The sequence below is a fragment of the Callionymus lyra genome, chromosome 13 (assembly GCF_982586985.1).
Source record: "Callionymus lyra chromosome 13, fCalLyr1.hap1.1, whole genome shotgun sequence".
In the NCBI taxonomy this organism is placed as follows: domain Eukaryota; kingdom Metazoa; phylum Chordata; class Actinopteri; order Syngnathiformes; family Callionymidae; genus Callionymus; species Callionymus lyra.
Window position 1 is genome coordinate 12,958,862 of NC_141830.1, and position 72,089 is coordinate 13,030,950.

The 72,089-nt window shown below is 37.6% G+C and overlaps 2 protein-coding genes across 2 annotated transcripts in view; one reads left to right on the forward strand and one right to left on the reverse strand.

The window, feature by feature from the left end:
• Window positions 1-726: 726 nt before the first annotated feature.
• opn5 (opsin 5) lies at window positions 727-35,948 on the forward strand. The gene is made up of 7 exons (XM_087805816.1): window positions 727-846; window positions 11,345-11,491; window positions 20,692-20,811; window positions 32,797-32,967; window positions 34,291-34,625; window positions 34,744-34,988; window positions 35,626-35,948. The coding sequence occupies exons 2-7, from the start codon at window positions 11,359-11,361 to the stop codon at window positions 35,690-35,692; spliced, it is 1,071 nt and encodes a 356-aa protein (XP_087661942.1). The 5' UTR covers window positions 727-846; window positions 11,345-11,358; the 3' UTR covers window positions 35,693-35,948.
• A 13,624-nt stretch (window positions 35,949-49,572) lies between these two features.
• ptchd4 (patched domain containing 4) overlaps window positions 49,573-72,089 on the reverse strand; it is a 23,450-nt gene continuing 933 nt past the window's right edge. The window contains exons 2-3 of the mRNA XM_087806140.1: window positions 67,324-67,819; window positions 49,573-51,597 (exon numbers count right to left, since the gene is read on the reverse strand). Coding sequence (XP_087662266.1) covers window positions 49,916-51,597; window positions 67,324-67,819 — 2,178 coding nt within the window. The 3' untranslated portion in view covers window positions 49,573-49,915. The remainder of the gene's footprint in view (window positions 51,598-67,323; window positions 67,820-72,089) is intronic.

Consider the following 72,089-nt stretch of genomic DNA (forward strand, 5'->3'; position numbering starts at 1 on the left):
TAACACTGATCATCATATTCCAGGAAAAATGTATGTTGAATGCGGTTGAAATATTATCAGAACTCGTTTATTTATACATTTAAGATCCTCTCGAGTTACGGCTGTCAAACATAACGTTTTCTAATTCAATATAAACCCTAGACCATTTTAATGTGTTACTCTCCATTTATGTAAAAAACATTAGTAATATATATATATATTTCTTATATATATATATGTATATATATATATATATATATATATTTATTATACTACAAAAATGACTGTAAAAATGTCCACAGATTCATATTGCATGAATGAAGAGTCCAGATTTTTTTCCAAGGCAGTACCAGATTGAAAAGATAAGAAACAATAATTCGTCTTGCTGTGTTCCCCGATTGGAAACGCAGATAGAAGAATTAAATTTCGCTTGAGCCAATTTTTCGCTTGTCTTTCCATATAAAAAGGTAAAATTGAATGAAGAAAAAAAAAAACCTGGTCTCAGGTCACATGCATGTTAAAATGATTTCCGTTTTAATTACATTGTCCAAGCGGTATAATAGATATAATTTATAATATTCACTGAACATACAAGCAAACACACGTTCAGAGGGGGAGGCTCTTATTTTGAAGGCTCTGCTGCTGCCAGACGATGTTTATAATGTGAAGAAACGACCTCAGACTGCATTTGACGTGATGTTGTGACGAGAGAGAGACGCGTGTTTGTCGCTGCTGTGAGTTTGAGATTCTTTTCTGACGGACATAAAAAACACTTTAACGGTTTATTTCAGAAACATCTGTTGATCACTCTTTCACTCTTTTGGACCAGTTTGGATTAAACTCCGCCGCCATGGTTGAAGATTGAAGGTTGGTAAAGTTTATTTATTTGTTTATTAAAAAAAAAAAATGTATTACCATGTTTATTTATATTATTTATAAATGTCAATTTCTCTGGAGAGAAGAATCTTTGTGAGGTCGACTCCTGTTGCTTCACCTGCGGCTCCACGTGTGGTGACAACATTGAGAGGAAAACGAAAAATAAATCGATATACAGTATATATTATATAAACAGCTGGCTTTCCAACCTACTCGATCACACGGTCATTCCGGACACAAAACTGAATCCAAACCACACATGCAGCCTTACTTTTGGTTATATTTAGAAAATAAAAACATTATTTCTAGTTAAATGTATTTTAAGGAACGATTGACTTCAAAAGACATTGGTATATTTATATATTTTAAAACATAAACCACTTAAATGTCCAATGTCCAAAAACAACATCAATTAAATACCTAAACAACAACTTTATTGTTTTCTTCTGATCATTTATCAGCATAAGATGAAGGACAAGAAGGTTGCAGGTTTGATTCCTGTTTTAATGTTATTTTATGTAACACACTGGTTTCCTCCCACAGTACAACTACGTACATTCAATTATTGGTTGTTGTTTTTGTAATTGTTGCTGTAATGAACTCGAGTCCAGATTTCCCCTGTCTCTTGCCCTGGCTAGCTCAGAGACCACAGACGATGGGAGAGTAAGGATTAATGTAACTTTATTAGGCATTTAAATCTTATTATTTAATTTAAATTCATACACATTAATAATTGAATTTCTGCTGATAAAGAAAAATAATTATTTTTGATTGCAGCTTTTGATTTAAATCAAGGATTTGTTGTATTTAATTTAATTAATTCAGTATATTTTCTTTTTATCACACTATGCTGTTTTCAAAACAGGCATAAACTTGTGGTCCGGTTGTCACGAAGGGGAAACAGAAGAACCATGAACAGAATTGGGGCGACTTAGCTCAGATGGTAGAGTGGTTGCCTGCAGTCCAAAAGGTTGCAGGTTCAATCCCAGCTCCAGACAAACTTGTGTCGTTGTGTCCCAAGACACCCTGATTGCTCCTGATTGCTCCTGATGGTGAACTTGGCGCAGGTGTGCAGCCTACTCACATCAGTATGTGTGAATGGCTGTAAAAAAGCACTACCGAATTTCCCCTCGCGGGACTAATAAGGGATTCTAAAAAAAAAAGAAGAAACAGTGTATAAAATATCCACAGTCTTTAATGTTAATGTCCAAAACGTGTCATCACAGGAGACAAACAATAAGGCAAACACTCAGAACAGATGCACAGCACGGTTGAGAATCATGATCTCGTTGACAACTAAAAACATATTCTCATGCGAACAAATTTAAGTGCGGACAACGTCAGGAACTGTCCACAGTGAAAACAAGACTACGATCCAAGAAGTAGAACGGGTTGAAGTCAAACCTGATATGGAGACGCAATACTGAGAACTGTGGGCCTTGGTTGAAAACAATGTTGATAAGTTCACCCTGAAGCATAAAAACCATGCTTACACAGAAGGTCCGCTGTCTACGTAGCTGATGGCAACTTCGGCAAAGGCGATAAAAGTGCGCCATCTTAGAGAACAGAAGGATTAACGTCTGAGGACAGATGGAGGACGACCCCTGATGAAGTACGTGAGACTTCATAATGGTGGGGTGGGCTGGAAGGAGACCAGACTACACCTTGTAGTCCTTGGAGCACCTCTGGAAAGGCACCACTCGAATGAGCGAATGCAAATTGTTGAAGGATTCCTGGTCCTTGACCCGAGGAAGGAAGTCTTCCTGAGAGGAGCAGTAACCTGAATTTAACCCCTGGTTAATCGCTTATAAAAGCCTAATAACTGCTGTAATTTTTGACAGCTACCATGCACGAAACACTGAGAAACTTCCCTCAATCTTTTTAGGATCTGGCTTTAACTACCCCTTCACCAAAAATAAACTTGCATCCAAAACCCCACCCTTTTCTGTCCTATTGTACAACTTCTTTTCTGAAAAGTCATTGGAGGACAAACATGGCTAGGGTTCTTTGTTGTCTGAGTTCAAGCCTGGCAAAGACCCTTGATTTAGTAGCTCAAAAGAAGTGTAGACGTGTTGGAGTGGGTACCGATCCTTGACTGTGATATTGCCTAAACGTCTTGTCCTTCATGCTGACGGAAAAAAAATGAACCCTACGCCAAATGGCGAAGAAGAAAGACAAATTAAACAGACTGCCAACGATTCCCCCGGTGTAGGCTTCAAGGACGCTAAACATCGTACAGCTGGCTAGAAGGGTGAGTCAATGGCACTGTGACAGGGACGGTTCAATGGTAGAGATTGTGATACTCCAGTGGAAGGGAGGAGAGGTCTTCTGGGGTAGAAACAGGAAGTCAAGGATGAGAGCGAGCAGAGGTAGAACCAAGACACTGTGATTGGAGGTGAAGACGAAGAACAATGAGAAGATGGATCAGAATCTAGAAGAATAACGGAGAAAAAAGTGAGGAAAAGGGTTTTTGGATTAATGTATTTTAGAGGTCTGACAGAATTCCAGTATTGGTTCTTAGTTTAAAGTATGGTTTTATTGTAATAAGGGGAAATTAATCCATTAGTTTTAAGTCAGTCAAATAAAGGCCCTTCTTACCATCTTATCACAAAAATTCCATGAAACGTTTTATGCAAGTTATACTTACCATTCACCTAAAAAACAGTAGTTTATTGAGTCTTCAAATGATTATTTGACTAAAAAAGAAATCCATTGATAAAACACTTGCAATGTCACCATAGGTTTTGCATAGTTTTAGACAATATGAAATAAAAAAGTAAAGTTGAAGTAGTTTTAATCGGGACTGTTAGCTTAGCTAGAATATTTAGTTTTTAAATTTAGCATGTTTTTTTTATATAATACTGTATCTAAATTGTAGTGATTGACAGTTGTGATTGATGAGCTGGGTGGCAAAGTCGAATTATACAGTCGTGGTGATGTCAAAAGTCAAGAGTCGAACACTCACGAAGTATGTGACCAGTTTGACCAAAGATTAGACAGAGACCCCTTGACATTCTGTGTGAATCTTGTTGTTTGTAATGGGGTTCGGCCAAGTAGGGGGTGTGGAGTTTATCGGAAGTGTCAGGTTGAGAATAAAGAACGGAGCAAAAATTGGGAAAACATCCTTACTCCATTCCCCGTGTGGATCCCTCGGTCTAAGATCAATTTGAACAGCTATGCTAATAAGAGCCTCCAAAAAGTCTGTCCCTGCTGATAACTGGTTGACATATTTATTCAAACCGTGAACCAACATAGTAATGGGTTCAGGCCCCACACCAACCTCTCTCTGCAGCTAATATCCATAAGTTAATTGAATATTTCACAACAGATTCACGACTCTGTTCCAAAAATGTGCTGTGTACCGTGGAGAGGAACGACAAGTCGAAAACTTGAAGCATCTTTGGAGTGAAACTCTTGACAAGACAAGAGAGTTAGATTTAAAATGGAGAACAAATGAGACGGATGTCCTCACCTCCATGTCACCTGAAGTGTCATAAACCTTCCATCTTTGACAATACCATACGACTAAGATGGTGAAAATGATATTTTGTGGGATAGTAGAAGAAGAGATCTGAGTCATTGACTGTAACTTAGACAATTATTGATTAATAGTTTCATAAACCTGTCATATTTGACAATGAAATAAAAGAATCTTATCATATTATGTTATAATTATCAATTTCTGTAAAATCCTTTATTCAAACGTTATATCTTTTTATTTCTCATTGTAAACTTTCCATTTTAAAATCATCTGAAACCTATGAACTAGGTGGAAATACATACATTAATACAAAATAATACATGATAACATAAATAAATAATGCGTTTTAAACAGGACAGAGCATGACAGTGATAACAAAGGATCACAAGGCAGATGCAGCTGATGGACTGCTCCTAGTTTAAAGGTCAGAAGTTCATCTCCTACTTCTAAAGGGATTTACTGCAAAGTTAAGCAAGAAATCTCGATTAAAGTGCGTCTTATGACTGGTGGAACTACAGAACATTCACCGCCTTATGTTGATGACAAAAATAAATATAGACGGTTGAAAGGGTAAATATAAAGTGTCTATTTTTAGATGCATCTACAGAAGCATTCATGAAAATACTTGGTTTGTTTATGCGCATAAACATTTACAATAAGCGAAGTCTAATGCTAAACATGAAATATAGCCACAAACATCTAACCACTTCAAAAGTAATACAGTGTCGATCCTCATCATCCACATCTACACATTGTTTTAAAATTATAAACACTTTTTTTTATGAAATGTAACCTCACTTAAGGCGACGCCACTTCAGTGCCAACTTCCTGTAACATCTCAGCAAGCTAGTTTCATTTTTTCCTCAATAATAAAGTAGGCAAAAAGCTTTTAAAAAAAGCTAATTGAAACAAATGCTTTACAAATTCCTGTTCTGTCTCGTCTAATAAGTGGCTTGGCTGCAGTCGGATCTGAAAGAAAATGAAGATAAATCATGGATACTGACGGGTCCACACCAGCAGTTCTGTCAGTGATACACAAAAAAAATCTGTCGCCATGCTCGCAAGTTAAGATGAAAAAAATCTCTTTTAATGTCATGATACATATTCAGATCTACTGATATTAAAATAATACGTGTTGTGATATATCACAGCAGAGGCTGAACATTATTACCTTTTTTCAATTTTTTGGAGCATATTTTCACTCGTGTGTATTTCCCTTTATCAGCTCAGGACTATTTATAGAGATCAATAACTCTTTTTCGTTTCTGATTTTCTTTTAAGTAGAATTTCAACGGGGGTTTCTATCTAAAGTTAAAGAAAGGGTCCGATTTTTATATTTATTCAAATTTCAGCAACCGAAAAATATGTTATGCTTCAATGAATATCCACTTTCATTGGGGGCAGGACTAGTTTTTGGCCAATGAACCCGTAATGGAAAGCGAAGAATACTTTTCTTAACAGGTTCTAACAGCATAACGTGATTTTTTTTTTTTAAGCCCAGTGCTGTGTCTCAAATCGCATACTAGCGTACTAAAAGTTAGTATTTTTAGTATGTTAGTGTGTCTCAATTCTTAGTATGCGAAATTTAGTGCGCCATGCATACTAAATTGGCGTACTAACACGCCCACAAAACTAGCATGGTTCGATGGACACTAACCATACTAAACAGCTGCCATTTTAGTGACGTTTTAAACGGAAGTTACGTCATATATAAATGCATATATATGCATATACTTAAATGTGTATTTTCAGCAGCAGTAGGAGGATAAACACGTCTTCGCTGCTGATACCAGCTTAAATATCTCGCGATTATTTAGATTCTCATATTTTTTCTTTATTTCTTTTTCCAAAGTTGCAATACGTGCTGCCAGCAGGTGTCGATAGCGTTCAAACAGCTGGTTGAAACATTGTTAAATAGAAGTAGAAGAAGAAGCTGTCATGTGATTTCCGGTTAGTGTGTAGCTTCAGGGTTTGATTTGAGACATACTATCTGCGGAGAATTTGCGTACTAGTTAGTATGCATACTAAACTGATGCATACTAACTTCTAGCATACTAAGATTAGTATGCGATTTGAGACACAGCACTGCAGTCCAACGTTGGCTTGTGATGTCTCTGGAAGCATCTGGGAAGTGAACCCTCCCCTAATCTGACATTTATCATGCATCACCATTACTTAACAGGCCTTTATCCGCACACTTGGATCACTCCAACCAGAAGGTTACGTCACCGATGATGCAGATATTTTTTTCAAAACATCTCAACAATTATATTTAGTTGCCCTTTGTTTCCCGAAAGGCCCATAATTGGCCCGGATACCAGGCCCCGCCGTAAATCACCCTTTATTTTTATGCCACCATGTCAATTGTATGATTCACAAGTTCAGCCCTGCACATTATCAGCCCAGGACTGACAGAAGCGACCACAGATTGCTGGTTGGTGACATCAGGATGTGTCACATCCCATCGACACAGCCTTGCATTTCACTCGCCTGTTCGTAAGAAACCATCGCTACATGTTCTCTATGAACCCTACAAACTTCAGTTTTCAAGAAGCAACGCTTAAATCCATCCTACTTGTGACACCATTGGGCTTCGGAAATTCTTATCCGGACCTTGGCTTGGGGTCCACACAGATCTTGAAGTGTTGTCTTGTTTAAACACTTTTTTTTTTTTTCAATTACATGCTCAGTCCTTGTACATTATTGTTACTCTCAATGTATAAACACTTTAATTATAACATCAAAAATAATACTTATATACCTGTCCAACTAGAAAAGCCTCAGCAGCAACACCTGAACCTCTTCTTTTTTTTTAGTAAAAGCTGTAAATCTAGCAGAGAAAATGTTCTTATTAATGTTGAATTGAAGTAATATTTATTTATGAATTATGTTACTCATCTTGTAATACAATATATCGGTAGATAAACCTCTGTTTATCTTATTTCAAATAAATACAAAAATCAATTTTAAATGTACTTTTTCAATCCTATCGACAACTTAAACCTGACATTTTAAATGATCGGAAATCTATAAATTAGGTGACAATCTACATTATTTTTAAACAATCAATAGATATTGAAAAATGAATGAACTAATTAAAGGTAAAATAAGATTAACAAAGGTGTATTTAAACAATACAAATATGATAATAAAGGGTTACAAGGCAGACGGTGCGACGCTTTTAATTTGAAAGCTGGAAGTTTATTTTCTTCTTCTGAACGTTGTTTGGGGATTTTACAGTAAAGTTGAACGAGAACTCTCCAGATTAAAGTGAGGCTTATGAGTGATAAGATGAAAAGGGTGAATATAAGCGTGAGAAATGTCAAGAATGCCTCAAAATGCGTGACTTTCAAACTCAAAGCGTGAACATTTAGCAGCCCTGACAAATGGCGTCTCAAAATCTGTTCCGAAAACCAAAACTAGAATCACGTGGTGGTGACTTGGAACAGACAAAAAATGGGCTCCGTGAGCAAAAGCTGTTTAATTACAAAATAAAACGGCAGCAGATCAGAAACGGGAAGCAGAGAAAAACGCGACAAAATCCAATTTTCAAATACAAATGTCTGGAATACTGCATGCCAGGAACAATCTTAGTGGAAGAACATAACACACAACTAGAATGAGAAAACAAAATTAGGAAGAAAAAACAGTTACAGTAACTGTAGGAAATAAAGAGAACAATTCTATTCAAGTAGTACTGAGACAGCTCTGGCTAATAATGGAGATGCTCGGTGATGGACTTGTCTTTGTCATTGCGGTCTCGGTGGTCTGATAATGTGCGAGGGCGATTGTTGAGGAGCCGTGACAACGCTGGAAGCCACGCTTAAAATGTTTCACACGTTTACACAACAACGTGTTGATAAATGACAGGATAGAAGGAGAAACTGAAATTTTACTTTAAAATGTTTTTTTTTTAATGTAAGATTATTACTTTAGGTTTACAGATATTTAATTATTTAGATTTTCTGTCTCAGCCTTGACAGGGAAATAAAACATTTCTGGTTTGACTAGCAAAAGGCACAAACACATTAAATAACACAATTTAAATAGAAAAATAAATTATAATAGAAATGTGATTTTTTATATGTCACAGGTAAAAAAAACACACTTAAATTCATTCCTCTCCGATTTATAGAAAAATAAGTGCAAACAAGGTAGTAAATGAGGATAAAAATGTTATTACAATACTGACCTTAAAGAAATATTCAAGAAGAAATGAGGAATGAGTTTAACATTTACGTCGGTATCTGCTCCGAAGGCGTGTAGTAAGTGATGTAGCTCACGTCTAGCGCCATCCACGTCACTAAGATGGAGGTCGTTGAGGGTGGAAAGTGTCCATCGATACACACTCAATTTTAAGGCCATTTGAGTGCGCCAATTGAGTGTGCATTGCGCACTACATTTTCGCACATTGCTCAATGTGGATGCACTTGTGCACTCAAAATACTAAGTGTAAGCGAATAAGTGCGTGATTTGGGACACAGTGCTGAGCTCCTGACATTAGTGACAGATCAACGCTAGTAACATGTGTGAAAGTGTGCTAGCGTGTCCAAATCTTTACTGTACAGTGGTCCTTAAAAAATGAAATAAAACATTCTTAGAAGAGTTTCCCCATCAGCATCAAAGGTACATCTATATTGTCAATGAACAATGATCAAGGTCCTCTCTAAGGGCCACAGGATTGTTAGCGTTTCACCAACAATCTTTGCCAGGCTGTGTCCGTAATTTCTTCGGTAGCACCAGAGGAACCAGAGAGCCAGGATGCAGAGATTCAGGAGGAACTAGCGATGAGGTTAAAAGGTTGAAAAGAAGGCCAGAAGCAGGAACTAGATTTCATCTCTTTCAAGAAACATCTTAAGACATTTTTATTTGTTCAGGCTTTTCCTTGATTTTCTGGAACTCCTGTTGTGTTATCAGTTTTATCTTGACCTTTAAAGTATATACTTTATTGAATATTGTTTTGATTGTTTAAGTGCTTTGTGACCCTGGTCTGGAAAAGCGCTCTACAAATAAAAATTACTTACTTACTTACTTTATTGTGTATTCGGAACAGTTGAAAGAAACCCCTTCAGCGCTGCACTCTTAACCTGAGAGACTGAGAGCATGAACTTGTGAGCCTCAATGAAAGATGTTAGATATTTCTTGTAGGCTTCAGGGCTAATCTTGGTTTCACAAAGCCATGCAGATACTTGCGTAAATGTCTCAAGAAAACACTTAACACAACTTAATAACTTGTTAAGATAGGCAAAAGGAGCTGTCAACTGTCAACTATAGTGTTACAACTTCTGGTTGCAATCAGCGTTAAAAAGTAGTAGAAGAAGAAGCTGTTGAGTTAATTCTGGTAAGTATGTAGCGGTAGTGTTTGATTTAAGACAGTACTACCTTGTCCAGATTTGCACACTGGGCAAATATGTACACTGTCTGAGGTGCCCAATTTGAGAAACGGCACAGTCTCCAACTTCACAAGATGATATTAGCAGCTTTCACAATGTTGTTTAGTTCAGTTTGATCTTGTAGAACCGGCAGCAGAATTTTGTGAGAACTTTAACTTTAGGGTTCAGTTTCTTGACTAGTTCCTCTTCTCTCTTTGTCGCTCTCCATTCCTATCCTACATTTGTGGACAAACAAAGCAAAGTGAAAGTTCAATCAGGAAGACTTTTGTGCTTTCTTCTCACAACTCTTTCACTCATCTGGGACTTATTATCAGTCGAACTGCCGACAGGTGCTACACCTTAATCTCCTCCGTAGACCAATCAATCATCACTAAATGATTGCTTTAGTGATGATCAATCTGTGTCACCTGCTGCCAGTCTTATCTTGCATACATCCCTCCTCCTTCCCTCTAGTCTTCATAACATTCTCAGATATCTTACTCCCTATATTTATGTTACTTTGCTACTTCACAACATTAAAACTTTAAAAAAAAATCATAAACTTGTGTCCAAGTCTCAGCTGGTAGAACTGCTTTCAAGTGACTTTTGTGCTGAAGGTAACATTTCTATTCTGATTACAACACATTCAGTGGCTCAGCTGTGAACAAAACCATTTAACAAAAGAATGTAGCAAGTATTTTAAGGGACAAATAAATTGTTTTTTTGTGCTACCCGGAATTTCTGCGCGACGAGCTCAGAGGGAACCTTTGTGGATAAGGTTTCAGCTACACTAGTAGAAGCGACGCTTGAGAACATAAAGAAAATACTATTACATTGTAAATATAACCTTATAACCTGTAAAAAATGAATACGGCCTGTGTAAAAAAAAACATACTGTAACGTGACAATTTTGTGTAAAACAAAGCGCAATCTTTATTAATCTCTCTCAACCACTTTGAAATAGCATTTAATATATTTCTATGAGGGGTATTAACATTTACATTTTTTTTGTTGAAGTTTCACACCGTTGTGTGTCTGTTTACACACAGTTACGCTATTACAGCAAGACCCTTCTAGTAGTTATCAGACAAAAACAAATCTTTATTTCTGTAGACCCACTTCAAATAAGTATAACCAACATAACAGATGAATCACAGATCTTAAAAAAAGTTCATCCTAGTTTTCATACTAGAGGGCACCCTTAAAAATCGCTTAGGTTCCCTAAACAAATCAACAGTGGCTTATAAGACTTATGTATTCTGCGTATTTTAACTAAAATGTAGCGATAAAACGGAAATAATCATTGAAAAAATGCAGAACAGGAACTGAATAAGAAACAAGGGGAACATCGAAGAAGGTTCTATCAAAAATACATTATCGAGGGGAAAATGCAGTTCAATATGTGTAATTAGCATGTGGAAATTTAACACAACAATTGTGTATTTTGAAAAAGAGCCATCTCTCTGAGCTACTGGCGTCAGACGCTTTCTAATCTGGTTGATGTTGTGACCCAGTTCATTTCAAACTTAATTGGAATTCATCAGGTTTTGTTTGAAAACAAGATTTTAATCAGGAGAGAGAACCTCTCATCATCGTTCGAGGAAACATTGTTTCAATGTTTTCTTCCACTTCGCAGGACATTCCTTGCTGATGGCAGTGATGGCAAATAAGACGTGGCCTTTCCACTCGTCTATCCCGCACCACTATCTCCATGATGACCCCTTCTCTTCCAAACTCTCCAAAGAGGCAGACATCATCGCCGCTCTGTACATCTTCATCATAGGTCAGTATGTCTCATGTCAACATTTGACCTGACGCTGAAAGTGTGTGAACACAAGAAGCCAAGGAAGTGTCTAATTAAACTTAGTTCATAACAGGAAAACTCAACCTTAAGCACATTATTTAAATGTGTGTTGATGGATCATGAATGTGAATCACTGATGTCAGTTAGTAAATGCAAAGCTGTGTTCTTGTGTGGCTAGAAGTTGCTCAATACTTAATGCATGTGGAATTAAACGAGAGATTGCAAAACACTGTAAGAGAATTGCAAGTGAGCCGGTGGTCTGGGGGCCGTTTGCCTACAGTGGGGTCCAGGTAAATGACGAGCAGACAAATGTATTGTTTTTTTTTAACAAATTATTTTAATGTTGCTTACACCATGGAAGTAAAATCATACACATTGTTCAAAAGACTCACTTTTTTTCTTGGTTTCACATTTGAAAATACTTCATGATTCACTTAATGATATTTTTGAGTTTATTGTCTTCATCTTCTAGAAGGGATCTATGACAGTCAAGGGGGTTTGTGGTTAGACAGATGGACGGAGAGAAGAGTGAGGGAGGATACAGTTAGAGAAGAGAGGAGAGTATAGAAGAGTCCATGGAGGTGCTGGAGAGAACTCTGGATCCGATGACGTGGAGGAGATCCTGGATCAGCAGCAGCTGTGGAGGTGGAGCCCTGGGGCTCCGGGAGAGAAGTAAAAAGTTTGGGTTGAAAATACACAGGTGATGAATGTAATGCAGAAACGGAAGGCTAATTATAGGCTTTATCGAAAAGTAAGGTTTTAAGATTGTTTTTAAACATAGAGAGGGTGTCTGCCCTCCGGACTGAAGCCGGTAGTTGTTTCCACAGCAGAGGGGCTTGAAAACTGAAGGCCCTGGCTCCAAATCTACATTTAGAGATTTGTGGTATAACTAATAGCTCAGAGTTTAGGGATCGTAAGGTCGTAGAGGGTTGATAAGTTTGGATTAAATCTTTAATGTATGTTGGTGCTAGGAACATCCTGACTAAAGAGAGTTACAATAGTCCAGCTTGGAGGTAACAAAAGCATGGATGAGTTTCTCAGCAGCATCCAAAGGAAGGAAGTGTTTGATTTTTTAGATGTTACGAAAGTGGAAGTAGGCAGTCTGTGAGATTTGAGAGTCCTCGTCAAAGCAGACACCCAGATTCTTTACAGTGGTGCTAGCAGCAGGGGCAAGTCCCTTTTGGAAGGCTAGATCATTAGTTAACGATTGTCTAAGATGTTGTGGGCCAACTAGTAAAACCTCAGTTTTGTTCAGCCAAATGAAGTTTTTGGTCATCCAGGACTTGATATCTGTAATACAGGACTGTAGTTGTGTTAGCATAACAGTGAAAGATTATAGAGGGTCTTCTGATCAAGTCCCCTAGTGGGAGCATATAGATTGTGAATAGTATTTTTAATTGTGGATTAGACCAAGAACAGAACCTTGTGGGACACCGTAGCTGACATTAGTGTGTGTCGTTGAGAGGTGGTTAACATGTACATTGTGCTTTCTATCTGGTAGGATTTAAAACAGTTTAGAGCAGTTCCACGTATGCCTATATGGTTTTCTAGACTCTGTTGAAGGATTTGGTGGTCGACAGTGTCAAATGCAGCACGGAGATCTAGAAGAACAAGAACTGAAACATGGCCCTGATCAGAGGCCATTAGCAGGTTGATACTAACTTTTACCAGGGCGGTCTCTGTGATGTGGTGTTCCCTAAAAAAACAGACTGAAACACCTCAAATTGATCATTGTCATGGAGATAATCACAGAGCTGACTCGTGACCACTTTCTCCAGAATCTTTGAAATGAAGACAAGATTAATAGGCCTAGAGTTAGTGAGGACCTCTGGATCAAGAGTGGGCTTTTAGGTTTAATTACTGCAACTTTAAAAATCTGAGGCACATTATGTCATTGACATGTTAATAATGTAGAGTATGAAAGTGCTAAGTAAGGGGACACTTCTTTAAGTACCCATGTGGGAATAGGATCCAGAAGACATGCTGTGGTTTTTGAAGAGGAAACAATCAGGGACAGTTGTCGAGGACTCACTGATAAAAAGGAGTCAAAATATACAGTATATCAGTTTCAGTGTCTGTGTCCAGTATAGCTGCATCGGTTGTGTTAGAAGAATCTAGGAGGCATTGAATCTTTCCTTTAATAGTTACGATTTCTTCATGAAAAAAGTTCATGAAATCATTGGCTACAGTGCTGAAGAAGAACCTGAGGTTATTCTTATTTTCTTCAATAAATGATGAGTAATAGCTGGCTCTGGCTTTCCGAAGAGATGTCTTGTATATTTTTAACTTATCTTACCAGACCAGGTAGAATTCATCATTTTTTGATGAACGCCATTTCTTCTCTAATCGCCTAGAATCCTGCTTTAATTTACGTGTTTCCTGAGTATACCAGGGAGCACGACTACTTCTCTTAACAGTCTTTTGAGTTAGTGGTGCAATTAGCTCAAGCATGTTATGTAGCGAGTCTGTGAAGCTGTCCACAATGTTATCAATGTCGGGGTGACTATGGGTAGAGTTTCCTGACACACTGAGACTAGGCATTTTACTGAGCACTGAGGGAATTGAGTCCTTAAATTTGGTTATGGCACTTTCAGACATACATCTTTTGAGAGTGCTCCTGCTTTGTAGACTTGAGTGATTTAAGATAAAATCAAAAGTTATTAATCGATGGTCAGAAAGAACTGAATTCTGAGGAGAGACAATAACATTTTTAATTTTAAGTCCGTATGCTAGGACAAAGTCTAGTGTGTGTTTAAAACAGTGAGTCGGTTCATGTACATACTGAGAGAAACCAAATGACTCCAGGATAGAGTTAAACCTGTTAGCTAAGCTATCATGGACCATATCCACATGGATGTTAAAGTCACCAACAATAATCACTTTATCTGATTTAAGCACCAGGCTGGTCAGGAACTCCGGGAACTCAGACAAGAATTCAGAATAAGGTCCAGGGGGACGATAGAGTCCAACAAAGAGAAGTGACCTGATCTCAAGGTTGTATTAGATATGTCAAGTATAATACTTTCAAAAGAGTTGAAATAAGATTGTGGTCTAGTAAAGGTTGACAGACGTCAGCTGACAACAGCTGCGACTCCACCGCATCCAGGAGCATTAAAGTTAGTGTGGCTGGGTGGTGTTGATTCATTTAAAGATACGTAATCTTCTATAGACAGCTGGGAGTTCGATTAAGCAGAATACCTCATTGGTTTTATCTGATATGAGTTCATTTGAGGACACGGATCAGATATTCAACAATCCACACTTCATACTCCTGCCCTGCACAATAGTAGGTTTGTATTTGAATTTGATTTTATTTTACATCTCTTCTACTGCAGGCATTTTTCCTTGGTTTTATTAAACAGGGCAGATTCACCCTCTCTTTGTGGTTGAAGACAGGTGACTGTTGTGGGAGAAGTGTGAGAGTGTAGGACTGCAGTTCTGCCTCCTGGTCTCTGAGTTGTTATGTTAAATAATAAGCTGTTTAAATAAAGCTGTCAACACTGCTAGACAAAAGAGACGCTCCTTCCAAAGTGGGGTGGATGCAGTCTCTCCTAGTCAGACCAGGTTTTCCCAGAAGGTCTTCCAGTTGTTAACAAAGCCAACACCGGCATGACTGTATTTAAGTTTAGCTTAAGCCAGCAGCTTTAAATTTGATTCAATGTCGCCCGCTCTGGCCCCAGGAATGCAGACTACGGTCGCTGGCTTCGCTAGTTTAACGTTTAAACAGAGCTGGTTCCTCGACCGGTGACTCGTGGAGTGGGGAAAATCTGTTCGAAACGCTAAGGGGTTGGTGGTGCTCCTTGGGCTTTGGTCTGGAACTAATCCTCCCTCGAACAGTCACCCCCGACCCTGGTTTCCCGGCTGCTCGGGAAGTGCCGGAGGAGAACTGGCTGCTAAGCTATGTGGCTGCGCACTGTCTAACTGAGACTGGCTAGCTAGCGGTTGAGCTCCAATAGTGCACAACCGGCTCTGTAGTTCAATGAGCTTCACCTCCAATCTAGCTAACAAGTATTAAAGTCAAACACGACGTCTGCACTCAGACACCGGTCACTCCCGTCCCTTCGATTTGTGGAGGAAAGGAACAATCCAGAGTATGTTCGGGTCATTTTATTTAACACTTCCAAGCAAAAGAAATACAAGCTTTTGACGGTCGACTGGGCCTCGTTCTTCCTGCGACTCAACAAAATGACTGTCCAGAACCGAAGCGTGCCGAGCTCTGGAAAGCTCGCTCTATTTATATCCATCTCCCGACCAGGGGGTCGGATCTTTATTTTTTGGGTGACCCTGTACTGATGCACTGCTCTTATTTTGAAAACCAGAACTTTAAATACTTGGGGTATTTACAGTAAAGTTTACCGATAACTTTCCAAAATGAAAGTGTCGCCCATGACGGGAGAAACCTGAACAACTTATATCTTGACAGCAGTTTGATGTTGTTGTTTAGTTACGATGACTCAAGCTATCATTAAAAAAAGTGAATATAGTGTTAAATTGGTCAATAAAAGTGTGAGAACTGTCATCCCTGATAATGGAATGTTGTTGTCAGTCTGAACCAGATTATTTGATCTGATTTGAATGGAAAAAAATGTATATAGTTAATCAGACAAACATTACACCCAACCGTCTTTTATAGAAATGTATAGATTTTTCAATCGGTTTCTGTTAAAAAGAGAGCAAAAAAATCCATTTCTAAGGGTTTTAAATTATCATGCTGCGTATGGACATAAATGGACAATGGTCTTTTTGAGACTCCGACTTCAGAGAGTATCAGCGTGTTAAATAAACTAGGATCTGAATGTTAATTTAAAAATTTAAAAGTCATTAGTAATTAGTCATTATTCATCTTGATTGCCGTTTAAGCCTCAGGAAAGCAAAGAAAACTCGACCAATAGTTCAAAGAAAAAGCTCCCTGAAAGGATGGTTGAGCGTTATGAGTTACGATTGACGGCGGACTTATTTGTATCCAAGACTTTTTGCCTTCCTTTCAACACCAACATGGAGGGATTAGTGAGTTTTTGTCAACACGTTGTTCTAAGAATGTTTAATTAACTAGCTGGAAAGTGCCTTTGATTGAACCCAGTTCCGTTAGGTGTAGTGCTTTCATGCAGGTGTTTGAGGAAGACTCGCCATCATTCCATGTTTAAGATTATTCCTCTGTGGGAAAGTGACCTTTTGTTTAGCAGCAACGCTAATCGATTTGGTTCTGAATAGCTTTCTGACAGAGTGGAAACAAGGCTCATTGAAGGAATCAGGTCTAGTTACTGGACCGGTAAATTTAAGTTGTTTTAAAAAAAATAAAAATTAATTCCATCAATTCATGAAAACAGATCTCCTTTAACTCGGAGGCCATCCTTCTCCCCAACGCTCCCAGAAAATCTGGTGGCTTAGTTTATTTGGGAGGTGAATGCAGAGAGAAACGGAAGAGGCTGTGAGTCATAACCAGTCAATAATGCCGAGTCAAGTCCAACACCACTAGTAGGAAAAAAAACAGGTATTGATTGGCTACTAAGCTAGAAAATAAAACACACCAATTAGGTTCTAACCCTAACTCTCTGTTGCTGTGTGGCATTGAGTCAATTCAACCTTCTCACATCAGCATCTCCTGGTTCTCCCCTTTATTCTACACCAATGGAATTGTGTAGGAAATAAACACTGCGAACTCATGGTTGCCCAGTGAGATCTGAACCTGGTATATTGTGATACATGCTTTTTGCCTAGATAATTGCGACATCACAAAACTTATATTTTAAAGTAAATCCTACATATATGACTCAAGTGACCTGCCAATAATATTTTCCCTTTTCAGAAATAAATCCTTATCAATATAATTAATTGACCATGACCTAGCTGTTATTAAAACAGACCTAGACACCTTTTCATTCTAGATGTAATTTTTATTTCAGGAAATACAACTTTAAGCTACCCTTTATCTTCCGGCGTTATAGCTCAGACGTTAGAGTGGTTTGCTTGAGGCCTGAGAAGTTGCGAGTTCAATCCCAGCTCTGTACGGAGTGCAGCGTTGAGTCCATGAGCAAGACACTTTGCGCTGATTGCTTCTACAGTTGATCTGTCGTGCTGCGTTGCAGCCTACTCCCATCAGTGTGTGATTGTGTCTGTGTGAATGGGTGAATGCTTTACTTTGCGCAAAGTTAGCCATAGTGCTTTGGGTTGCATAGATTTAGAAGTAAGAGCCATTTACCATTCTATTCCAATTAATGTGTGTGTTCTTGAAATGGTTAATTAAATACTTTTATGTTGGTAAGTAGTTCACACTCAGAAAATCTCGCTTAGCAACTGGTTTTATAGCAAATTTCCATCACTTTAAATTACATTGAAATAAATCACTTTTAAGGGGTCCTACAAATAATTATAAATCATATCAAATTGTCTTTAAACTGGACCGCCACAGAACCCCTGAAAGGGTTAAGGGGTCATCATCTGCTGCCAGATGTCACTTGAAAGAAAGTAAGCTTGAGGTTGTTGTACGTGAAACTGTGCTGTGGCCACAAAATCATGAGAGAGAATCAATTAAAATCTTGATATATATCGATTATATTTACAGTGACTTTGCAAAAAGTTAATTGGCAACATTTCAAATAAAAATTCCATTTTAACAAGGTCATGAAATTAGAAGGACACAAGAGTAGAAGGACAAAACCGAACATGGGTCAATGACTCAAACATTGAAACACTGATCAGAGTCAGTGAATTGGACTTGAACATATTTACTGCAACTTTCAAGTACCAGTAAGGATTCCTCCTGTATTAGCTTGGGAACAAATGTAAGTAAGTAAGTAAGTCATTTTTATTTATAGAGCGCTTTTCTAGACCAGGGTCACAAAGCGTGATAATACATTAAGCAACACCAGCGTTCTGAGCCGAGGGACCTCATTGAAAAGATGATCCATGTCACTGATGGTGAAGGTGAAGAGATTTCCCTTTTTATTTCCTCCAGAGCAGATTTGTACAGAATTCTAAAGACGAAAGTTGTGTTTTAATTTCATCTCAAAATACTATGGGGTTACTGGATCATACGTCCGTTGTCTAGTGGTTCCTCCCTGGATATTTGGCCAGGGAGGAACCACTAGACGACGGTCAAAACCCTAGATCCAGACCTGGGACTTGTGGACCCTGACCATGTATTTTGAGAACTCCTCCTTGGCAAATGCTTAAGGTCCCCAGCAGAGCAACAGATATTGGTTCAATATAGCCAAGGTCAGGTCGCAGGGACAGAAGCCAAAAAAAAAGAGGTCAAGACAAAACTAGGAGACATAGTCTCTCGAACGTGTTTTTTGTCTTCTCTGATTCTTTCTTCCAGTCACTAGGCAAACGTTGACCACAGATGAGAGTCAGGAACAAAGATTGACCAGTAAAATGAATAACAATCGGACCAAATAAGACATATCAGCTGTCCGAGATCATAAAGTGATCTGATAACCTTTGTTTTTCATTATGGAGTTTGTTTTCTGTCTTTGGAATGTAATTGCAGTTTCATTTTAGCATCGTCAGTGGTGGAATTTAACCGTCTGCTGGGTTTGAAATAAGAAAAATCCTTTAAAAACACCCCTAGGCTACAGAATCCCAAGTTAATGCAACATATGTTTTAACATGAAATACAGAGAGAGATGCTGCAATATTTGTTAAGTGGAAGAAAAATAAGTATTTGGATGTTGTTTTTCTTTGCATCGATTCTATTCTAACATATTCCTCCAGTGTAAATAATTGAAGACTTGTATGCATTGTGCGGGCTCTGGGAGTTGACAGCCTGGTGCGAAGCCTGTGGCCAGAGGGCTCTTCCCTTTCATGTTTAATTCATCACAATCGTGACACGAGGTGGAGAAGACCATGTTCGCTAACCTCTCGCAGATGGAATCAATCTACGAAGACACGTCGCTGGAATATACTTCCTCAGGTCGCACTCCCCTACAACTCAATATACAGATAATCTCGGCTTTCTTTACTCACATCGGGGTGAAAGAGTTAAGAAAAGAATACACTTCTTGTGTTCAACATGATCCTTCAGGGAACCGTCCACCTGATGATGATGTAGGCCTGCCAAGCTGTGTGAAATCAGCCCGGAGGACGCAGTCTGGTCGCAGGGAACTGAATTTTATAACATAAATGGCAAGCCACATTCATGCGACCTGTAAGCTCATCTTTACCCACCCGAGACCGAACAATGCCACCATCCTGGATGTGGATGAAGACGCTCCATCATTGGATTGGTTTCCTTTAGGGCTGAGTGATGGATTAATCCAGTAATCTGATATCACATATTCAGAGATAGAAAAGGAGAATTTACTTTCCATTCATAATGAATTACCTTTTGGTTTTCTTTTACTGATGAACTATTATTAGGATAAGGAATTAATGAATTATAAAAATCCTGATGAGCGATGACTTTGGCAGATTATGTAAGGCATAAAATAATGTTTCCGTTCTTTTTATTTTATCCTTAAATCGAAAAATTCAGTTTATAACTTTATTTTCTTCCCTTCTTTCATCCAACCTTGAATATGCAGGGAAAAAAAAATACTTCAAATGTTTTCAAAAGGGAAGTTGAAAGACATTTTTGACACATTCCACAGAGTGGCTGCGAGCCAAAGATTCATCCTTGACTTCATATTTCCATCAAAAGAAATTCTGATCTGTTGAGAATAAAAATCAGTAATTGTTCCTACATAAAGTGGCTTCATATGAAGCTTCTTACACAATCACAAATTTAGTTTGAGTCTTTGGATCTTTTGTGTAATGACAACGTAGACTCGTGGACTTTTAATAATCTTTTACTTTATAATGATTTTTTCTGCATTAAAGGGTTGAAATTGTTGGACATTTGTGGTTAAAAAGCAAGTTAAATTAACTGAAAATCTATCACTGTGTGTCAATAAAAGGGTGTTGAAGTGCAATGTTTGTGATGGAAAGGCTTCATATTTCTATAAACATGACCCTCTTCTAAACTCTCTACATTGTTATTCACAAAAGGTTAAAGCTTTAATTCACATTTTAATCACGTCATTGTTTCGCCTTCACACTCAACATATGGTAATCAGGTGCAAGCGAATTAACTGTGTTTACATGCAATTATCGCGGAGCGACTCATTCAACGCCTGCTTATCTGAGTCAATTTAGTCCATATTGCCTTTGAAAAAGAAAACATCCCTCTTCTTCTCCTTCAGGTATCCTGTCTGCAACGGGAAACGGATACGTCATTTACACGACCATTAAGCGAAAGACGAAGCTCAAGCCTCCCGAGCTCATGACTGTTAACTTAGCCATCTTCGACTTCGGAATATCAGGTACATTAAACACCTTTTATCCATTTTTTGTGTTTCTCTTCGACTTGCTTACCGAGGATGTATGTTTAATGACGTACGGTCAGGGCAGGCAGGGGCAGAGCCTCACCTTTCAGTGTGCAATCCATCACAAACTGTTGATTCATGCAATTGACGCACGCCTGTTGCTGTATCTCTGAATGTCGCCAATATAATGCTCACAAATATGTTTATTTACGAAGGATGATAAATGACTTATGTATAAAAAAAATGCATAAATAATTAACAAAATGTATAAATAAATGTATTTAATTTATACATTTTGAAATGTATTTATACATGTATACATTTTATCTTCTATTTATTTAGGTATTTATACATTTTTACATTTTGTTGTCTGTATGTAAATTAAGTGGGCGGGTCGAACATTAGTCTAGGGCAAGGATTGGTTAAACAGGCAAAACAAACCAAAGCAATCGATGTCGATCTCAAAACTAGCGCTCCTGCAGCAACTGATCTAAAGCATTGACGCTGCACGAAGAGCGGAAGAATCATTTCTGAAATCTTAGCAAACAAACTTGATAAGTTGTTCGTAATGTTCCTGATGACCCTAATGAGTGAATCTCACAGTTGTGGTTCAGTGATAAAGTCCTCGCCTCTGGACCCAGACGTCTTGGATTATTTCCGAACTACTCATTTTCATTTTATCTTAACGTTATGCAGATATTTATCTATTGTGAAATTAGCAACAATTATCGGCTAACTCTCTTTTATTATTTAGACATTGTGTAGCTGTCAAGTAGAGACTCAATTACACTCCAAACCTGCAGAGGGCGAACATGTGCGAAAGACTCTGATGGAAACAACATCCTGGCTTGTGTTGCCAGTTGGACAAAATTCACCTGCGCACGCACCAGAACAGCATGACCTAAATGTTTGGAGTTAGCCCAGTCAGTCTCTTTACCTGTGTAGGTACAAATTCTGTCCCCCCACTTCCTACGTGATGACGTCACACGCGGCATATGCGAACGTCTCTTTAAAATATTTTTTATGGGTTAAAGAAACGTCAACAGAAGGTTTACATGATACTTATTACCACATAAAACATTTATATTGACAAAAAGACGATGTTCGTCAACATAATCACTTTCCGTTCTTTCATTTCCTGGTCTGGCGACACACGTGACTTTGAGACCAACGGAAGTGTCCGCGCTACATGTGACAAAGCCGCTGATTGGCTGAAGCTGTTTTACTTATAATAACGCACAACTGTACAATGAAATACAAACATTCGAGTTCCGAAATAATTCACTTATGTACATTTAATAATTGATTTAAATCGGGAAGAAAAAAATCGAAATGAAAACTAAATAATTACTGAGGTGTTTATAAACTACAGACAGGTAGAATAAGTTAAATGCATAAGGGGAAATATTCTAACATTTTTGTTATTTGAAAAGCGAATTATTTCGGAACTCGAATGATTTTTATTTCATTGTACAGTTGTGCTTTATTATTAGTAAAACAGCTTCAGCCAATCAGCAGCTTCGTCACGTGTAGCGCGGACACTTCTGTTGGTGTCAAAGTCACGTGTGTCGTCAGACCAGGAAATTAAAGAACGGAAAGTGATTATGTTGACGAACATCGTCTTTTTCTTTGTCAATATAAATGTTTTATGAGGTAAAAAGTATCATGTAAACCTTCTGTTGACGTTTCTTTAACCCATAACAAATATTTTAAAGAGACGTTCGCATATGCCGCGTTTGACGTCATCACGTAGGAAGTGGGGGGACAGAATTTGTACCTACACCTGCTCCTGGAAACAGGAAGATGCAACTGGTAGGAAAACGTATTTTACTGAGGATTTAGTTTGCTCCTGGTTGCTTATAGTTGATTTAGATACTTTTGTTTAAACTAATTTAAGCTTGTATTGTGTCTTTTGTTTACACTTAAAACCTAATCTTAAATCATTTTGAAAGCTTTGTTTGAAAAGCAAGTTATATAAACATTTTATCTGAAGAAAACTTTGACCTTCATTGAAATGTATTAAGACTAATGCATGATTTTGTTTTAAGGTTATCAACCTATTATTTAGTGACAATTATATTTCGAACTGGAATCATCAACTGAAATCATCAGAAAGAAAATAAAATAAAAAACAAAGAAAAATAATCTAGTTGTCCTTTGCATCCTTCGACAAGTGTTCAAGCCAAAAACAGTGAACACACACCCAGCTGTGCAAGAAATGAATAACTCAGGTTCTCTGACTAGAACAAAGCAAGTTAACTGGACACAAAACTTACTTACAAAAATAAACACAGCACAACTAAATACATTACACACTAGACTGTGATCTCATCTATATCAGATAATACGTCTTCCCAGGATTATCCAAAGTTAGCCGTGATGAACGTGTGATGAACGTGTGATGAACGTGTGATGAACGTGTGATGAACGTGTGATGAACGTGTGATGAACTTGTGATGAATGTGTGATGCTCTCAAGGCAGTGGTAGTTGATCCAAGGCTGTAACCAATCACTGCCTTGGACTGATGTTCGACCCGCCCACTTTATTTGCATACTGACAAAGAAATGTCAAAATGTATAAATACCTAAATAAATAGAAGATAAAATTTATAAATAAATGACAATGTGTATTTATACCTAAAATGGCTCCATTCTTTGACAAAAATTTAATCAGAAGTTCATTTATTTATTTTGACATTGATATTTATCCAAACATTTATTTATACATTCTGTTACATATTTATACATTTATACATGTATTTATACATGTCATTTATCGTCCTTCATATTTATCTGCCTTGATTTTTCACAGTCACAATCTAATTTTGAACCCTATCAAACCAGGGGAGCATTTCTGTCTATTCAACCCCACAATAGAATTGATGCATTTGTGGTCCTGATGTGTAGTTTTCTTTTTGAAAGTCTGCAGATAAATGTAAAATGTTTTCAATCCTCCACGACCTCGTCATGAAACTTAATTAAATGATTATAGAAGGAATCTTTCATTTGTTGTGTCTGTCGACTTCATGCTGCTTAAGCTTCACTATGATTCTTATTTTTGATCACGTCAGCGTTTGTGCGCCACTGGTCGCTGGTGTTGCCAGATTGGGTGATACAGTAAGACCTGTTAACAGTGTGTTTTAGTGTGTTTCTGCCTGTAAGTCATTGTACTGGACGACAATGAACAGAGAGAGTGATGTTCAAGGACACCAGAATGAACGTGTTCACAGTTATGTTCAACAGAGCAAAATACACCATGTTTAGTCAATGTTCGTCCGTATATATGAACTAGTAAATGTACTATCGTTCAATGATTCCAACCACAACACTGCTGATTAGTTTCAAAGCGGTTCTTTAAATTTTGCTGGGGATAAAATTAAGGAAAACGGGTGCATTATGTATGATTACGTATCCCACATAATTATGCTTTGTTTCCATTGTAAATGGAATTATTTAAGCTACAAATAGAGTATATAAAACTGTGCATGAGGGGCTTTGCAAGGCGAGTGTTGAGTTTCACTGATTCTTATTTGAGCATTTATAAATACATTACATCTTGTTTGTGTGTATATTAGGTTAGGTTTTCTGTTTGGTTAAAGCCATCTTGGATGACATCAGACCAGGGAAAACATGAGGAGGGGCTAGTGGCTACTGTGTGACAGTTGGCATGCTTTTAAAAAAGTTACTAGTTCTCGATCATGACTGTTCATCACAGTTTGTCCAGTTGAGTGGCACATCTTATTTATTTACAAGCAGCGGAAGAAGAAAAACAAAACGAGCGTAAAGCTTTGCTGGCGTCACATCCTACAGTCGACTGTGATAGATCCTCAATTATCAAAGCTTGGCTTATCAAGCTTGGCTAATGAGCCTGTTTTTGTTTTTAAAACTCACTGAAGCCTGAAATTGCATGTACTCTTGACATGTATTTGCATCAGTGTATCAATTATAACTTTAACTTTTGTCAGGAACCTCTATCTTTAATATTCTAATACAGCCTAACTTGGTCTCCACACACTCCACTCACTTACTTTTCATTTTACATTTAAAGTTATAACAACTGTCTTTAAATTGTAATGCATTTTAATAATTTGTTTTGCATTACTTTCACTGAAAAGTGAAGTCAATATTGATTTTAGTTTTTTTGTGCTCATGATTATTACGTCACAGGACCAGACTTTTATCAGACGTTTGAATTGTTTGCGCCAAGTGAGAACAAACAAATGTATGTTTTCCAATCAGCCTCTTAATGAGAAAATGTCTACTGTGCTGAAATCTTGTGACTGAAGACACGTACTTCTATGTTTTCCCCAGAGTAGCTCATTCACAACTGAATAAAAATGTCGCTTCGTGCCTCTAAGTACTTCCTGAACAACATTTTTCTTTAATGACGTCCCATTTTATTTTCCAAAATAACATGAATCATGTGAAAATCAAGAGAAGCAAGTTCGTCAACCCGGGGGTGAATCCACTCTCCTGCCAGAACATTTAGACACAAAGTTACTTTGACTGCTTCAGAAATGCTAAGGGCGAAAAGCCCTTCATCAACTTTTAAATGTATTTTTTAATGATTATATGGGATACATTTTAATTAAATAATTTTTTATAAAATAATAATTATATATATATATATATATATATATATATATATATATATATACTGCACTGCTTCCAGGATTTATGTCAGAGCTTTCATCTGTATGAAATGTATTTCATTCTGTAAAATGTTTGTTTCATCAAAATTTAAGTTACTGATTTACAGTTGTATTCTTTTTAAACTCCATTTTAAGATGTTTCAAATAAGCCCCTGATCGTCCCTGTAATGTGTTCACGTTCATAACTCTGTATGTAAAATATAAACATTTACATTGGAGCTGAAATTTAAATTTAAGTATATGATCCATGTCAGATATGTTTTAAATGAACTAATATAAACTGTTAATCCATTTTGAATTTGTTTTTTAATGATCGCTGACAAATGAAATCATGGACTCATGTTTATTTAAATATGATTTAAATATGTTAATGAGTGCGTGGAAAGGGACAAACAACTCAGTGATTAATTCTACGTTGATTCGTTTACAAAGGAAAAGTGCTTTTATTTGTGTGCAGGAACCGATTCAAACATTCGAATATTTTTCTACGGGCACCATTTTCTGGATTTGAGTGTTCGACCGTTTTTAGTAGAAAATCCACAAACTTCTTTGGACATGAGGCCCCTGGTTCTTACTTTCAGATCTATTCATGGTCAAACTTTACATCAATGATCTGATTCAGCCTTACACCCCAGCTCGGGCTCTGAGGTCTGTGGATCTTTTTGTCTCTATGTTGTCTTGAACCTGGTCTGCGAAAGGCCCTTTACAAAATAGAGGAACATTTCAATACTTTCTGGAACGAAATAAATGAAACGGCCTTTGGAAAAAGAGGGTTAACCAATAAGCGAGCAGCCTTGGGTCACATGCTTGCATGACATTTTAGCCCCTCTTGAGCTCCACTACTTACGGTCCTGAATGCGAGCAAGATTAAAGCAAAACGGTACAAAAAGCAAGAGGTTAATCAACCGATGGTCACTCGTTCTAAAGCTTTCTTTCAAATTCTCTGGGATGCATCTGCAACTTTAGAGGTTCACGCCACCTCAACATAGAGTACAGTTGCGTTATTGCTTTGTGCTTTCTGAAGAGGATGTGGAACATGATAATTATCAGTTACTCTATAACTATTGTTGTTTTCTATTGTCCTCTACAAAGCAATTTTCACTCCATTCCTAGTGAATTGAATGACTTGAATGCTTCTTTTTTCATTCCCGACGACAATGGCTGTCCAACCTCGTGAACTCAAATTTAGAGTTCAAAATGAGATCACACAATTGTCGGTTGGCTGATAAGGTCAGACAGAGTTAAGAATAAATTCACAATTTACTAAAAGCAAATCACTGCAGATCTGCACATTAAAGGTGGAAATGGTGGAAACAGTTTGAGAGAACAACATTTTTAAATGGCTACAGTTAGATTTCAAGTATTAGAAGTTGATCTATTCAAGTTCTTGACTACAATTTAGTGCAAGGGTGGGCAATTAAATGTACTCAGGGGAAGTAATAAATAAATAAAATGACATCCATGCATAACCTTTAGTATTCTATTGTATCATATTTAATTTTTCTTAAAATATTTTAAAGGAAAAAAAACATTAAAAAAAAAAAATCCATGTGTGATATATTTTAAAATAAAAGAAAATACATAACATGCAAAGGAAAATGTCATTATTTATGCCACTGTTAAGTAATAGACGTAGTAGTAGTAGTATAAGTAGTAAATTAAATTGTTGTGACAGTTTCACTGCTTGTAGCAAAATGATCTGTTCATGTTGTAAAAATATATAATAGGATATTAAATTAAATATGTAGCAGCAGTAGCTAATAATAGTTGAATTAGTAGTACTAACAATAGTAGCAGTACTAGAAGGAGTAGCTGCAGTAGTGATGGTGTATCATTTACGTCGAGCTCCTGGACGGCGCCACCGTGTGGAGCTGCCTTGTTAAAATTATGCCATGAAATAGAATTAAAAAAAATATATATTAAAGTTATTAATTAAAAAAATGAAACAAAACATAAACTATAAACAAGACAAATAAAGGAAGAAGAGAAAAGAAAAAATAAAGAAAATAATACATTTGATAATTGTTACTATAAAATAATTATAGTATTATTTTGACCTCAGGTCTGATTTATTGAGTTGTTATTTAGATGCAGCTCGATGAATTGCCAGAAAATCAGGTTATGTCGTGTTCAAATTCAATCCTATACTGAAAGGGCTTGAACTAAGTCGTGATTTCCGAGCGATCCGCTCTGAACTCACCACATGCTCCATATGCAGACACAGTTGTCTCTTTGTCCACCTGAACTTGAGCTGCTCCTCAGTTGTTTCTCTTCTCTCCATGTATAGTTTCAAACGCTCCATGGGCTCTTCATTTCCTGGCAATTAGTTCGAGTTCTTGACATTCTGCTCAGTCCTGACTCGCTCGGCCGTGTTACGATGTCCCCAAAGACCTTATTATCTTTCTGTTGTGTTGCACTTCGACACAAATTTTCAAACATGGACGACTAAAATAATAATTGCATTTTGAAATCCAAAAGGAAAATACATTAAGAAACAACAATGAAAAACCTACTTGACTTGAGCTTCATTCAAACGTGTGCTTGAGGTCAAGGGAGTTGTTTTTTTAAATTGTTATTCTAGTGCTGGGATGAGATGAAGTTCAACAACTGGACCACAAGCCATGTCAGCTCAGCCTCATACACATGTTTGTCAAGCTAAAACTTATTTTCAATGAATTAATAGAAACACATTTAGGCAGAACACCACAAAAATATTATCGTATTTTCCCATTATAAACATCTCCTGAAAAATTTATAAATAATAAAAATGTAATCTGTCTTTAAAAGGCACTTTTAAATGTTTTACATTTAAAAGGAAACTAATGTGTTGCTTTAAGTGTCTCTTTAATGGTCATAATGAGAGAATTACTGCATCTTGCAGAGGAAGATTTCAAGTTAAACATTTAAATAGGAGGCAGAAATCAGAGTTCATTTTTTTTTTAGTTGTAATGTAGCAAATTCACATAAGTGAGTCTGTGCTGCTGTTTATTAATGTAACATGCTTTGAGGAAACAGTTTAATTTAAAGTGAGCAACATTTATAAATAAACCCACTCAATTATTTTACAAGGCGGCATCTGTCGAAACAAGTTGTTGCTATAATTGAGTGAATTTGTTTTGTTTGATTACTTACCCTGTACTTTCAAAATATTGAATTATTTTTTTTGATGAGATTCGTACACAGAATGAAGCCACTTGAAAACACGAGGCTCTTGTGGAAGACACGTTATTTCTCATCCTCCATAACAAAACATGGCAAGTCTGTCTTGCCGGAACAAAGTGGCCCCTTGTTACCCTCCTCTAAAATTAAGATCAGGAATTGGATAATGAAAGCATTTAGAAATGAAACGTAATGAAAAACAAAAGTACAGATTTTCCCGACAAAAGAGGGGGAAAGCAAACTAAAATGTTAAATAAAGATGTATTGTGTTGAAGCCACTGCTTCGATAGTTGTGGTCACACTATATATACACATATATTTATGAGATGTTTTCTTTTCCTTCTTTTTTTTTTACAAGTAGATAATAACCAGAACGGCTCCTGGCTGTTGAAGTCTGCAGCAGCTCTCCTGGTCTCTCAGGGAGACTCTAATGACTGCTTCAAGAAACCTATCGATACAAGCTGCCACCATGTGCGTCGGACCCTCGGCTGAGTCGCTGCCAAATGGCGACGCTTTGGTCGCGTTGATGGTGCTCATAGTTTCAATGGTTTATGTCAATCAATACATTTCTTTTGTTGTATTTTCTTCTCTTATTGTATTTACCACGTAAACACAGACACTAACATATTGATCTCCAATTATATGAACTAGCTAACGTGCCTGAGGATTCTTATAAGATATTAAACCGCAAAAAAATATTTGAAATTAAAAGGTTATGTCATTTATTTTTTTATATTTTATAGTCCTTTTAACATACTTGGTTGGACCTAGAAAGGCTACTAGCGTCATGTATTGGCTGGGAAGTTGCTATCGGCTAAAAGTCGGCAAAAACGTTACGACTTTTAAACTTGATCTTATCTCAACATTTCAGCTACAGAAGTCCAATTTATTTAAAACCTTTCTTGAATTTTCAAGCTACGGTTGGACTATTAATGAGTAGTTAGCGCGCAACTGTTTTCTGCCTTGCTTGAACGGCGATCCGATACAAATCTCTATGCATGGATTATTGCGATACAATTCACTCACTATACGTTTTAAAACCTTACGAATTGATTTGAAATACGCTAAGTATGAAAAAGATGAAAGAGAAATGTTTCTCAGAACCATTGGTTTATCTTACATATACTGTGAATAAAAAAGTACATTACAAAATGAATGCATTTCAAATCCCTTTTATACTTAAAAAATGTACAAATGGGACACACAAAATGATTAATAAATACATTTTTCAAATCTGGATGAAAACAAGACACATGGTTAAGTTAATGTTTGTACTGTTTGATTAGGTACCAATAATAATATAGAGACTGACAGTGACGGCGACCGATCACACCTGTATTAGTTTTTCCTGAGACGAGTTGTCAGATTAGTATTTGGTTGTACATTAATTTTCAATTGTGCTGGCCGACGTGCTGTTCTGATGTCGCCCGCGAACAAGAACAACACTGCAGATGTTTTCTTACATTTTCCCAGGCTACCATAGCTAATAAATACTGTCGCTATTTATCTCCAGGGATGACTCTTGCCAGACTCGGTTCAAGCCAGAATTAATCTGGCGGGAATTTGATAAGTGGGCTGATAAACACACGCCGGGGGGGAGTTCCACATTTGCAGGCAACATTTCCATCATAAACAAGCAACAAAAGAGCATGACTTGTTTTAAAAGTAAAAAATGTGCAAAACTGAACATGTGAGCAGAGACTTGCGGCTCTTTCCAAGAAACAAGTTGTTGGTTCCTCCACTGTAATCTTCATTTATGGACAGATGTGTCTGACTACATTCATAATATATATTATTAATATTTATTTTTTCAGGAACACAAGTTACACCATTGTGGATTATAATGAAACCTGGAAGAAGCTTGATTTTCTTTCTTTTCATTTTCAACAAACAAAAGTAATTTAAAGCTACAAAATAATATTATAGTTCATATGGTTAACTTGATGCAAATCTTAAATCTTAAAAAACAACTTCTAAAGATGCTACATAATCTTTGGCAGAAATTTAAAAAAATAAATGCATTAGAGTATTAGAAAGAATGAAACAATTAAAGCAAATGTAAAGTACAAAATATACAGTACTGTGCAAAGTTTTAGGCAGGTTATGAATAAATGCTTCAAACCAGCATCAATTCTTTCAAAGGCATCAAAGTATGGAACAGGCTTCCAGACAATCTAAGGAACAAAGCAGATTTTCATCGCTTCTCATGGGCTGTCAAAGACTGGCTTTTAGACCACCAGTCCTGCTCGCACTGATAGTACTAGACAGGTATTTGGCCATCAGATGACCTTATTAGATTGTACTGTGTTTTTTGTATATTATTGTGTTTTTGCTTTATTTGTACGTTATGTATTATGTAAACTGTATGCATCTTTGTTGACTACAGATTGGGCTAAATCTGGTGCTTAGCTGAAATGAAATCTACACTAGGTACATTTGCACAAAGTCAGGGGTTTTGTAGGATTCTAGTGAGTATAGTAGCGTCAACCAATTATACCGAACAGGTGTTAATGATCATCAATTTCACAAGTCTGTTGAAACACAGTCACTAAGTGAAAAAGATACAGCTGTGTAGGAGCTTACAACTGGGTGAGGAACAAACTCTGCTACCAACCTGAGGTTGTGGAAGACAGTTTCATGTCACAGGTCATACACCATGACTCAGCACAGCAACAAGACACAAGGTAGTTCTACTGCATCAGCAAGGTTTCTCCCAGACAAAGATTTCAAAGCAGACTGGGGTTTCAAGATGTTCAAGGTCTTTTGAAGAAGCACAAAGAAACGTTGAGGAAACTCAGTGCAGCAGATGAAAGACACATCAAGCTTATTTCCCTTCGAAATTGAAAAATGATGTCCAGCCGTGCCATCACCTCAGAACTGGCAGAAACCAGTGGGACCAGGTACAGAAGTACTGGCCAGAAGTGTCTTCATGGAAGAGTTGCAGCCAAACAGTCATTCCTTCGACATGGAAACAAGGCCAAGTGACTCAACTATGCACGAGACCATAAGAACTGAGGTGCAGAAAAATGGCAGCAGGTGCTCTGGACTGATGAATCAAAATTTGAAATATTTGGCTGGAGAGCGTTTCAATAATGAGTGTCTACAGGCAACAGTGAAACATGGTGGAGGTTCATGCAAGTTTGGGGCTGCATTTCTGCAAAAGGAGTTGGAGATTTGGTCAGGATTAATGAAATCCTTAATGCTGAGAAATACAGGCAGATACTTATCCATCATCTGGGAGGCGTATGATTGGCCCAAAGTTTATTCTGCTGCAGGACAACGACTCCAAGCATACAGTCAATGTCATAAAGAAATATCTTCAGCAACCTTCCAGACGAGTTCCTTCAAAAAACTGTGTGCAAGTGAACCTAGAAGAACTGATGCTGTTTTGAAGGCACATGGTGGTCACACCAAATATTGATTTGATTGACATTTCTCTTCTGTTCATTCACTGCACTTTTGTTAATTGATGGAAATAAACACTTCAATTTTTGAAAGCATTCTTAGTTTACAGCATAAAACTTTTGCACAGTACTGTATATATTTGTAAATGATAAACAATTTCCCCTAAATATAAAGCATTTAAGGTGACAGAAGTAAGAGATTTATAGGAAGCAGACATAAGGCAAGGAGGCGTAAAGGACTCAAAATGTCTGCTGCCACCCCTTGACTCTAGTGATGGTCTGATGAAGCTTCATGAAGGACTGTCATGTTGTTTACTGGTCAGTAGGTGGCGCCACACTATGTTAACTGGAGTTACGCCATCAGAACTTTAGCCTAGTTGCAAAATATGAACACGTTTCCAGGGATGGAGTTGCTCATGAAATGTTTTTGTTTGCGCTGCGTCCTCACTGGGATTTAAGATCCGCCTTCATTTTAGATTTTATTGATGCTCTTGTTTGATCCTGGTTTTAGGAAATCAATGTATATTTAATGTGTGAGTATTGATTGTATGCTTTGGTGTTATCAATATTTCCATTAAGCTTATCGATTGGTGCAGACTGAGCACTGCTCTGTAGTTTTGGTCTTGTTCTGGGAAGATCGATGTGCGAGACTCTGATGACCTCATCACTGTCAAAAATGAGTGGTCCAGCTGTACAGAAGCAACTCTGTGTAAAATTGCTTTTTTGTCTCTCCTACATCTTCATTGTTTCTCCTCTCTCTCTCCCAGTGACAGGAAAACCCTTTTTTGTCATATCCAGCTTCTACCACCGATGGCTCTTCGGCTGGGAGGGGTGTCAATTCTACGGCTGGGCCGGCTTCTTCTTCGGCTGTGGCAGCCTCACCACGATGACCATGGTCAGCCTGGATAGATACCTGAAGATCTGCCATCTCAGATATGGTACGTTAAGATGGACATGCATGAAAGTTTAAACATGTATCTGGATTTATCCATCCCTGACCTTTTAATCATAATTAGAAACAGTATAGAAACGATACATTTCAACAAACAAAGTCATTCATTTAAAGTGCTCCATAAAAGTACAATAGAATAGTTTAATTAAGTAAGTTAGATTTGATCTATTTCAATTTAAATTGATTTCCTTTTTTAAACCACGTATTTTTGTTTTAAATAAAACCTGAATTAAAACATTGCACACTTGAATGGTCTGTGACATGAAATTATTAGACAGAAAAATGACTTATTATTTGTTGACTAAGAAAATTACATTTTGTGCCCATAAACTACCATAAAATAAACTACTAACAAAGGACTGCGGCCATTTTTGTTTGAACCATAATGTTCAGAAATACAGTTTATTGTTGAGAATTTAAAGAAACCGATACCAATGATTCGATACTTTTTCTTATTTGTTTTCAGCTGCAAATACCCACAATTGTTTTTGTCTATCTGGTGTGCACGCCTTCATCGCAACTTAAAAACAAAGGATACATTTTTTATTTGTTGCCGCTAGAGTCCATTTTCCTGAACTCTTTAATATTATTGACTGATTGTGACTGATTTGAAGTTGAACACATTAACCAGCTAAACTAATTTCTAGTTGATAGATGGATAAACTAGTCTTTGGATATCTTGTCATGCAAAATGGATGTTAATGTATGTTATATTTTAAATAGTTTTAAACTTGCGTCGAGTTCAAATTTAACGGAACCAAACTCGTGGGCCGACGTACAGCATCCAAATATGTATGTGTAGATCCAACATGGTGTCACAGACCCTCAACATCAACCCGAGAGGCCACAGCAATAGACGGTTCCTGATTCAACCTGAATCCCCGTCATACGTACAATACAGTCCCGACTCCGCGACAGCACCGTGGGATTGAACATCACTCGCCTCCAACGATATTGTGTAACAGCTGTGACTACGTCGCTGTGGATTACACTTAACATCAGTTAAGTTGCTGGGATTTGCCTTCATGGTGTGAGTGTGATTTCTTGCAGGCATCTACAAATTAAAGAAACCATTCACATGACTTCTTCGCTCTGGGTTAAGAAAATAAAGGCTACTTGTGCTCTGGGGTGTCATTAAAAGTTGTGATTTTGTTTACACCCTGTAGTCAAGTAGATGCAAGTACATGTTAATAAACAATTTATTAAGTAGTTCACAAACAGCTATATTAAGAGTCTCTTCTTGGAACTTGTGCTTTTAAAAATATTTATATTCTCCATAATCTTTTTTTTTCTTTCCTTCTTTGAACAGGCACTTGGCTCAAACGTCACCACATGTTCCTGTGCCTGGTCTTCATATGGGTGTACGCGGGCTTCTGGGCCACGATGCCTTTGGTCGGCTGGGGAAGTTACGCCCCGGAACCCTTCGGGACGTCCTGCACTTTAAATTGGTGGCTGGCGCAGGCGTCCGTCTCCGGCCAGACATTCGTTATGTCCATCCTTTTTTTCTGTCTCATCCTCCCCACTGTCGTCATCGTCTTCTCCTACACCAGGATCATATTCAAAGTCAAATCCTCTGCCAAGGAGATCTCGGAATTTGACGCCCGCATCAGAAACAGCCATACTTTAGAGATAAAACTCACAAAGGTGAGTCCATGTCAAGTCTGAACCATAACCTTTAGTTCATCCAATTATCTGGTTGTCAACCTTCTCCGTATTGACCTTCTTTGAAATTAATTTCCACTGTCTTGTCTCCACTTTTCAGGTGGCGATGCTGATTTGTGCAGGTTTTTTAATAGCGTGGATCCCTTATGCCGTCGTGTCGGTAGTGTCTGCGTTCGGTGATCCGGACTCCGTTCCCATTCCGGTGTCTGTGATCCCGACCCTGCTGGCCAAGTCCTCCGCCATGTACAACCCCATCATCTACCAGCTAGTGGACCTAAAAAACACCTGTGCCAAATCAAACTGCATGAGGTTTCTGAAGAGACCGCGGCAATTTAGAACATCACGGTGAGACATTTCACGCTTATTTGCAGCTATTCCGACATAACTCATGCAACGTCTTCGCTGTTAGGGTAAAACTTGAGGCCCTGGGAAGGAAACAATGATGTTATCTATGTGGAAAGAGCTCGGAAAACATAGTTTATCTTAACCCTTGACCTCTGGGTCAAGGTTAACGGCCTCCTTGTCTTCCATAAACACAAATGCAGTGGTAATGACAGTCCTATTTACGACTAATGGTGTAGTAAGTAAGAACGCTCCCTATTACTGATGGTCTGATGAAGCTTCATGAAGCAGTGTCATGTTGTTTAGAGGTCAGTAGGTGGCGCCATCAGTTTGAAAATGATGTGATGTTTCATTGGAACGGTTGTTCAAAAGAAAGGAAAATAGTGCAGAGACCGCCATCTAGTGGACTCTGAAAAAAATTGACATTGCTTCATGAAGCTTCATCAGACCATCACTACTCTCTGTACACCGTGATCTTAACAGGAAGTACAATTTGTAGAATCTTACTCGTCTCTGAATATCAAAGCTAATTTGTAACCATCTCCCATCGTAGGACAGAAATTGTTATTTAAAGGTTTCGCTGGAGTTGTGTGTCCGTGTGAGTCTCTACCAATTACTGACCAATCCTCTCTTTTCGCAGCTTATACACAATCACAGGCTCTCTGCGGATCCCTGCCCCGTCCAAGGAAGCTCACATTGAGATGTGAGACGGAAAGAAGGACGAGAGAACTTCCCTGTTATCGTCTCTTTAACTGCAACCAAGTCACGCGCTGCCTGTCATCCGCTGTGATGTTGTGAACCACAGACCTCTGTGTACAATAGTTCCAGCCGTTTGTTTCGTTGCGCACTTGTTCTACTGTTCCACTCCTAACTTCCGAAATGTGAATGTTGTACACGTGTTTGCGAGCACGACTTCTGTAGTTGCTTCTGTGGCACATTTTAAAAATGACTTTCTATGCTGAAGCACATCCTTCTTTTTTTTTGTTTTTGTGGACGAAATATTACGATTTTAGTTTTAGGATTGAGTGTAACATACATTTGTACAGATTGTCGTCTTTTGCAAAACACTTGTGTAATCGCAGGGAGGTGAGGTCAGGGTAAGCAGGTGAGGCAGAGCCTCACTTGCAATTGAGGCGCGCTGGTTGCCGTATCTCTAAATGTTTCTCACAAATACGTTTATTTGTCTTGATTTTCCAAAGTTTTGCTGATGTCCTTAATCATCAAAGTTTAATGTTCGTAAGGGTCTTACTTAGTTTCGCTGATCGGAAATACAACCGCAGTGAAAAGGCAAAGCTTGAGGCACACACTTCTGTGCCTCCACAAACTACTCACATCTCCATTGAGGCGAAGAGACTTTTTAAAAGTAAAGGAAATAAGTTGGACTTTTACAACAATTTTGGTTAATATACTTTAAAAACTGACACTAAAGGAGTCAGTGCTTTACCAACCCATGAACCTCACCGCACGTCACTGGTGTATCGTGAACTTTTCCGCTCCGTCAGCCTTTTACAATGCACGCTACTGGACAATGTTTCCATCAACATGGTTCGTGTTCTCTGGCAAAAAAAACAACATCTGAATATTTCAGTCTTGTTATACATGGTTGTATTTGATTATGTGTTTTAAATGTGAACATTACGTACCAATATTGACACTTTTCTACAAAATATCTTCCTTAAGAAAACGAGTATTAACCCTCAGGAAAACTGTAAGCACCATAGGAGTTGATACTGTATTTAAAGTCACTTTTGTTGACCTTTTTACAGCTTCAAGCACAGACAGAGGCCTTGATATAGTGACCTTAAAGTAAGTTTTACTTTCACATATTTGTGTATTTTCCAATTTTAAGTGGATACATTTATTTAGGACGGAATGAAAGATTGGAAAGTAGATGATTTGGGTAGTGATGCTCTGAAGCTTCATGAAGCAGTGTCATTCATTCTTAGAGTCCACTAGATGGCGGTCTCTGCACTATTTTCCTTTGTTTTCAACAACTGTTCTAATGAAACATTACATCATTTTTTAACTGATGGCGCCACCTATTGACCTCTAAACCACATGAAAATGTTTCATGAAGCTTCATCAACACATCAAACTGAGTTCGAGTGTATCTTGAATTATAAGGTGGAGTCGGAGTAGAAATATTTTTTTAGCCCACAAACTGAATCCAACGCATTGATCTTCTTTGTCAGTGATTTTGACTGATTTGGAGGTAAAAATGTCGATTGACATCAAAAAGATTAGAAACAAAACAAGCAGTAAAGTAATATAGAATTGAGTTAAAACATTGGATAGAATGATGAATTGTTTGATTGTATTATATTAATTATGAGAGTAATACAAACAAGGGCATAATATTCAATGGAAAGCTTAAGAACTTTAACTTTACCTCCATTTTTGGAATCATTGTGTTCTCTATTCCTTCGTAGATCTTCACATGAAAATTGAAATTCATCACGGTCCTTCAACAGTCCTTTGCTTGTTAATCTAATGTTTCATCTTGGAAGTGGATGTATGTTTTCAGTGCTCCTTGTAGAGCGAGGAGGTCACACTAAATTGAATTATATCATATCAAACATTTTATGCAAAGCGTGGCTCGGTATTGCAGAAAAGCATTCTGCCCTCTGGGTTGTATTCTTGTGCATAGTTGGTGTTCAGTTTATGTTCCTTAATGAGCAATATTTAGTTTTATTAAAAGCACATTTAAAAAATATTGATGTGTTGTTATGGATGTCGAGGAATCTTTCTCTGTCTCTCTCTCTCTATTTCGTTTTCCCCTATAAAAATGTTAATCTAAATGAGTTGCAATTCAGTCACATCACAATTGGTGATCTACAGCGCCCCCTATCTCTCCGCATCTGAACTCTGGCAAAGCGATTGCTTACGCATACAAACTCTAGCGTAAGAAAAAGTCTGTTTACATTTTAGAAAACCGTTTAAAACAACTTTTTTTATTTATCAACTGAAAAGTTTATTTATAAAGCAACATCATACACAGGATGTCATAAGGATTAAACATAATACAAATATATTCTATATATATAGTCTATATTCTAATGACAAACCAGACAAAATATTTTATAAAGACATAAAGATGGAAATGTTTATTTTAGGCTGAGTATTTTCCTTTAGTTTTCTACAAGAATTCTCTCCACACTCTGACTTTTCTTACTGGCTTATTTCCTTTAAAAAAATATTTATTTACATCAGTTATTATCCACACTATGACCTATTTCTTCATATTTCTCATGATGTCAACATTGTCATAGTCAACTTCTCTACTTCTCTTCATAATATGACATTTAGTTCAAGTAATTCCGTCTTCTTCCCCAGAGTGCCACTGTTCCTGTCATCCCTGGAACGTCCATTAATCTTAGTTTTTTGTTTTTTTTCCAAGAGTGCTTCACATTCAGTATTCTGCAGCGATCTCAGTCGTCTTCCTCGGATCAGGACCAATATTAAATCTAATCGATTGGATCATTGGACATCATTCTAAAATTAATTTCTTTCATTCTTAAATTCTTCCCTGTGCTGCGACGTATGTTTCATAGTGAACTTCTCTAGATAAGTCGATGGACAAATGCTTTTGTAACGTTTCTATTGTGTGTCAGCAGCAGCCTGTGTTCGGTACACTTGTGTCGTAAACACCTGACTCCGGGGCAAATGCTGCCTTACATTAGCACTTCAGGCCGCACAGGTCAGCAACACAATCAGCCACACAATCAGCGCTGGATCATTGTGTTGGTAAATGTTTCACAAATGGAATGGAATTCTAAAGTCATCTGTTGGACATGAACGACTTTTCAACAATAAACAAAGAGTTATGAAACCCCACTGAATGACTGCTTTTCTTTTACGTTTGTTGTTTAACTCAATGGTAGCATTGACGAGATAACCTTTGAGAAGGTCATTTAAGCTGTCATGTGAATTGAAATCAGAATTTACTTGACCCAAATACATGAAGTGGCTCGAGGCTGAAAGACTAAAACAATAGTACATATAACAGTCGATAATATCAAGAAATACGGTACAAACAAACATACAACCAGAAGGAAGATGAAAAAGGAAATAATCTAAAACGGACAGGTAATGGAAATAAATCTAGGATGGAAGAAAGAAAGTTAAAAAAAAAGTAGGCAGAATGATTCACAGTATGGAGCTTAAAACACAATACGGCAGAATAAATCAATGAAGAATTCACAGAAATTAGATGTTCAAAATTTACCAGCATAAGGAACAATAGTGAACCTTTTAAGCGAATATTTTTGGACCTAACCTAAATCTCACCCCAATGATTTCCATCGTCTGAAAGCTCCCGAAACCTCTCTCTTTCTCATCATTGCTGCCATATTATTATTATTTTAGAGATTGACACCCTGGAGAGTCGAAGGTTTTGAAAGGTGGAAAGTATGTTGAGTTTTGTCGAAGTGTGAAATTGCAGCAGACACCCGACAGCTGGGCCGACGGACTCAGAGGTGAGTCCAATTAGAAGAGTGTTATCCATGCTAGTGCACCTTATAAATCTCAAGTGGGAACTGTGAGAAAATGATCATACACATGAACCAACACAAAAGATTCCATTATTTCTTATATACACGGGTACAATGGCTTAGGGTGTCCCCCACCTCATCCCCGAAGAAGCTGGGATACGCTTCAGCCCCCCCCCACAACCCAAATAAGTGGCAGAAAATGATTGAATGAATGAAAAAAAAGGCGAAATGAAGAATTAAGGCCACAGCAGTTACACTATTATGACACTAGAGGGTTCTTTAAACAGTTTTTTTTTTTTTAGAGGAAAGCCACAAATAACAGAACGGCCACACATATTTTGAAAATAAATGAAAATGTGTTTAAGCAAAAGCTGAAATTAAATATTCAGCTTGCCTGCATTCTGAGGCAGAACATGTCAACCTCTGGTGACTTAATTTAAGTAGAAATTATTCTCCACATGCCAGCTGCTGTGTTGTGTGCTGCCTTGGTGTGAAAGAAACAAAACATTTAGAGAAACTGAAATACCATGAGAACATACAGCGTGTAATAATAGAGCTTGGAGACGAAAACCTCTGCTGAGCCGCTCACGTTGTTTCTGTGTATTTATTTATTTATTATAACATCATCATCATTAATAGTATTTTCCTGCTTTTTCCAACATCATTTTTCAGCCCCAGGTGATTGAAAAGCGTTACAGATATTGTTTGCAGTTGGAAAATATGCATTTTTTTTACCACCACAAAACCTCTAAAATATTTTTCAAAACACATTTTTACATCTGCTGGATCAAAAATCAGGAAACTGCTATATATATACTGTTGAAAAGTAGGTAGAATGACCCATAGTTACGTAGCTTATAACACAGTACGGAAGAATAAAACAATGAAGAATTTATTTAGAAATTAGTAGATGTTCAAAATGTACCAGCATATACAATATGATGATATAATACACAAGGAACAATAGTAAAGGTCGACTTCACCAGAATGAAAGCAAGGACAATCAGACACCACAGACTGGAACAAGGGAGCTTAAGAAGTTGCAGGGGCGTCAAGTACAGATTGATTACAGCTGAGTGTCATAACCGAAAGAAAGTAGAACTAGAAAAAAACATGTAACTGCCACTGTCATCATGGCCATCACTGCAAGAACTCTTCAAGTACAAAGCAGTTTTTCTCTTCACAAAGCATGCCGCGATGCGGAAGGTAAGAGGATGAAAGTTGGGTACATCACTTCTAATGGTTACCATGGAAACCTCCACTAGTAAAAAGAAATGACCTTTTAAGTGAACATTTTTGGACCTGCCCTAGATCTCACCCCTATGATTTCCATCGTCTGAAAGCTACCAGAGACTCTTTCTTTCTCATCATTGCTGCCATTTTATTAATCGAACACCTGCCCAGCAAATTGACACCCTGGAGTGTTGAAGGTCAGAAAGTTGGAGTGTTGTCGAAGTATGAAATTGCAGCTTTTAAGCTGTTGACTTTATTGAGCAATGTTTTTTTTAAGAATTGATGTCTTCTTCTCTTTCAAGAAAGAGAAGATTGATAGACAGACGGACAGATAGGGAGATGGATGGATGGATGCTGGATGGATAATAGATGGATGGATGGATGCTGGATGGATAATAGATGAATGGATAGATGGATATATAGATGGATGGATGGAAGGAAATATGTTTGGGTGGATGGATGGATGATAGATGGATAGATGGATGGAAGGATGGATGGACATAGAGATAGATGGATGGATGGATAGACGTAGAGAGAGATAGATAGATAGACATAGAGATAGATGGATGGACATAGAGATAGATAGACATAGAGATAGATAGATAGATAGATAGATAGATAGATAGATAGATAGATAGATAGATAGATAGATAGATAGATAGATAGATAGATAGATAGATAGATAGATAGATAGATAGATAGATAGATAGATAGATAGATAGATAGATAGATAGATAGATAGATAGATAGATAGATAGATAGATAGATAGATAGATAGATAGATAGATAGATAGATAGATAGATAGATAGATAGATAGATAGATAGACATAGAGATAGATAAAAATAGAGATAGATGGATAGACATGGGGATAGATAGATAGACATGGAGATAGATAGATAGACATAGAGATGGATGGATAGACATAGAGATAGATAGATAGAGATAGATAGACATAGAGATAGATGGATAGACATAGAGATAGATGGATAGACATAGAGATAGATGGATAGACATAGAGATAGAAGGATAGACATAGAGATAGATGGATAGACATAGAGATAGATAGACATAGAGATAGATGGATAGACATATATATAGAAGGATAGACATAGAGATAGATGGATAGACATAGAGATAGATGGATAGACATAGAGTTGGATAGACATAGAGATAGAAGGATAGACATAGAGATAGATGGATAGACATAGAGATAGATGGATAGACATAGAGTTGGATAGACATAGAGATGGATAGATAGACATAGAGATAGAAGGATAGACATAGAGATAGATGGATAGACATAGAGATAGATGGATAGACATAGAAATAGAAGGATAGACATAGAGATAGATGGATAGACATAGAGATGGATATATAGACATAGAGATAGAAGGATAGACATAGAGATAGATGGATAGACATAGAGATAGATGGATAGACATAGAGTTGGATAGACATAGAGATGGATAGATAGACATAGAGATAGGAGGATAGACATAGAGATAGATGGATAGACATAGAGATAGATGGATAGACATAGAGATGGATATATAGACATAGAGATAGAAGGATAGACATAGAGATAGATGGATAGACATAGAGATGGATATATAGACATAGAGATAGAAGGATAGACATAGAGATAGATGGATAGACATAGAGATAGATGGATAGACATAGAGTTGGATAGACATAGAGATGGATAGATAGACATAGAGATAGAAGGATAGACATAGAGATAGATGGATAGACATAGAGATAGATGGATAGACATAGAGATGGATAGATAGACATAGAGATAGAAGGATAGACATAGAGATAGATGGATGGACATAGAGTTGGATAGACATAGAGATGGATATATAGACATAGAGATAGAAGGATAGACATAGAGATAGATGGATAGACATAGAGATAGATGGATAGACATAGAGATAGATAGACATAGATGGATAGACATAGAGATAGATGGAGATAGATGGATGGATGGATAGATGGATAGACATAGAGATAGATAGACATAGATGGATAGACATAGAGATAGATGGATAGACATAGAGATAGATGGAGATAGATGGATGGATGGATAGATGGATGGATGGATTACGCAAATAAACTGCTCACTGAACAAGTCCTTGGTCTCTTTCACACACTCCATCTAATAAATCTGGCATAAATTGTAGATATTTTCTCTCGTTAAATCCATGTACAACATTCTTTGCTCATTAACCTTTTCATTTGTCTCGCAGCAGAATGAAAGGACTTCACGTTCGGTGTCTTTAGTTGGTTTGTTTCGCTGCAGCGACTTAATAAGAGGTCACAGGACATTGTCAGGAAATCTTCAGTCACACAAAATGCCACAGTGATTGTTTGGCAGCGAAAATAAATAATGGTAAGTATTGAAGAAATTAAATTACATCTTATCTACGAATTTAATAGGAAATATTGATAATCTAATCTGAGTTAACTGAATCTTTTTTTCATCCTTCCTTTTGGTTCTTGACAACAATCGCATGTTAAAAATCAATTATAACAACAATTTGATTTTCATAGGAAGCATATCAATGAATACAGAATTATTGTCCAAAACAATTAAGACCCCCACCTTACCACTGCAAAGTACCTGCATAAAGACACTGCCCTCTAGTGGTAGACTATGTGGGGTGCAAAGCAACAATTTATTGTATTTTTTAGAGAAGGTAATAACTATGTACACCTCCCGTAAAAATCCCCAAACAAAAAATAGTATATTAATATCCTTTAGTGGCCACGTATACTAGTATTGTGTTGTTTTTAATAAGACTACTTCAATTCAATAACGATTATCATTAAATGTTATAACATGATAACTACAACTGCAAACACCTTTTTTCTCCTGGTACTGTGTTGGTTGACGACCTGAAAATATTTGATTGAAACTGAGGCTTCTGGGTTTGTACGTGACATGATGTATATTAAACAACAAGTTGTGTAAGACGTTTACATTTATTAGAAATTGACGACAGATTAAAATGTTCGATTGCAGTTGAAGAGTATTTTTTTATTATTATAAATGCATGATGTAGGAAAAAGGTAAACAGGTTTTAAGTGTCAATTTTTATTGTTTTAAATAAATAAACTACTTCTGAAGTCCAGAAACTAAATTATGCGTATAACGGTGAAATAAAAAACCTAGAATCTCAAATAATTTAATCAAAATACATTTCCAAAATTGATTATGAATAAATATGTTATTATTAAGGTATGACTGATGACTGAATACATTACTTTAAATGTTTGAGGTAAAGGTGGAAAAGGTAAAGAAACCACTAACATATTTTATAACTATGACAACTATCATAAAAGAATAATAATGAATGCATGATGCACGAGGTCAAGACAATGTCATGTGTTTAACACGACTGTAAAAGGTGATGAGTCATCACAATGCTTTATTTACTCCCCTTCCCTTGTTCAAGTTCAGAAACACCTATAGATGGCGCCCTTGCTCTTCTTTGGTAAAAAATTGAATTCGAATACAGTTTTATTTGGATTATGAATTCTCTTTCCTCATCTGTGGTAGAGTATTTTATCTTATGGAGTATTTATTATTAAACATGTCCTTTTTTGGGGGATTGTCATTGTCATTTACAGATGAAAGGTGTGGATGTAGCATCTCTGCTGACACCATAAACATCAGCCCAGGCTTTTATGAATATTTCATTCCTTGACAGATGCAAGTCAAGAGTGGGCGAAGAGGGGTTTGAACGAGGGGAATACAAAAGTGACAGATTGAGGAAATTTCCTGCCTTATCGTCGTCAGACTGTGAGTCTCTTCCCTCTCCTCCCCCTTCCTCTGCCATATGGACGGTTTTCATTATCTGATGGGCTTTTGTAATTAGCAGTTGGGTCTGAGTGTGGCTCGGAAATACCAAAACGCCAATTAACTGATAAGTATGGACCGATGGGAGGCAGAAATTAAAAGAACCGACTGTAGATATATACGTTTACAGTGGAATCAGTAGAAAGTCTGGTGGTGTAATAATAATAATAATACATAATTAATTACAATAATTCAATATTTTTGGCCCTAAGACGTGATAAAATAAGCTTTTGTTGTCAAGAGTTACAATAATAAATAATGTATTATTGATTATTTTTCATTAAGTTTAATACCAAAACAATGAATAAAAAAAAAGAAAAAAAAGTGATCATTTATATTTATCAATAATTTCCTCACTTAAGCCGGGCTAAGAGATGGCAAACTTACTAACTATTACTAGTGTAGTTTTGCTGAATTAGTATAAGTAAATGATTATACATCAACATTATTATACATCTAAACTACTGAAGATTGAACAAGTTTGTTTCTGGCTCCTCCTAGTGTTAGGACAGTGAAAGTGAAACAGTATAGATAGGTCGATAAAACTTTATTGATCAGATCCTCATGAAAGTCTTAGCGGGTTAATGAAGTTTCATGATACAATGTCTTGGTGTTTAGAGGTCAGTAGGTGGCGCCATCAGTTTAATAATGATGTGATGTTTTGTTAGAAGAGTTGTTTAAAACAAAGGAAAATAGTGCAGAGACCGCCATCTAGTGGACCGATGTTAGCGGGAGCTTCTCCTCGTGCTAACTTAGGGAGTAAGATTTTAGAAGGATTGTCAAGTAACAGCAAAACTTCCAGTCTGTCACTGTAATTTTACACCACAGTGCTTTTCACAGGGACTCAAATTCAGATGCAGAATAGAAATAATGTGGTAAATTCATTATTTTAGATTAAATGATGGACATTACATCAACATGGATTCCAATCAATCAAAGTGGAAGTTTTTTCCTTTTACTTCTGTCGCCATTTTCTGCGTTGTTCTTTCTTTGTATTTATTTTTTTCTTTGGGAAGCTACACCACCTTCTATAATAAACAAAAACATGTCTTTAATATTTGACACAGAAACTTGTTTATGCAAATCCAATAATTGTGTAGAGGAAATTAAATAAAAACCTCACACGTCATCATTCATGTTGCTAGAATCCTCCAACACACCAGTGTTATCTGATTTTCTCTGTCGCCGTCTTTGTCGCCGTTTGAAGATCAAAGATGTGCAACCGGAATGTGCCGTAATCCATCTTCCTTGGGACCAAAATGTGTGACTGCTTAATTACACTGGGGGCCCCCAACGGGCGGCCTGAGGGGACATTTGTATTGTGTCCTGTGATATTCTGTTGCCCTTCATTTAATATCCAGATGTTAAATATTATTTTATCAAAAGTTTCCTCTTAATAGATTAGATCTTTTTATTTCTAAAGAAAATAATAAATAAAAATAGACTCATTATCTTTGAATATCTATTAATACACAGCAAACATAAATATAAATCAAATGATGACCAATAACATGAACTAAACAGATATGTGCTCTGGCCCTTGAATTACACATATTATTACAATAATTATTTATAAACCAAACATACTTTCTGAGTATCACATTTAGATAAAAATGTTTATGACAATCAAAATAAAATAAAATAAAAAATATTGTGTTATAATGTTAATAGACATAGTTTTAGTTGTCAGAACATGCTACTCTTGCTCTGCCATGTTTTTTTGTTTTGTTCAGATCATGGGGCTGCAGAGAAACGCTGTCAGACTGGAGAACATCTGTTGGTTTGGAAAATAGATGCGTCTATTTCACACGTGATGAGAGAGAAAGAACAAATTAGTCAAGACTCATGAAGCAAAATTAAAACGGTGGCCGCAGTTTAATTGTGAATAATTAACAGACATTGACACTGCAGTGTGCAAGGAATAAGATCTAGTATATTGGCAACATTCCACTGTTTATTACTGGCCTACTGTGTTCACCTTTTTTTTTGTTAATTTTTTAAACCCTTTTTTATTAAAGAAACCTGTTAAAAATCTCTATATTATATTTGTTTTCTTAGAAAATATAGAAAAGATTCATGTACAGGTATTTTACAGATGTCTGGCATTTATAACAGATCGTGTGTGACTATTTTCATTTCCACAAACAGAATATGCATGAAAAGAAGTTACATAATTCAGTACAGTGTTGCAAAATAAATTCAACAAAATAATAACCCAATGGAAAATACTTCATACATAGAAATTAAACACGTGCATACATACAATACAGTGCCATGCAAACATAGTCCATTTTGGGAAGTCATTAATTTAAGATTTGTATTTATTTCCTGTGTTTCAAACAGTTCATGCCTTCTTGCTATACATATAGAACAGAGCTTTTATGAGTCATTCACTCCAGCTGCTGGGTCACACTAACAAACCAGAGACAATCGAAGGGCTCTTATCACTGACACTTAGATTCTGGACTGGCTTCATGGTTGGAAAAAAACACCTTTGTAAAACAAAACAAAAAGTATGTTTCTTTCATATTTGTTGGACTGATTGAACTTGGCCCGTCGTGTTAGTAACACAAACGAACCACTGCGACCCCTTCAATGACAACCTGTAAAACGTATCGACGAGTCATCAATAAGTCACATCTGCTCGCCAGTTAAGCCTTTTTATCACGATCCATCAGTTCACGTTGATAACCCGTTATCTTCACGATGACCTTCAGTGCGTTTATTTCCCTATACCGTCGAGATTTTTTTATCTTTTATCTTCCGTTGAATTTGTCTCCTCGTATTTGTGTAGTCATTTTGTACTACCCATGCAGTACTTGTAGAACACAAAAAAGGGTTGAAGGATATTTAGCAAACATGCAGTTAGCAGTACCATTAAAGTAATTTATATATGGAGTGCACCGGTGATAATGCCACAGATACTGGGATCCTGTTTCTAATTCTATTAAATAGAAAACTTTTAACTCGTCAATCTTTCTCTCAACGTTTAACATCACAAAGTTAGCTTGCTTCGATTCTGGTATCAAGAAGCCACTGTCTATATCCTGCCAAAATTATAGAAGGTAAAGAACCTGTTTCCGTGTACTTTTCCCTTTCGATTTCTCTGCTTGTTTTGCTCGTCGAAGTGCTACCATAGTGTGTAGAAGGTATCGTCAGATTTAGCATGTTGCGCTAACCGAAGCGCAGAACTTCACGACCATTCTAACACATTCGATCTCTCTGGGTGGTTAGCTTGACCAAAGATACCTTCAAATATACCTGCAACCGTTTACTGCCTATTGTTCAAGCTATTTGAGCTAATTTTCTACTCTTTCTCATGTCGACTAAGTCTAATACTAAGCTAGCTTGGTGCAGGCGCTTCCAGAGTGCAACAGTCTATACTGGGAGTGTTTGCGATGTTTTACCCAGAGTGCTTCCGGTTTGTATAGCTAGTTATTGTTTAAATGCCTGCCACAAACGAGTGTAAAATATAGACTTATTTTCTATTTTCCGGAACAATTCTTCTCCTCGAGGTTCAATAGAAGAGGGACATTACAGACAAGCACTACGGATGTTTTAAGTGTCTTTTTGGAGGAAGTTCGTCCACTGGGCTCCGGCTTCATTCAATTGATCGTACATTTTTGGCTATAACTCTAAAAAAAAGAACAGATTACTCTGAAAATAATCCCAACCCTTAGTCGACATGGATGTGTGAAATTTGAATTTTGGGTGAACTATCACTTTAAGTATGTTTTTCAATGTAGCTGTAGCAAGGCTAGCATAACCACATAGAGAACTCTTTGGTCTGCAGCCAACATTCAAGAACCTTTCATTCATTTTAGGTTTCTCCTCTCGTTTTTGCGGAAAGCTACAATGTTGCGTTAAAAACCACTATGAACGTGAGCTGTACTATAGCCTTGTGGCTGATGGCTTCAACTCTAGTCAATGACAGCTTCCACGTGGACCACATTTCCGAAACTCATTGGAATTTTCTCCCATCTTGAGTAGACCGAACGGCCAGGCAGGAAGTCAGATGGTGAGCAAGTGGATCTGGTCAAATTGAAAGCTACACTATGTAAGACATTCGCTCTTGTTTGTCCATTTAACTAAATAAATGTAAAAAACGCATTTTTATCAAACTTTCATGTAACAAAGATATCAGGGGAGAAGAAAGTGATTAAGGATAAAGGAAGAAGGATTCACTTGTATGGCTTCTAACCGCTGCTGCTCACGCACCCAGCTACGTTTAGAATCAGGAAAAAAAACAGCATTCAATGGAATCACTGAAATAATTGCTCATGCGACTGTGATAACAAACTGTGTTATTGTTCAGACGACAACAGGTTTGTGGATTAAACTGTGAAATAGATTGTAATAAATCAATTCCTCTTAGCTGACCACCAGGTGGCGTGGTGCTAGTTAGGACTATGCGATCTCAGGCAAGGGTGCTTGGTGGTCGTGACGCTCGTTCAAGAGCCAAAACAAGTCTTGAATCATGGAGGTTTGTTTTTCAAAGAGCTAGAGATGCTCATGGTGGGACAGGCTCCCTGAAGATGCTTCGGATGCTTCGTATTTTTGTGCAAAGAAAAGAAAGAAAGACATGTCAGGCATCACTCCGAGCGCTTCAGTGTCAATTCTTAATTCCAAAACCACTACATTACGGCCAGGAACAAATTGTATTTGACATTCAAGAGATAATAATTGCCAGGAGTGCACTGACATGAAATGTTATCTTATTATGGAATCTCTGAAAATATGTGGAAAAAACAACGCAAAAAGGCCGGTTAGATAACGTTTGAATAACATTTTATACATACTGTGTATATCTTCTAAATTATTTATTGTATGATGAGCAGGTTACTGACCTGCTGGTCACCATCCGTCCTGCTGCCTACTCATGGACTAGTCGCAGCCAGTGGATGTATTGCATTATTCACCGCAAGTCGTGCACAAAATATTCAAGTATGTTCTAATCCTAAGAGTTGTGTAGCTGCTTTCATCTGAACTCCTAATACTTTAATTACTCTAGGCTTGCTTGGCTGGCGGACTTTTGCACCTCATTTGAGTGACAAGGATGTGGAATTGACCAAAAAATAGAATCATGTACCGTTACTTCAGAACGTATTTACAATACTGGGACCTATAAGGTGTTAACGCACCGAATGTTTCGAAAAGTTCTCCCGTGAGGTTGCCGTTTGTGCGAATGACGACACCCGTGCAGTCCGAGCTGTCCGGAGGCGCCGCTCTGCTCATGCCTGGATGAGTGCTCACTATAAAGACTTGGTTATAGCTTGAGAGGAAACTCATCATTAGCTTGTCATCCAGCTCGACGTCGTGTCTATCCACCGGTGTGTGAATGACTCAGACGTTGGTCACGTGATCAGGATTTTCCCTGACTTCGATGCACTCTATCTCCTCCCTCTCCCTCTCTCGCTCCCGCTCCCTCTCCCTCTCCCGCTCTCGCTCTTTCCGCTTTGCCCTCTTCTTTTTCTTATGTCGCTTTTTGGACGGTGGGAAGAAAGTTAGGAAGACAGGAAGAATGACAAAGCAGTGCAGCACGGTGCACCCGGCGGTAAGGAGGGAGCATTTGAACAGTGTGTAGGTCAGGTTCGAAGGCACAAACACCAGCGGCATGATCCCGATCACGAAGCACGACGTGTTCTGCAGGATCGCCGCCCCGTGTTCTTCCAGCGCCAGCTTTATGCACTGCGTCCTAGTGTGCTCGGTGGCCAGCACGAAGGTGTAGAGGTGTGGTACACAGTGATCCATGGCAAAGTTGAGCGTATAAATAAGGCACAGGATTGAGATGCTGTCCATGCCGACGTTCCAGAGGGTCATCAGACCCAAGACCCCCAGCTCCACGGATGTCACGGTGACGATGAGCCAGAAGTTCCCCAAGGGGTTGATGACGAGGAATAAGGTGAGGACGAGGATAGTTAGAACGCTGAAGCCTGAGGTTAGTATGGGCGAGATGACGGAGGAGCTGTAGCGGTCCATGAAGACGAACGTCGGGTTGAAGGCAATGAACTTGATGCTGTTGATGAGCATCAACGGACGCAGCTTCTCCAGAAGCTCCACCACCTCCTCGCGCTTCTTCTCGGTCGTCCGCGCCACGAGGTACATGCGCGAGGCGATGATGTCGTATTCGTCGGTCTCGTGGTTCTTTGAAAATATGATGTCCTCCGTGAAGTGCTGGTACTCTGGGCTGCGCAGGAAGGAACCCTTCAAAATGGAGATAAAATCACTCTTTGTGGACGCGCTCACATTCACCACCCGCAGGTAGTGGAAAAAATTGTCCATCCAGGAGATCTTGTTGAAACCGTGACTCAGAGTCTTTATATGCTCCTGCACTGTGGAGTTCCAATACTCCAGGGGCTCATAAATGTAAAATCCGATCACAGGACTATAGTTGCTGAAGTATTTCTGCTGCGTCAGCGCGTATGAAACACTTGGTGAGTTACTAGCTAAAAGATTTACAATATTCGAGCCGTCACTGATTTGTAAACATCCCATGAATGAAAAAGAGGCATAGATCAGATACAGAATGACTACAAAGGGCTTCACGTAGGTGTTGGTAATCCACTCCGTGTAGTGTTCACGTAAGAAGTGCTGAATAAAGTGGTTCTGGTAGGGGGCGCTGTCATGGTGCGTGGACAGGTCATGACCGTCACTCATCATGGTTTTGAACCACGTGGGCTGGCGGTCCAGGTACTCCACCGAGGGGATCTTGCAGCAGAAAACGCTGTGGTAGCGGTTCTGCTCCAGTTGTCCGGCAAACACCAGGCAGGAGCCGTAGAAGGAGAACACGTAGAAGTAGTTGACGAGGATCGCGACGCACATGCTCTGGCAGAAGATCTTCACAGACTCGATGTTGGTGAAAGGGCTCGCTCCCATGCCGAACGTGATGATGTAGAGTGAGCTGGTCATCGTGTAGCACACCATCACGTCGGCGAAAGCATCGGCCACGCGCTCCTTGAAGGGGAGGTTCTCCCGGGTTCTTCTCCAGCCGGCCAGTAGCTCGAAAACCCCTTTGGTGCCGTGACCTATAAGAAGAAGAAGAATATAGTTGACAACCGTTTTTCCTTTTTGATATCATTTGTCACATTAGCCAGGATTATAGATGACCGGCTGACGTATGGATTGAGAAACTCTGCAAATCAAAGCCAGGCTTTATTTAACCGAATATTGATCGAGTGGAATCTTAAAAGCTTTGCTCCCTTTTAGGTGCTTGAATGCAATACAATTAAACAGAATCTTTTTTGGAATCTTGTTCCATTAGGCAGGAGGTGACGGACAACCTCGACGGGTCAACCCGAGGGCAAATACCAACAGAAACACTCGCACCTCGATCATTCAACGAAAATTGTATAACAAAAAATGAATTGGAGCAAAACTGTTTTTTTAGATGGCATTTTCTAAATGATATAACACATTTCACAAGGTCATTGATGATATAATTCAACAGTTTTTATTCACTTTTATCCTTTGTTTTCACAGAGAATGTCACCAGGTTTCGATTAGAAAAAAATATAAGAATGATAATATGAAAAGAAACTAATTATTTACAGGTTACAGGTTTTATTATTTCTTATTTAAAACAACAACAACAAAAAATTAAATGGCCCTGGTTTTGTAGAATCAAAGAGATCCCTTCAAGGTTCTTCCTGGGGACAAAGCCTACTATATCATTTAAGTTCATATTTTATTACGTTTTGAAAAATGAACATTTGTGTCCAATGTTTCATCAGGAAAGTTAAAAAAGAATGATCCCTGTATGAACACTTGACTGAGAGTGAATACAACTTTTGGAATTACATTTTGCAGAGAGATGCACTGTTTTGAAGTGTCTAGGATGATTTACAGAAAAAAAAAGAAAAGACAAAGGTACCTTTTTATTTTATAGTTATTACCAAGAAAAACAACACAAGACAGAATATTCAGTTTAAATCTACCACACCAAGTATCCCACACAGGACTACCCGCCCTCCTACACGTACTGTTCATTTCATTTGTAAAAAGCCTCTGCTACATATTGGGTAGGAGGTGGAAATCACTGTTTGATGGATTTCTTCACACATAAGTTCTATTTTTCACCACAAACCTCTTTTGAATCAGTGACTTTAAAAAGCCAGTTGGTTTGATAGCATCATCAGTATTTCTAAATGAGATTAAGGAAGAGTGGATTAGTAAAGGTTTGCAATGATTGCTTTAAGCTTTATCAGGAATATTGCAGGGAGCATTAGTTAAAGCAGTTGGTGTGGACCTTTATAAATAATAGAACTGCTATTAGCATCCAGTGAAGAAGTCATTAAAACATCAATATGTATCAGAGGAGTTATCTGTGTGTTGTAATGCTACATGTTTCCATTAGTGTCCATGTTCAAAGTTTCTGATTTGTTTCTGTTTATTATTTTTAGTTTACAATGAAAATGGTATTGATTTAAACTGAAAAATGTGGAGTAAAGATTCCCAACTAGAATCATAAAAGTTTATTTCCAGTGTTGTAAACACAACAATAGAAAATTAGAACCAAGTATCAAGGCAGCCAAGTCTTTCTTTCTAAAATAAAATAAATGTTTCACGCACTTTCTAACTGAACAAGTGATTATAATTCAGAAGTTATTATCCTTAGAATCCTGCAGGACTCTCGATGCATGTGCAGGTGAATCAGATCTGTGTTTGGATTTTTCTTCAGCACTGTTGAACGTCTCTGCTCCTACATGTTGATCGAAGTATCTAAATAGGATAACATTATTAAGGAATTTCCATGATTTGAAATGATAAATTATGTCCCTGGAATCCACTTAACATACTATTGGTATTCTTAGTTAAATGCAACACATGTAAGATTTTGCTGCTTCTGAATAATCCAGAAATGACAGTACTCTCTGAGTCATGACTCAGTTATCCTGGTGTTCCCTGTACTATGTTAGCTTTTTCGTTTGCTTGTCTGAGGGCAGGAGCTGTTATGTTCGAGTGGTAGGTTTGAGAGGTGTGTATTCAAGTCTGAGTTTGTTAAACAGCAGTGGCTTGATACTCGCTGTTGTGGTGGGAGTAATTATGGATCGGCGTTGTCACCTTTCCTCAAAATAATTGATGACCTTGAGAGGTGGTAACCACTAGGTCATTTAGCCAAATGTCCGCAGTACACACACAGTGGAACCGCTCCCACCTTTCTTCTCAGGACAAGAACAGCGTGGTCGTAGCAGCGTGTGAAGTGAAGGTGTGTCAATAGAATTAGATAGTTCAAGTGAGAACAACATAAAAGCCGAAAAGCAGTTGTCTTTCCCCCCAAAATCGATCTTTAGGTGATACCGCTTCTGATGCTCATGTCTGGTCTTTTGACCAACTTATATATCATTATTTGACCGTACCCTGTTTAGTACAGAGTGTTGCTGCTGCGGCAGGTGCGAGAAATAATTTCTACTGCAAGATAGTGTCATCACCAAAATTACAGGGTGATTAACTTCCCGGGTCAGATCATCCAACGATGCATAATGAATGAATTTTAAAGGGCTTTCTAGCAACAGCAGAGTTTATAAACTAATATATTCAATATTATTGTGTTTTTTTCTCTCCACTCAGACCCACTGCGTCTGTTAAGTAGTGATGGTCTGATGAAGCTTCGTGAAACAGTGTCATGTTGTTTAGAGGTCAGTAGGTGGCGCCATCAGTTTAAAAATGAGAACTGTTGTTCAAAACATAGGAAAATAGTGCAGAGAGCGCCATCTAGTGGACACTGCTTCAGGAAGCTTCATCAGATCATCACTACTGTTATTGAAGGACTCTTTGTTTATTAATGATGTTCATTCTATCAACAATAAAAACAGAAGATTTGTTAAAATAAATAAACGTCCTTGTCACTGTAATGTGTATTTAGTATCCATTCAATATTGTTTTAGAGTTTCTAGTTATTATTAGTATAATCCTGACAACTCTAGATGGCTGTAAGGCTAACGAAACTTGTGAACTGGTTTTTGGTTCAAACCCTTTTTTGGTTAATTTGACTGTATGCTGGGGTTTATAAAGTCATGTGATATATGCTCCTTGGTTTGTGCTATCTCAGGGCAACACTGAGCTGGTTGAAGTCATCTGGTTGATTTGAGTGGACCTGTAGGTGATCTAAAAACCCTTTAGTGATGTGACGACACCAACATTAAGAGCTCAACGCCTCGATAGTTTGTCCCTCAGTGGATCTTCTCTATCATGTGCTGTGTTGAATTACTTCATGATTTGAGGAAGTTTCCCCGCAACCGTTTCTACAAGCAAATGCTGCTTCTATACAACATCAAAATACACTTTTGATCCTGTTACCATCCCACTCCTGACACCATTTGTCACAGACAGTCGATCAGGATCAGGCTTAATCCTCGGTTCTCCAGGAAATAATCGACGCACAGATGTCAATAACAGGCATTCAAGGAGCTCAGACGAATAGTGGTGGTCTGATGAAGCTTCATGAAACAGTGTCATTATTTTCCACTAGATGGCGGTCTCTGTATTATTTTCCTTTGCTTTAAAAAACTTTTCTAATGAAATATCCCATCATTTTTAAACTGATGGCGCCACCTACTGACCTAAAAACACCCTGACACTGTTTCATGAAGCTTAATGGAACTATCACTGCAGGCAACCAGGTACTGCTTGGTAAAAATGAGTGTAGTCTAAAACGATCAAGAGTGTGTCACGGGTCGTTTATTCACCGCTCCAAGTCAAACAAAATACAAGCTTTACGATCGCAACCGGACACACTTTGTCCCGGCGACTGTACAGGTCAATTGTCCCGGGAGAAAAGGCCCCGATCTGTAGAAACATCGCAATATTCAAGGCAAATTTCCCGCCCAGTGGGTCGTCCTTTCCGGCCAAATGGTCCTTTCAAGTTCCCTGTGTCCCGATCCCCCATTGAGAGACATCCTAATTTGTTTTCTTGTAATCTAATCATTCAAATGTTCTTGGGTGGGGGTTTCTGTCTTTTAGCCCCCCTTTCCTAGGTGTGTCTTGCTTTGTTCTTTGATCTACGATTTAAGGTGTGATTTACAGATAAACAGATGTTTTAAATTACCGGTGTCGTATCTCTAATTCTGATCCAAGCTTGCCTCGAACCAGTATGAATGAGTCTGGAGTGGAATGTTGATTGTGAATGTGTAGTCAAACGTTTAAGCTCTTAGATCAAGCGAGTAATTTATACTTTATATTTTGATTATCTTTTAGCGTTAATTTAAGTATGGCGTATACGTATAGTGTAGTCCAATGCCTGTCTTGATGGACAAAGATTAAAATACAATGTGTATTATAACGTACAGTCATGTCAACAGTTGACATACAAGAAAAATGCTTACACAATGGTTGAAGTAATCTTTAGATATTGTCTTTGTTAGAGTTGGAGAAGTCATATCTCACACTACACTACTCTGCCTGTTTCTAGCTCCAATGGTTCTTTCAACATTGGGCTCTTGAAGATGGAGGGTACAGGACATCAGAAAGAACAGAATTTGTACCACAGGCAACAAAACACCCACGGAAACTCACACTCCCTTCGCGCTGTCTCAGCAGCATCATTAGCAGGATAGAGTAGGAGTCTGGGTGGGAATGGAACAGAATTTGTGGAATTGCTCCAGGTGTGAAATAAAACAACGATTTGCATCTTCACATTTTTATGTCTCTAGAAAAAGAGGATGAAATGTGTTCCCTCTTTTCTGTGGAGTTTATATGTTCTCTCTGTGCTTGTGTGGGTTTCCCGTCAGCACTGAGGTTTCTTCCTTACTATCCAGAAACATACAGAAGTGAGCGGGGATTATAAAAAATTGACTTTGAACCTTTGCCTACAAATGTAGCTGGTTTAGACTCCATCTTAACTCATTCCTATTGGAATAGATGGAGGGAAAAATGACTGACTGAATCCCTTAACCCTTCTGTTATCTCTGGGTCAAGGTGACCCAAAAATTAGTGATGGTCGGATGAAGCTTCATGAAGCAGTGTCATTATTTTAAGAGCCCAATAGATGGCAGTATTTTCCTTTGTTTTGAACATGGGTTCTTATGAAACATCACATTTTTCAAGTAATAGCGCCACCTACTGACCTCTAAACAACATGACACTGCTTTTTAAAGTTTCATCAGCACATCAATACCGAAAACAAACGTGTTGAAGGTACCCCAAATGTGATAAGGGACACAATGGATACCTCTTACACATTTGATTTCAGCCACTGGGTCATCTTGACCCTGAGATAACACAAGCGTGTAACTACCAAAAACTATTGTCTAAAATCTCATACAATACTTTACTCTGGCCCTAATAAAGCAATATAAACAAATAATAATAATTAAAATAGACAAATAACAAAATAAAAACATTATTTAGAAAAAGAGTGAGACTAGTTAAAGCTAAAAATGCATGAAAGGTCTAAAACAAAACTAAAAAAAATGCATCAAACAAAAGCATGTACTACATCCTATAATAGTTTTTGAAAAAGGATATAGAAAAGTTATGATAACAAAATTAAGTAAATATCAGAAAAATACTGCTAAATATAAACTCATATATATTATTAGTAAGTAATTAATAATCAGTTAAAAAACAAGTTAAATAATTAATTTAATTTAAAAAACGTAACTTTTCATATCAAACAATGACACTAATTGTCATGTAGATCCAGAACTAAAACCTCAGAGTCATTATAACTTTTATGGTAATGTCTTAACTTTTAACTGTCTTAACTGTATTCAAATTTTCAAATTTTCGGACTTTATGTCGTTTTCGTGGAGTAAAAGTATTAGCCTGACACAAAAATTGAGCAAGACACTGATTTTTTTAACTTTTGAAACAATGTATTCAGTTGAGAATCAATGATGTAACTCGACTACAATCCTTTTTCTTCAAGGTCTATTTCCAGCTCAACGTCTGGTTCAATGATACGGCTCACACACTGACATGATATTTATGAGGCTGTAATGAGCGAAGACACAGCGGGGTTGAGGATCCGTTCTTCGACCAGCCTTTTGCATATTTCATTATAAATGAACCAGCGTCAATCATAATGACGATGTTTCAAAAGTTCACTATCTACTGACCTGGAAACCATTGTGCTCAGAGCAGTGAGGAGATCAATACTGATCGACATGATAAGGACCTAAGGTGGTCTTGGAACATTTTCAAAATACAAGATTCAATCTGTTTAAAAAAAAAAAGATTCAATCAAATGCAAGTATTATGTCCAGCACATTTTCACTTTTGTAAGTCCTGTTTTTTTTAGTTAAAGGATAAAAGAAACATCTTCAAAAAAATATTTTATTTATTATACGTTTATAAATATTTTTAACAAACATTTCATCATTTTATAATTGGAAAATTATTATACTTAAACATTGGGGAAAACATTTACTTTACACGGTATAAAATGTATATAATAAAAAATAAGTTGCAGTTTGTTTCTCATTTAAACACAGCAAAAGATAGGAATATATGTTCACATCAAACATGTCCTAAGTGTCATTAATGTCCCTGACTAATGATACACATGGTATAGTTAATTTAATATTTTAAAAATAAAATCTCTTTTAGAAGAACAATAATAATAATTTAAAGAAAACTGACATGCTTATGTTTTAGCCTAAATTGCTAGCTAACATATGCTAACCCTAATTTAGCAAAAAAAATATGCATTTATTTTATTATTTGTGTTTTTTTCCCAAAAAAAAGAGTGTAAACTATGTTGCAAAAAATATGTTGACTGAGCTGTATTTTATCTCAAAGCTTCTCTAATTGATGTATAGACCAGGTTTATGCAGTCCTTAATAGTCACCCTGAAGCTGCCAAACCTGCCTCATCCCAGAGCCACTCAAGGCAATAACATCCATGGATCGATCATCAGTCATCCAGCTCTGCATCCAGAAACTGGCAGGAATTCCCAGAATGCCTTTCACCATCTGCTGAGATTGCCATCGCTCGTGACTCGCTGCAAATGTTGCGCGTCACTGTCTGTCTGTGTCACTGTAGCGTGCATAAAAATGAAAAAATGTGTCTGATGGATCAAAAAAGAGCCAGAAATAGAGAAGAATCCATTATTAGATTCACTCATCAAACACTTACATTTCAAATTATCTTCTTTATAGCTCACAGAGGGACACTCAAGTGTCTCTGCAGAGGAGCCTTAATAGTTATTTCTGGTTTCACTTTAAAACGTGTCCCTAAACTTGCATTTAAGCAGGTTTTTTTTAAAGATTTATTTCGAAAGGAAATTCAAAAGAGACATATTGTGACAATTGTGTGTCGACTGGTAGAAAACTGTACAAGCATTAGACCTAATTTCATTTTCTGAACCTCATGACAAAAGTGGGTCTTGTAGAAAGAATGGAAGTGATTTGTAACAACGGTTTTAGATGGATTATGTCATTGGAAATATGTCAAATCAACCAGCACTTTAGTTTGACTTCCAACCTGAAGACAAGGGATGTCACAAGGGATGACAATTTTAAGTTTTGGGTTGAGAAGGCGCTGCTTTAACATAAATTACTTAAATAAAAAACACAATTTATAGTGGTTTGCTTATGAATTTTGAGTCATCCTTACGTACCTGAACCTGTTGCTGTCACCAATTAATGACTTGACGGTTAGATTTTGATTTGAAGTTTTCGAATCTTTCGTTTTTATGGTTGTTATTATGTCTGGTCTCGTCAGAAAGTGTATGTCTACATGATCGAGATACTGTGTCATGAGCTTAGATTAAATCGCCTTACACCAAAAAATCGGGGACCGAGCTTTGCGACCGCTCGAGTCGGACGTTTCAGGGTCTCTCACCGGACTTGCGACTCAGTGAGCTGTGAAATAACAATGGCTGTGGCAACGGTGATGCAATTTCACTCTAGCTACCATAGTGTTTTTATTAAAGTCATAAAACTTGTCACCAAAGTGCTGTGGTCCCTACTCAAGTATTACGAGGAGTGACCCGGGATTCACTCCGGACGCCGGGCGGCGCATGTCATGAGTGAATCATTCAGTCTCCAATCCTTTTGGGATTATTTTTTATTGGATTCAACAAACTTGAACGTTTATCACAAAAAAATATTTAACGTTAAGTTGATTAACTTAGATCTCAGGGTTGTTTGAACGCCTGGGGCTTGACTAAACGATCTGTTGAATTATTCCTTTGTTGAAATCGCTTTCAGTTCATCAAATATTGCACGATGATGAAGTCACTTTAAAAATGCTTTTTATTTGCTTTTAAACGTTGCTTCTGGGAGGACGTTTGTCCATGAAACTTCATTCATTTCTGTCAATTTGAGTCATGACTGTCAACTCAATCAGAGAATGAATGAGTGGCTTTGTTACGAGTCTCTTGTACAGGTTTGGTGCAGAGGTGCAGCAATAGTGTTTAATATTAAGAGTTTTATTAGATAGTACTTTATAACTTGTTTCCTGCCTGAACGATCATGTCATCTGCAGAGTTGATGGGGGAAAACAAATAATATAATTAGAACAAATAATATAATTAGAAGCTCATTCCAGTCAAAGGACTTGAGACTTGACCTGGACTTGCAAAAAAATGACTTTTAAGCATCTCTGCTTTAAACCAAGGCTCAGGTAACTCAAAAAAATCTACAATCATTGGAACAACATTGTTATTGTTTTAGCTAAAATTTAATGTTAGTTTTATGGGTGTCAACGTTGCAGTTCTGTCATACAAACACTGGAAGGGTTCTTTCTCCACTTAAAAACCGCGTAATAACCACAAAGTCCCAAAATTTTCAAACAAATGTAAGTTTTACCAGACAGTAAAATCAACGTGACCATAAAAAAAAAAAATAATGCTGCAAGAATCATTTTTACATGAATGTATCTTAACTTTTAAAAGCACAAAACATATTCTAAAACACACCTGGAAAAACTACAAGAATAAAGTATATCAATTAATAGTTGATGTTTCTATTGCTGTTCTGCAATATGAACACTAGGGGGTTCTTTCTCCATTCAAACATGTCTAAAAAAAACCCACAAAGCCCTTCCAATAGTTACTCATTCTTGGAGACCCACTTGGTACTAAAACTTATTGTTGGTTGCTTTTCAGACTATAAGACACATTTAAAATCTTTTAATTTTCACAATAATCAACAGTGTGCCTTGTGTATTATTTCAGGTTTGGCTTACTGACAGCAAACCTCAAGCTCAAAAATGTATCACAATTTTTTCACACTACAAAGCAGAGTCTCTGCGAGTGACCCACGAGTCACCGTAATATTATTCCGCCAGTTTATGTAGTGATAATACGATATTTAATTGGAAATGACGAACATTTAAAACCCTGTATAACAACAATGAACTCTTCACTGGCTTCCAGTTTCTTTCAGGATCAACTTTAAAATTCTGGTTCTTACTTTCAGTATACATTACTTTACATCAGTGATCTGATCCAGCCTTACACCCCAGCTCGGGCTCTGAGGTCTGTGGATCAGAATCTACTGATGGTTCCTGAACACACTTCAGGACCAGAGGAGAGAAATCCTTCCAGACTGTTGCTCCTAAGCTTTGGAACGATCTTCCTCTCTCTTTGCGCTTGATGGATCTACTGACTCCTTCAAGAAACATCTTAAGACGTTTTTATTTGTTCAGGCTTTTCCCTGATTTTCTGGAACTCCTGTTGTGTTATCAGTTTTATCTTGACCTTTAAAGTATATACTTTATTGAATATTGTTTTGATTGTTTAAGCGCTTTGTGACCCTGGTCTGGAAAAGCGCTATACAAATAAAAATGACTTACTTACTTACTTACTTATGCATCAAAACAAATGTTGTACTTGTCGTATCTTTTAACATTTGTTAGCTCTTGAGTCTCAAAATCACCACAAATATACCACTCGAGTAAAATAGGTCCACAAATCAAAATCAAGAAAGTTGAGAATACAGTGTATAATATTTGTAAGTCGGTATAATCGGCCTCCAAACGATTAGACGCCACAATGATCCTTCTGTGACTGACATGGATGCGAGAGACTAGATCCAGTCGCAGCATAAATGTCGGCCGAGTACAGGCTGCCTATCGCGCTAAACTCAATAAATCTGTATTTTATAAAGGTCAATATACCGAGATAAACTAATTCTGCCAGAGACGCAGAGCAGGCCAGCACTCGTGCTTAAATGTCACAACATCCATTTTTCACGGCTCCAGTCCCTTCACTTCCCTCACCTCTCCGTCCGTCTTTAGCAGCTGTCACGGGTCTGCACGAGAATGAAGTGGCTCGCTCGGCTCAGCAATAACTGTCCGGCTCGGAGATGACACAGCAGATCAGACGGGGGAGGCGGGAGGGGCTGTTTAATATTGAGAGAAGGTGCGCTCACACATGGTGGGAGGTGGTGGGGGGGAGACGGCTCGGTAAGCCAGATTTCGCATTAGCTCGTTGTTATGGGAGAATAGCGGATTACGGTAGCTGGGAGTTCAGGCTTTGATGAAACCGATGAAGGCGGAGCATGACACAGCAGAAGATAAAAAAAGGCAATGCGGATGTGGCAGAATATCAGGAAGACTTAAATGTCATGGAAACAAACCTTCTCGCCGTCACGATATTAGTGAAGGAGAGAAAACAGTTTGCGCGACCAGTTGAGATACTTTTACTTGTGGTGAACAGAAACTGTCAACAATGAGTCTCGTTCTGCTCGAGGTTTCTGCCTTCTAAAAGGAAGTTTTTCCTCGCCAACGCCACACTGTGCTTTACTCATTTTTAAGTTGCTGGGATCTGTTTTTTCTTTTCTCCACTATAGACTTACTTAAACAGTAAAGTGTCTTGAGATAACTTTGTTATTATGAGACACTTTAAATAAAATTGAATTGAATTGAATTGAATTGAATTGAATTGAACAAGACCTTATCATGGACTGCTTAAGTGACCGACGGAGGATGGTTTACAATGTCCTGACAAATGCTTTACCTGATTGGTATCATAGGATCAAGAAAGTAGATCAACGCTTTTCAACAATATGGTGCCATTCCTGTCATGAGGGACCGATACTCTGTACTAGTGATGGTCCGATGAAGCTTCATGAAGCAGTGTCATGTTGTTTAGAGGTCAGTAGGTGGCGCCATCAGTTTAAAAAAGATGTTTCATTAGAACAGTCATTCAAAACAAATAGTGCAGAGACCGCCATCTGGTGGACTTTGACAATTATTACACTGCTTCATGAAGCTTCACCAGACCATCAGTACTTTGTACTATTATGACAATAGTTCTTCTATTTTGGTGCATTATTTTGTTTTTTGTGACCATTTGCGTCTAAAATATGGACATTAAACATGTTGAACATGTTTTAACATTAAAATATAATTTGCAGTACTGATAAAAGCCTGTCATGCGAATATATTTCAGCGAAAAGCCTATACAGGAAGACAAAGTTAATAGCAGTGGAAACATTTAGTTTTATACATCAAAATGTAGAAAAATACCTTTTTTTAAATCTTTAATGACTGTTTCAAAAGTTAGATAGAACTTGAGTCATAATAGCTCAATATGAATTGATGGAAAATGATATTAGACCCTTGTGAACAAAAATCATGTGTGTATAAATGACTAACTGACACAAAGGACAACCTTGGACTGTCTGAAAGTTTTGTGAATCACAAGTATTCATTTAGGAACCCAAGTAGTTATTATAAAGAATACATGGAAAATATTTCGATTTTTGCTCTTAAATTAATCTTTTTTATGCAAAATCTTTCCTTATTATCTTTATATTTGTGCACATTTACCTTTAGTTTTACCAGACAGTCAAATCAACTAAACAATAAGGAAAATAAATAACGTTCCTAGAAAGCACAAACGCACTGGAAAAATTTACAAGAAGACTTTAGAAAATGGAAAACATGTTGTTGTGTAAAAACGACGTGTCCTTGTTATGAAGGACTGGGGTGTGGAAAATATGCTCATGAGGTGTCTCCAATTCCCAACTCATTAAAGTCATGCTCCCGTATACACCATGTGGAGAATCAGGTCCTTGCGAGGACAGGAAACAGTGTGTGGAACATTCAGGTGGGGATAGTATTAGCATTGAAACTAGTTCAGGTATTTAAAAGTAAATATTATTTAGTTATTCATCGAATCATGTTGGCATTGACTTGACATGGTTTAGTAACATGTTTCTATTTTATAATACATACATTTCAGTTAAAAATATACATAAAACAAAAAATGAAAATGCTCAAATGACTTCTTACACACATGTTGAGCTTAACTAACTTAAAAAACGCATCTTTCACTTTATAGCTTGATTCCCACTCTGACAGATCTGGTCGTGTTACATTTATAATTAGTATATTTTGTTTAGTTTATTTTTGTCTGTTAAATAACCAGGTCTGGGTTAAAAGGATAACAAATGTTTAATGTTTGTTCTCTTCTACTTACCCGCGATCCTCTCTCACCAATATGAACTTACATGTGAAATGCTGTTAATTAATGAGATGTGTTTGTTTTGGTCATGTGACGTGGGACTCATGTGGGAGACTGTGGTGTCGATACATATTCCAGACTTTGACAGCGACAACTCACAAGCTTTTATGATTAATTGTACGATCATTACATTTTAATTCATACATGTTTGTTGTGCTTAAGAGGGTTTTAACAAAAATAAATATAGTGCAGCTTCTTACTATTAATCCACGAGGCGTGTTTCTATAGAGCCTCTCACAATTCTACGGTGATATGCGGTATATTTCTACCTATTTCGGTGAACTACATTAAATTAGTTCTAGGTCAGTGAATAAACCAGAATTAATTAATAAGGCACAATATCGATTTTTAGAAAATTTGAAGATTTTAAGTGTACCTTACAGTTTGGAAAAATACAGTAAATTAACTCATGAGATGTATCTGTTATGTTGTCTTTAATTGTTTAACTATTTAAAGTAGGTCTTAAAGAAAAGAAAAACAAAAAAATTGTCTGGTAACAACTTAAAGGGCTTTGTTGTAATGGGACTAGCACTTTTAAAAAAAATAAAATCAGCTGCTTGTAACTGGTACCAAAAAAAAAATGTAAACGTTCACAACTCGAATTGATGCAGTGACCAGTATTTGACAATTTTGAAGGGGAGTTTCACAACAAAACATACAAGTCAAGAATCAATTACAGCCAAATTAATTCATCAGAGTCAAGATCTGCTTCATTTGGGGACGAATGTGTTCAAAGAAAGCTCATCACCGCTATTACAAACGTCTTGTAAAGCCCTCTTGTTGCAGAAAACACAGTGATTAAGAAGAGCTTGAGCGACATATTTGTCAGGCAGATATCCCTGTCGATGCAGCACTCAGACCCGACCGCGCTCCAGAATCATATTGCCTTTTCTCCCGGTTTGTTTTCTCTCCCCACACGGGCCTGATAGGAAGGTGCAGAGATGGATGGAGGCTTGGCTCTCCCAAATCTCATCCACTTACAATGATGGAGCCTTGGCTGCTCCCGGAGACGTGCTCGAGCATTTTTCTTCGGCGCCTCAACTCAAAACTGCTCATGGAGAGTTATCTGCTCGTTCCCTCTGCCAAGACTGTAGTTTTTAGGTAATCAGCATCACACAGGAACTAATGGAACCATTACATAGAACTCAATTGTTGCGTTTATTATAAAATGGAATGCAAGGGTCAGCGAAAGGCGTTCAATCGACCACTTTGCTGCCTCAACCATGTGTAAAATGCATGTGTGAAGAGAAGATAACTTTCATAAATGCTTCCAGCCGCACTGAAAGTATAGAAGAAATCGATTGTATCCGTTCTTCACAACTGCCCTGATCTGGCGACGGAGCATCTGCCGCCTCTGAGGTCTCGTCACATGGAATTACTGACTTAATCAACCCTCCCCCATATGACTCGCTGTCCATCTTCCTTCTTTGCTACTATCACTTTCCAACTATATAGTGCAGAAGTTTTTATTCTCTGTCCAGTGCCTGCCTCTCCATCACTGTCACAACTCTAGGTCACGAGGCAGATCCAGGAACCAGTCTTACTTAAACTTAACGGTTACGTCAGCAAGCCTGCGAGCGGAGCTGTGCTCGAGCTCCAGGGATGTGATGACCTTATTGTGCACGGAAGGGAAACTCAAGGTAGCCTGTGGCACTCCAAACGAAGAATAGAAGGTAGTGCTAGCTTGAGATAATAGAGGGTGTGTTTAGGTATAAGGTTATATGATTTAGAAGTACTCATGCAGGTCTTGCAGGTGAACTATAGGAGTAGCTAATATTCACATAGTATATCAGGAGCAACAATTACATTTCCATCTTAGCAAAGTGTCTTCCATCAAATGTGTTGATTTAAGTGTGTCTTAAATAGAATTTGGACTCTATTGTACTCATCAGTGTGTGTCTGTTTGTACAAAACTATACTTTACATATTTACAATAGAAAATGTGCTTAAGTGAAAAATACCACTTTTTTCTAGATATTAGATAATATTTACCGTAACCAACTCTGCTGTGATTGGTCACACATCGAGGTTTGTCACTGTGCGTTATTAATCCCAGAAGTCTCCACCTCCAAGGGACTTGTTGTATAAACAAAGCCGCGTGTGATGTCAGCTGGCTAGAGAAGGAGTGAAGCCATTATGATATCAAAATGGACTTCTCGTTCGCCAAGATTCCAGACGGAACTTTATAAAGTATTAACTTCAAAACATGCTGCATCTTGCAGAGGAAGACTTCATCATTTAAAACATGAGATTCAGGAGAGTTGGGTTTTCACATCAGTTGCCCTTTAAATTGGACGTGTAACATAAGGTTAAGAGTAAATTCTGATTTTTTTTCAGTGGCAATTCACATTTTGGTGTGGCTTCAATACAAGATGCATACATAAAACATTACAGATGAGCTGCATGAAGGTATGATGGATGTAAGCGTCTTTTTTTATGAAAGTTTGTCCTTGGGCGCCCAATTGCTGCATTAAAAATGAACAATCATTTTTGCCTATAAATATAAAAATGAACAGATTACTTTAAAAACATTACCAACCCTTAGTTGACATGAGGATGAGTAGAAAATGAGTGAAGTTTGAATTTTGGGGTGAAGTTTCACTTAAGAAGACAGTGGAAATGTGGAAAGGAAAAGGCCAAAATGATGAATAAGCACTCAGGAAAGGCAAAAATATTTCTGTCTCAAATACAGAGCCACAATAACCATTTTCAATAAACCACTTAAAATATCTCCCACCAAGATTTGATGGCAGGGGTATGAGCCAGGCAGGGCGCTACTACTCACTTCATTTTAATGAAGCTACTGGAGCTCAGTTGACTTCATCTTTGTCCAAAAAGACACTTAAAAACATCCATATACCTCCATACTGCTCGTCTGTAACATCCATCTCGTATTGAAGCCTCAACAAAATTATAAATAGTACTCTGGGTAACATCGCAGGTGCCTTACAGTGTAGACATTACACTTTATGCACTCTGGAAGCGTTTCGCATTATTCTTTGTGTCTGTATCGCTTGTTATTCTTTAAATTTCTGCTACAAACAAACTTAAACTATGAACTTTTCTGAACAGTTTCGATACAAGATGGACGTTTATGGATGTTTTTAAGTGTCCTTTTGGACAAAGACAACTGAGCTACATTAGAATGAACATATCATTTTGTCTATAACTCTAAAAAGAAAAAGATTACTCTGAAAATAATCCCAACCCTTAGTCGGCGAGGGTGAGTAGAAAATGAGTGAAGTTTGAACGGTTTTATAAGAACTCTTTTGTATTTTGATTTTGTATTAAAATACATTCAACTATCACCGACACACCATGTCTTGTCCACACTCACCCATGGCAAAGAAGGGGATCCCCAGCAGCGTGGAGTTGAACTTGCCGTCCGATATGAAAAAGATCCCTGCGGCTGTCACGTTAGCGATGCAGATGGTCAGCACTCCCAGCAGTCCCAGAAACGGTTTCCCTCTCAAACAGTCGCGCATGGAGCTGGAGATGGTGGCTGCCAGGAGCACCAGAACCAGGCTGACCAGCACCTCGCCCTTGGCCAGCACGCCGGTCTGGTGGAAGTCCCTCCAAAGGCTAAACGAGGTGAGTGATTGGATGTGGAGCTGGTCCGTCGGGTGGGGGGGCTCGGCTGTGGAAAGCCGGTTGACCAGCGTGCAGAACTCGTTCTCCCATCTCTCTGCAATAACATCCTGTACCACTGGTCCATGGTTACGGAGGTAGTAGGTGATCTGGACGGCACGGGCAAACTTAACCTGCTGGTCCCTGTTGTTTGGTGAGAGGGAGACACCGCCCAGCTGGTGGCCGATAAAAGACACTCGACCATCCTGTAGATGCACAACAAAAAAAAAGATCAGTCAAGCAACCGGGAGTATAGTAACTTTGGTATCACATTTTAGGTCATTTAACCCTTTCGTTGTCTCTGGGTCAAGGTGACCCAGTGGCCCGAAAACAAATGTAAGTAAGTAAGTAATTTGTGCTTTTCCAGACCAGGGTCACAAAGCGCTTAAACAATCAAAACAATATTCAATAAAGTCTAGTCCTGAACCGTGTGTGAGGAACCATCAGTAGATTCTGATCCACAGACCTCAGAGCCCGAGCTGCGGTGTAAGGCTGGATCAGATCAGTGATGTAAGGAGGAGTCTGACCATGAATAGATCTGAAAGTAAGAACCAGAATTTTAAAGTTGATCCTGAAAGAAACTGGAAGCCAGTGAAGAGTTTTAAGGATCGGAGAAATGTGAGTTCTTCTACTTGAGCGGGTCAGAATGTTTTGTGGTGTCCCTTGTGTTGTCACTAGATCAACGACCTCCACCACCGTATATGTATTTCTTGAAGACAGGAAGGTCGTTCACCTTGACTCAGAGCCACAAGGGATATCTAAAACACATTTATTTTCAAGCCAGTGGGTCACCTTAAAAAAACAACAACTGATACTTAGAGTCTGAAGGCCAAACAAAGAAGAAAAAGTTTCAACCTTACGAGATCAAAGAACCCAATATTATCGCTTTGAAAGTCGTATTATTGCGACCATAGTAGTAGTAAAGAATTTAAATGCTTAATTAATTATGGCCAAATTACTGGATGGGATTTTCACCTGCGTCGATGAAATAGGGAGATTGGAAAATAGTATGATTCCTGGCTGATCCCCACTTCGCATTAAAACTTGTAGGTTCTTTTAAACGTCCTTGTCCTTATTCGTTGACTGTTCTAAGATATAGACATAAAATCATTACAAAAAAGGGTATGTTTTCTAAATTAACTGTTGTAAATTTAGATTTTTATGCTTGGATGTTAAAAACATAATCTTGGGTTACAATTGAGATACATGTGCACAGATATAACTGCTCATTTGTTAGTAAAGCTCAATTATTTTAGTTATTTTACAGCAATTCATACCATCCTCCAGTCATTTTTTTAACAAGTGCCTTTACTGTAGCCACATACTTTTAGTAGCATTCATCTTTAATGCAGGGTTCAGGTGGTTAGATTGATGGCCGGTCATTTCCTGGATACACTTTCCACACAACGTCTTGCTCAGCTAGTCCCGTATAATGAAATTGCTAGTGGTAGCCATCACGCTGCCAAGAAGAAGATAATAAACTCTCGAGCCAATCAGGTGCTTGTTGGATGTCTATAGGATGCCAATTAATTTATGACTCAAGTAAAAAAAAGATAGTATATAACAGTGACCAGGACAAAAGTACATTATGTCGAGTTAATACATTACAAATAGTAAAATGGAAAACTTTTTAAAATGAACTAAGACTAATAACTAAATAGCTGTTGAAACAAGCATGTCTTATTTAGAAAGTAGCTCGTACGGATGTAGTTGATCATAATCCAGCAGAATCTGATTCATTTTCTTCGCAGTTTTCAATTGCAATAATAAAAATTCCCTCTTTTTGTTTACATTATTTAAACATTAGTCTCCCTTAATCTTTATAGGAGCTTTAATTGTTTCTATGCATTATGAGATCTGTTGTAATCAATTATATTATTATATTATATACATACTGCTTTCTGTCATTTATAGTTAAAGATGATTCTACATATCCGGTGACATTTTAATTTATATAATTTTCATTCAATCACTAGGAATGTAGTGAAGATAGTTTCAGAGGCCAAAATAATCAAAGCAACAATAAGATTAATAAATAATATGCGTTACCCTATTGTAGGAGGTAACAATACAATACACAATACTATATATAGATAGTTGATAGTGAGGCTGAAGAACCTGAACCATAAGTCAACTAGACCCTCGTCCTGCTCAACGGTCACTAGCCGACTTTCGTGACCGTCTTTGAGGGTAGATACGACCGGTATACCCAGAGCTTTGTCCTCTTGGCTCAGCTCTCTGTTAACCAGCAACACATCGCTGCATCGTCCGCATAAGTGTTGATTGGGCCCCAAAACCCCTATCGATGTCATGCTCCATTCTACCCTCATTTGTGAAAAAAACCCACGGATAGATAATTAGATACACCCCTGTGGCACCTGAGGAGAACATCACATGTTTCTCCAGATCGCGTGCAAACCTCCAAGAAGAAGTGCTATGGAAACTGAGGCGAAAGAACAGCAGTGAGTCAGATATCTGGAGAGACCCATAGACGCCGTGGGTGGCCGTCCATTAACTGCATAGAAGAATAAAACAAGACGTCGATGGAGAAAAGAAAGGAGTGCGGAAGAAGAAGAATACAAGCCATTATGATGACGTCTTTTGATGTGGAACAGAGGGAAGAGCAGTGGCTCGGGGCGGATTCCCAATGACAGCTCGGAGAGAAGTCGCAGTCGGGGACTGATGTTGACCATTGGTCAATATTAAAATGTATCACATTGGGTTTGAAAATGAGTCTCGTTCTTGTGTGTCACTGACTTTTCTAGCTGGGGTTTCAAAGGTGACTGGATTTCTTTTTAGGAGAAAATCAATTGAAACTGATTGACGGTCCGGTAGAAGTGGCCTCTTTTTACAAGTCATGGAGATACATTAAAGGATTGATTCTAAAAGACAGTCGATTATACAACACAGAGTCAGTGCTATATATTATTAATCAATATTTGTGGAAGGCATTCATGGCAATGTATTAAAGGTGATCTAAAGTTTAGCGTGTAAACCAATCGTGTTCGAGGGATCCTGTTTAAAGATTGTAAATCTTGGTCAGTAAGTGTTCAGACAGGGCTTACTACCAAAAGTTTTGACAGCTATTATATCTTTTTCACACTTCGCTCGTTTCGGGTACGACTGCTCGTATGAAGTCCTTCATGTGCAATGGTGCAAAACTGTGTCGCAGAACACAGACAAAAGGAAAGTGGCGGTTGTTCGAGTGTGACAACTTTCCACTGTGCTGAAAAATAAAAAGGCTTTGATCCTCTCAAAAAGAAAACGATGTACACAAACAATCTTGTGTTCAAAAGTGAAACACTTTTCTTATGCAACATTGTAATTTGGATGGCGTTTGAAATCATGCGAGGGCTGGATTTTGAACTTTATCTTTTGCTATTCTTTCAAACACTGTATCCTCTGTACTGCTGTGATTCTGACGCACAATTACCTTTTTTTCAAACACCAGTATTTTGATTTAAAGTATTCACTTAAGGAAAATGCTTTTAAGGGCCATGGTGCATGAGAAGAAAAGTAGAAAACACAACATAAATGTAAGGGTTTTCTCTGCAGAAAGAATATAAGTATGCTGAAAGCGGTCAAAACAAGTAGGTGACTATTCTGATTGTGTGTCTACAATATTTTTATTAGTTTTATTATTGAAAAATATAATTTTTTTTGTTTTTTTTAAATGAAAAAGTTAAATTTATGATTTAAAAAATCTCAAATGTGATTTAAACTTTTACAAACAAACATCACATCATCTGGCTATTCTAAAGACACTTTTTTTAAAAGCATCATAAAAAAATCAGATAACATCACTCAAACCTGTGCAGGAGCCAGGGTCTCCAGTAAGTAGGTTTACACACATTATGATGTAATATATTCACTCTAAATATTATTTAGCTCAACCTCACCAGCCTGTAGAAAAATGCATGTTATAACTAGTAATGGTCTGATGAAGCTTCAAGCTTTCAGAGTCCACTAGATGGCGGTCTCTGCACTATTTTCCTTTGTTTTCAACAATCGTTCTAATTAACATCCCATTATTTTTAAACTGAGGGTGCCACCTACTGACCTCTAAACAACATGACACTGCTTCATGAAGCTTCATCAAACCATTAAATAGTTATAATAACAAAAGGAACATTTGTTCCTGTAAGGTTATGTCAAGTAAAGGTCATTCGAATTGTAATGATACTTGCTAGCAAAGATAGTCCAACGTGTAATAATTCAGAGTTTAAATATACAAGCTTTTTAATGAAATTAGAATTCAAATTCTACCAAGAGGGTCTCTTAGTTAGGGGGATGTTTTTTTGTTTTTTTTAATACAAGTGAAGATGGCTCTGTGGAGACATTTGCTAATAAAGATGTACAAGAACAATCATCCACTTATTTTATATTAAACACATACATCATTCTTATGGCTAGAGATATAGATTTCTGATGCTGTTTTTTTTTTTGAAAACTGGGATTGGATCATGCAGGGATTAT

Bases quoted from the DNA above. Each gene is read 5' to 3' on its own strand.
- opn5 (XM_087805816.1), top strand. From the start codon at position 11,359: ATGGCAGTGATGGCAAATAAGACGTGGCCTTTCCACTCGTCTATCCCG. The intron at 20,812-32,796 runs GTACATTAAACA...TCTCTCTCCCAG, and splicing joins CTTCGACTTCGGAATATCAG to TGACAGGAAAACCCTTTTTT. The intron at 34,626-34,743 runs GTGAGTCCATGT...TCCACTTTTCAG, and splicing joins TAGAGATAAAACTCACAAAG to GTGGCGATGCTGATTTGTGC.